At 44.6% G+C, this 72,089-nt stretch overlaps 1 long non-coding RNA gene across 1 annotated transcript; it reads left to right on the top strand.

Moving 5' to 3' along the window:
- The first annotated feature begins 44,964 nt into the window (after nucleotides 1-44,964).
- Nucleotides 44,965-68,548, top strand: LOC141160988 (uncharacterized). Its single transcript, XR_012250604.1, has 5 exons — nucleotides 44,965-45,090; nucleotides 45,641-45,709; nucleotides 62,611-62,704; nucleotides 64,945-65,133; nucleotides 68,376-68,548. It is a non-coding gene; the product is annotated as an uncharacterized lncRNA (long non-coding RNA).
- The last annotated feature ends 3,541 nt before the right edge of the window (nucleotides 68,549-72,089 follow it).

Here is a 72,089-nt window from a genome sequence, read left to right as displayed (position 1 = left end):
AGGTTCTTTGAATTGAAAAAGAAAAATGCAGAGAAACCCACTACAAAAACAACATCGGATTTGATAATACCCCCTGATAATAGTATGGAACTTGATAAAAATATACATCTGGAGATCAAAACCCATTCAAATTTTAATCCAGTACACCATAGGGGTAGTTATATAGAAACCTTCCTAGCACTAGTTAATGAAGATTTTCGTACCCTAGATTCAAAAAAATTTTCTAAAAATCAATTAACAATAAAAAATAGGGACAATATTAATAAGAAAGGTGCATTTCAAATGCGGAGACCAAATATTACTAAAAGAGAGAGAATAGCCATTACTAAATTAAAAAACAATGGGGATATTTGTAGCACCCTGAGGGCTCGGTTGCTACAGGGGTATTGCACCTCGACCCAGAGGTGTGATATTCCACTCCCGGGTAAGGATGGAGTGTGGGACTGAGCTCAGTAAGCTGCATGCACTACATACATCCCATTTCCGGGGGACGGAACTACGGTACTCCCACCAAGTAGATGTGCAGGTACGACAGCGTCTGTCCCTGGCTGGAGTGGGAAGGGGGGTGGAACATCCCAGTAGTGTAGGGGCAGATAGGGGAGGGGCTCTGGGCATAGAGATAGGAGCCCATTGGGTGCTAGTCACCTGGGCTCACACATAGAGGGAGTATATAAGGTGGGCACCATCTTAGATCAGGGTCAGTCAGTCAGTTCAGCCTGAGGAGAAGCCGAGCAGAGGAGCTCAGCCAGGAGGGCTGACAGGGAGCTGTGGCTCCTGCTGGGCCCAGCTCCAGGGCCAGGCTTGTAGTGGAGGAGGAAGAAGAAAGGCCCAGAGACGCAGAGCCAGAGGGAACCCTGAGATCCCAGAATTAAGCCAAAAGGGTGAAGGGTTGGCAGAAGAGGGCACCGGATCCCAAGCTGGCGGAGGCAAAAGTAACCCTTAGCCAGGAACCGGAGGTCGTGGTCAAGCTTTGCCACGACCCTCACCACATCCACCAGGAAGGTACACCAAGAGTAGGGTCAGGAAAGCCAGAGAAGGTTTTGCCACCAAGAGGCCCAAGGGAACCAGACAAAGGTGGATGCCTGGTGGGGACGGCCAGCAGAGAGAGAAAGAGAAGGGAGCTCAGGACCACGCTCCGGAACTGCCTGGGGGTTAGCCGAGTCCCACACCTGGTGAATGCAGCACGGCTCGGGTGGTCACTCAAGGCCAGAGTGACTGAAGGAACACCAGTGAGTAAAAACCCTGAAACTGCATCTCACGTCTCTGACTCTCCTTTCTGCACTATCACTACCCCCATCCTCAGCACCAGCTGCCCTGAGGCCATACCCCTCCCGTTGGGGGTTATACCACCATCGCTGCACCCATACTACCGGCCTCAGCGGACTGTTTTTCAGCGGCGGCCTTGTGACCGCAAATCAACGGGTGGCATAGTCGACACTTAACAACATCTACAAAGACTGCCACACACTTAGTTTGACACCCTGGGCACGGACCGGGTCACCGCCACAAGGACTACTACCCCTACTCAGATCCGGCTCCGGGTATCCCCCGAACATGGCCCAGGGGGCGCGTCAACTTATTATTAGGGAAGCTGATAAAGGAGGGGGCGTGGTGGTCCAAGATAGGGAGACCTATATTAAGGAAGCATATAACATTTTATCAGATACTAAATATTATGAAAGGCTAGAGGTGGATCCCTCAAAGGATTTCACAAGGGAATACCATGACCTGATCAATTATGCCTACACAGCAGGTATCCTTACAAAAAAAGAAAAAACCTTTTTAAACAATAAAGAACCATCATTGGCATTCTTCTATCACTTGCCGAAAATTCACAAGGATTGTAATAATACTCCTGGACGACCTATCATTTCAGGAATTAATTCCCTTACTAGTCCACTCTCCCACTTTATAAATCTGTACCTTCAGCAATATGTAAAATCTCTCGCCTCCTATTTAAAAGATTCTACTCAACTTATTTTTGAATTGAATGCACTACAATGGGAAGATAATTATTTCATGATTACAATGGATGTTAATGCACTTTATTCAAATATTGGTCCTGATTTAGGTATAAATGCAGTGAAATTTTTTTACAGCAGAATAAAGATATGCCACAAGGTCAGGTAGATTTCCTGTTGAGAGGCTTAAATTTTACCCTCAAACATAATCTTTTTGAATTTGAGGGACACCTCTATTTACAGAGGCTTGGTACCGCGATGGGGACTTGGGTAGCCCCAAGTTTTGCTAATTTATTCATGGGGCTATTCGAGTCCCAGTCGCCCCTATGCTCCCCTAAATATAGCAACAATATAGTACTGTACAAGCGCTATATAGATGATCTATTCGTGATATGGAGGGGCAGTAGAGAGGATGCTCAGTCTCTAGTCAATGAATTGAATGAGAACACCTGGGGTATTACTTTTTCTTCTAGTATCGAACCAAAAATAGCTGTTTTTCTTGATTTAGAAATTTCACATGAAGAAAAAAAAATAATAACGAAAACCCATTTCAAATCTGTTGATGTGAATGGCTACTTGGATTATCAAAGTGCCCATTACATCAAATGGAAAAATAACATCCCTTTCAGTCAATTTCATCGAATCAGAAAAAATAATACAAAGGATTCGGATTACATCCGACAATCGGATATACTCAAGAAGAGATTTAAAGAGAAAAAGTAACCCAAGTAAATTATCGATGAGGCATACCATATATATTTGACTAAAACCCAAACTGATTGTTTGGGGAATGGGGATGAGTTGCCCCATAAGGAATCCAGGGATAGTGACACTAGGAATATGAATAAATGGAATCATAATTTTATCACCTCTTATAATAAGGTGAACCAATTGATTAGGAATATTTTGCAAAAGCATTGGCATATCTTGAAACAAGATCCTCTCCTACGAGATATATTGCCAAAAATACCTGGCATTACATTTAGGAGAGGAAAAACTCTAAGAAACCTCCTCGCACCTAGTCGTTTAAAAAAACGGAAACCAGGAGGCCAACCAGTGTTCTCTCAATCTAAAAAGATTTGTCCCTTGATTAGTACAAATAGACTCACACAGAATGGCACTTATAGGTGCTCTCAGAAAAAATGTCAGTGCTGTCATATAATTACTCATGGGTCCGATTCCATTACATCGAATAGCACAGGAGAGACTTTTAATATCATGGATCACCTGACCTGTACTAGTGACTATTTAATCTATGTTATTACATGTGATTGCGGTCTCCAGTACGTGTGTAGGACCACACAAATGGTGAGATCCCGACTCAATGCCCACAGATACAATGCCAAAAATGGCTTATTAACACACAGCCTCTCCAGACATCTTCTTACTACCCATAACAAAAAATTTAAAGTGAGACTCACTCCGGTGGAGCAGATCCCGGCTGATATTCCTGACAGGATCCAACAACTTAACTAGAAGGAGGCCTTCTGGATATATAGACTACGTTGTTTGTATCCTGATGGCCTCAATGATAAATTGGAGAATGTATAGAGTTCACGGAGATATCTCCACAATTAATGTTTCATTCACTATGTATAATAATAACCTCTCTCCTTTTTTTTTTTTTTTCCCTTGTGTTTTTGGATGCGTTTTTATGCCTTTTTCTTTTTTTCTCTTTTTTTCCGTTTCACTACCTTTAGCATATATCCATGTGAATTAAACTCCCCTTATCTGAATTTTATTGATATACATATTGAATGAAAATCTTCTTAAATCCAGGTTCATGGTATAGATTCTTCTACCAATGCACTTATTTTCTCCTCTTAAAGGGATAGAAAAAGAAAGGAAAGAAAGAGAAGGAGAAAGTATAATTTCTTTGTTACCAAAATTTTATTACAACAAGTTTAGCTGTTCTACAATTTATATATAATTTGTTTATTCTACAATCAGAGGAAAAAGTTGGAAAATCTTAACTCTGAGAAAGCTGAGTCTCTATAGAATGGGATTTGGGCGTTCCAACTCAAACCAATTTACATGTGATTAGGATAATTATTTCACTAGGTAGGTTTTTATAGTGACTATATAACCACCACTATTGACTCTCTTACATTAGACCTGAGGAAGGCTATATATCTTTAATTTTAATAGCCGAAATGCGTTGTTTTTTTTATAAGTTTTATCTATTTATTAACTTGAATAAATCTTCTGAAGAAGAAAATCCTTTTTATGGATAATTATTCCTTGTGACCCTGGGAGCGCTCAATTGGCTGGATACATACTCTGAACCTTTGTGTCGGAGGACATCTTATCCCAAATGCAGGCTCAGGCTCAAAAGGAGGAGGTTGATAAGTGGTTAAAGGAAGGTGCATGCCTGAATTAAGCAAATGGGGTATGGGGGAAAGGGACACGACGATGTCTTCCAAGGGCACTGTACCCAGCAGCTGCCCAGATGCTACATGGACCGACACACCAATCTAAAACGGGTGTGATGAGTGTGATGCAGAAACATTGGGTGGCACCAGGATTCTCCACCTGTATTGAAAGCCTGATACAAGGGTGCATGATATGTGCTACACATAATCAGGGTAGAGTAGTTAAAACACCACTCAAACACACCCCCCGGCCCCTCTATCCATTCCAGAGATTGCAAATTGATTATATTCTGCTGCCAAAGTCAGGATCATGGGAATATGTGTTGGTCTGTATTGATTTGTTCACAGGATGGCCGGAAGCTTTCCCGATTGACAAAGCCACGGCTGCGGCAACCGCAAAGAAACTGCTTGCGGAGGTGGTCCGCAGGTATGGGGTACCAGAGGTAATTGAGAGTGACAGAGGTACACACTTCACAGGTGAAATAATGAATGCAGTCATGTCAGCTCTAGGAATTCAACAAGCATTCCACACCCCATATCACCCGCAAAGTAGTGGTAAAGTGGAAAGACTGAATGGGACATTGAAATTAAAAATTCAGAAAGCCATGGCTGAGACAGGAAAACCATGGCCGGACTGTTTACCGCTTGCTCTGTTTTCAGTAAGATACACGCCTAATAAAAAGACTGGACTCTCTCCTTATGAGATATTGTTTGGCAACGTACCCAGCCTAGGGTGTTTCTATCCGCAAGCATTAGAAATGAACAACCATGTGCTAAGCTCCTACGTGAGAGCTTTACACAAAAGATTAAGCAAGTACATGATAATGTCTTCAGTTCTCTTCCAGATCCAGATCAAGACTCTAGCAGCCATACGCTGCAACCTGGAGACTGGGTGGTTATAAAAAGACACGAGAGGAAAAGCCTAGATCCACGGTTTGATGGACCCTTTCAAGTTCTGCTGACCACAAGTACAGCCGTTAAGCTAGAGGGAAAAGAGGCCTGGATCCACGCATCCCATTGCAAAAAGATACAAGGAGAACCAGCGGACAAAGAATGATGACATTGTTTATACTTACCTGCATACTTGCGACCACAGGTGCATGGACTACGTTAGGCACCATGGAAGGAGATGACAATAGATTCATTAGACACCATCTTGCTCTAATCGATGGACTAAAGGAGCAAAACCAGACTACTGCTAATTGTTGGATATGTACACATGCCCCTGTGATGTCCACTAGCATACCCTTTCTCGCTGTCCCAGTCTCATGGGAAGAGATAAACTTTTGGGTGAACTGTTCAGATACTTTGGCCAATAATTCCACACAGAGATTTTCCTTTCTAAATCCCGCAAATTGGTCTAAAGGTATCGGTGGGTGGTTGGCTGGTATAGTACAAGCTATTTTACAGGTTTTGCTAATGTGTCTTGCGGTTTATTTGGTTTTTAAGCTTTTTCTAATGTGTATTCAGTGTTGTACTAAAAGAAAATATAGAGATTCATATTGATAAATGAAGGAACAAAAGGATGGAATGTTATAGCAGAAGATGGAGTCCCTCAAGTTTAAAGACCCCATCTATGCTATATAAGTCTGACAGTTATTTTAGGTGAAAATAACAGCAAGCTGAAATGTTCCTTCTTGTATCAATAGCGTGTCCTCCCTGGCCAGATGTTTCTTCTTGTAGCAATAATGTGTTCTTGCAAGAAGATAATGTGGCCTTGCTAGCCAGATACGTCTAATTAAATATTTTAAAGCATACAGAAACTAGCTTTTTCGCTTGTTCAGCTAAACTGTATAATCGAACCATATATGGCAAATCCGTTTCCTGCCTTCAGGGTGTATATTAACCCTGTGTTTTGTAATAAAGTTTAGAGCATGTTTAGACACAAACATCCTGTCCTGTGTCTCATTCTCTCCGATATCGTAATCCAAAGGATAGAAGACCCAGAATGCAGTGACGACAGGTTCTAGTCTGGAGACTGGCTAGGCCCTCCAGGACCTTGAAATGCTTCTTACAGAGACACTCCTTAGTTGCCCTGGCTGTGTGTTTCTGGTCATTGTCATGCTGGAAGACCCAGCTATGACCCAAGATCATGCAAAATCGGCAGTGTACCAAATACTTAACTTCCCCACTGTATGTATATACACATGTGTGTGTCTGTCTCTCTATCTATCTATCTATATGCATATATAGACATATACAGTACAGACCAAAAGCTTGGACACACCTTCTCATTTAAAGATTTTTCTGTATTTTCATGACTATGAAAATTGTACATTCACACTGAAGGCATCAAAACTATGAATTAACACATGTGGAATTATATACTTATCAAAAAAGTGTGAAACAACTGAAAATATGTCTTATATTCTAGGTTCTTCAAAGTAGCCACCTTTTGCTTTGATGACTGCTTTGCACACTCTTGGCATTCTCTTGATGAGCTTCAAGAGGTAGTCACCGGAAATGGTTTTCACTTCACAGGTGTGCCCTGTCAGGTTTAATAAGTGTGATTTCTTGCCTTATAAATGGGGTTGGGACCATCAGTTGTGTTGTGTTGAAGTCTGGTGGATACAAAGCTAATAGTCCTACTGAATAGACTGTTAGAATTTGTATTATGGCAAGAAAAAAGCAGTTAAGTAAAGAAAAACGAGTGGCCATCATTACTTTAAGAAATGAAGGTCAGTCAATCTGAAAAATTGGAAAAACTTTGAAAGTGTCCCCAAGTGCAGTTGCAAAAACCATCAAGCGCTACAAAGAAACTGGCTCACATGAGGACCGCCCCAGGAAAGGAAGACCAAGAGTCACCTCTGCTTCTGAGGATAAGTTTATCCGAGTCACCAGCCTCAGAAATCGCAGGTTAACAGCAGCTCAGATTAGATACCAGGTCAATGCCACACAGCGTTCTAGCAGCAGACACATCTCTACAACAACTGATAAGAGGAGACTTTGTGCAGCAGGCCTTCATGGTAAAATAGCTGCTAGGAAACCACTGCTAAGGACAGGCAACAAGCAGAAGAGACTTGTTTGGGCTAAAGAACACAAGGGATGGACATCAGACCAGTGGAAATCTGTGCTTTGGTCTGATGAGTCCAAATTTGAGATCTTTGGTTCCATCCACCGTGTCTTTGTGCGACGCAGAAAAGGTGAACAGATGGACTCTACATGCCTGGTTCCCACCGTGAAGCATGGAGGAGGCAGGTGTGATGGTGTGGGAGTGCATTGCTGGTGACACTGTTGGGGATTTATTCAAAATTGAAGGCATACTGAACCAGCATGGCTACCACAGCATCGTGCAGTGGCATGCTATTTCATCCGGTTTGCGTTTAGTTGGACCATCATTTATTTTTTAACAGGACAATGACCCCAAACACACCTCCAGGCTGTGTAAGGGCTATTTGACCAAGAAGGAGAGTGATGGGGTGCTACGCCAGATGACCTGGCCTCCACAGTCACCAGACCTGAACCCAATCGAGATGGTTTGGGGTGAGCTGGACCGCAGAGTGATGGCAAAAGGGCCAACAAGTGCTAAGCATCTCTGGGAACTCCTTCAAGATTGTTTGATGACCATTTCCGGTGACTACCTCTTGAAGCTCATCAAGAGAATGCCAAGACTGTGCAAAGCAGTCATCAAAGCAAAAGGTGGCTACTTTGAAGAACCTAGAATATAAGACATATTTTCAGTTGTTTCACACTTTTTTTGTTAAGTATATAATTCCACATGTGTTAATTCATAGTTTTGAGGCCTTCAGTGTGAATGTACAATTTTCATAGTCATGAAAATACAGAAATACAGTCATATGAAAAAGTTTGGGCACCCCTATTAATCTTAAGCTTAATGTTCTATAAAAATTGGTGTTTTTGCAACAGCTATTTCAGTTTGATATATGTAATAACTGTTGGATACAGTAATGTTTCTGCCTTGAAATGAGGTTCATTGTACTAACAGAAAATGTGCAATCTGCATTCAAACAAAATTTGACAGGTGCATAAGTATGGGCACCTCACCAGAAAAGTGACATTAATAGTTAATAGATCCTCCTTTTGCAAAAATAACAGCCTCTAGTCGCTTCCTGTAGCTTTTAATGAGTTCCTGGATCCTGGATGAAGGTATTTTTGACCATTCCTCTTTACAAAACAATTCCAGTTCAGTTAAGTTTGATGGTCGTCGAGCATGGACAGCCCTCTTCAAATGATCCCACAGATGTTCAATGATATTCAGGTCTGGGGACTGGGATGGCCATTCCAGAACATTGTAGTTGTTCCTCTGAATGAATGCCTGAGTAGATTTGGAGCGGTGTTTTGGATCATTGTCTTGCTGAAAGATCCATCCACTTTGTAACTTCATATTTAAAACTGATTCTTGAACACTATTGTCAAGAATCTGCTGATACTGAGTGGAATCCATGCGTCCCTCAACTTTAACAAGATTCCCAGTGCCAGCATTGACCACACAGCCCCAAAGCATGATGGAATCTCCACCAAATTTTACTGTGGATAGCAAGTGTTTTTCTTGGAATGCTGTGTTTTTTTGCCACCATGCATAACGCCTTTTTGTATGACCAAATAACTCAATCTTGATTTCATCAGTCCACAGGACCTTCTTCCAAAAAGAAATTGGCTTCTCCAAATGTGCTTTTGCATACCTCAGCCAACTCTGTTTGTGGCGTGCTTGCAGAAACGGCTTCTTTCGCATCACTCTCCCATACAGCTTCTCCTTGTGCAAAGTGCCTTGTATAGTTGACCGATGCACAGAGACACCATCTGCAGCAAGTTGATGCTGCAGCTCTCTGGAGGTGGTCTGAGGATTGTCCTTGACTGATCTCACCATTCTTCTTCTCTGCCTTTCTGATGTTTTTCTTGGCCTGCCACTTCTGGCCTTAACAAGAACTGTCCCTGTGTTCTTCCATTTCCTTACTATGTTCCTCACAGTGGAAACTGACAGGTTAAATCTCTGAGACAGCTTTTTGTATGCTTCCCCTGAACAACTATGTTGAATAATCTTTGTTTTCAGATCATTTGACAGTTGTTTTGAGGAGCCCATGATGCCACTCTTCAGAGGAGATTCAAACAGGAGAACAACTTGCAAGTGGCCACTTTAAGTAGCTTTTCTCATGATTGCATACACCTGGCTATAAAGTTCAAAGCTCCATGAGGTTACAAAACCAAAAAAAGTGCTTTAGTAAGTCAGTAAAAAGTAGGTAGGAGTATTTAAAACAAGAAAATGATAAGGGTGCCCATACTTATGCACCTTTCAAATTTTGTTTGAATGCAGATTGCACATTTTCTGTTAGTACAATAAACCTCATTTCAAGGCAGAAACATTACTGTGTCCAACAGTTATTACATATATCAAACTGAAATAGCTGTTGCAAAAACACCAATTTTTATAAAACATTAAGCTTAAGATTAATAGGGGTGCCCAAACTTTTTCATATGACTGTATCTTTAAATGAGAAGGTGTGTCCAAACTTTGTCTGTACTGTATATATATATATATATATATATATATATCTTTTTTCTACACCGTAATACCTTGATTTATGAGTTTAAATCGTTCTGTGTTTAATTCGTTCATTTTTGCTCATATATCAAATTAAAATTCACTACTAAAATGAATTGAAATGCTATTAATCTGCTCCAGCCCCCCAAAACCACACCAATTATGTTTGATTGATGTTTTTAAATAAGAAAAAAATACTATATTAATAACAAATACAGTAATGTACAGTATGTAAAACATGTAGTAAACTATTGTATTGTACTTTTTATTTATTTTTCATTTTTTATTTATTAGCTTTATTTATTATTTTATTATTATTTTTTAATAACTTCATTTAATCATCTTCACATATAAATATAGCGAAAATTGAGCCCTAAAGCCAACACTCCAAATAGTCAGAGAGTGCACATAATAGTGAAGTAATCTTTACATTGCTGCACATGTGAAATAATATACAGTACTGCCACAGAAAAAAATAGCAGAAGTGTGGCGCCCCTGAGGGTTCAATCGCCACAGAGGTTCTGCACCTCACCCAGAGGTGTGGTGTCTACTTCTCTCAGGTAAGGAGGGAGTGCTGCCTGGAACCCCAACACCTGCATCCAACACTACACTGCTCCAGGCCGGCTGGAAGGGCAAGATGCAATGTGTTTTTCTGCTGAGCCCTGTCCCTGACTGGAGTGGGGGGAACCCAAAGGTAGGGGGAACCAGTAGTGGGTGTGGGTGGAGGAAGAAGTTTAGGGGAGTACCATAGTAGTAGGTACATAAAGTCAAGCCATCTTAGGGTGGCAGAGTAGTCAGTGGAGAACAGACAGGGGGCAGAGTCTCTTTAGGAGCTCTGCTCCACAAGTTGGGGCCTAGTGATAGAGGCCCAGGTGGGGAGCAGAGGAGTAGGCTCCATTTTATTGAAGGGATTCCAGGGGGTACGCTGAGTGCAGGACGGCACCTGTACGCCCCGCATCTGTCAGAAGACAGAGGGATCATAGGCAGCAAGAAGGGGACCGGCCCCTGGTCCAGTCGTGTTACTCTACGTCTCGGCTGAGAAAACCGGAGGCTTCTGGCTTATATAGTCAGCTGCTGAAGCCTCATTCTAATCCCCCTGAGGGTCAAGCTGGTCCGGGAACTCCAACGTACCGGAGGGACTTCAGAGCACCCAAGCGGCATTGAGAGTGGGAAGCGCAGGGCAGGAGGGAGAAAGACCCAGCATGAAGACAGTGTAGTTAGGAACACAAGAAAGTGGGGTTCTGCCAGGTACTCCTAATCTACCTGAGGAAGTGCTGAACCCAGGTCTGGTGAACGCAGCGCGACGTGGGAGGCCGACAACTGTACAGTGCACCAGTGGAACTGTCATAAGAACTGCGAGTAAAAACTCGGATGACTGCACTGCACTGCCTCCGTCCCTTCTTTCATCTGCGCCATCTCTCCCTCAAGGCACTACAACGCTCAGCGCAACCCACACGACCTTACACTGCCCTGGAGCTAGCTCTACCTGTGGAGAGCCACACCATCCCTGCTGCCGTAACATCAGCTCCAGAGGACTACTCTGCAGCGGCGGCTCCCTTTGGCCGCAATCCACAGGTGGCGTCACGAACACTATTCTAAAAACCCCATATAAATAGAAGCATGCCCCCCTTTTTACTGACCGCCCTGGGTCACGGACCGGGCCAGCCACCGTGATATCCCCCAGCAACTAGAGGCCCGGCTGCCGAGTACCCCACGGCCCAGGGGGCGCGTCAGAAGCATAAACCAAAAAATAACCATTATCCTATGTACAGCCCCATGTCAAATGCATTCAGCATGCAGTGTTAAAAATAGAGTCCACCCCAGGAAAATGATTCACAAGAAAAGGTCAAAAGTGCAACAGCAAAAACAGAGTTTTGCATGGCAAGATAACCATGTTGCTATTAACTCAGATCTCAGCTCACATCATAAAACAATAAATCAACTGAGCAACTGCTCATATCTCAGAAAATTTGTAAGTAGATGCAATCGTTAATCAAGTTATTACTGTATTTACATCACAAAGAAAAATTATAGAATTTAAACCATAAATGTATCAAAAAACTATTGAAAAGAGGAAAAGCAAAAAAAGAGTCATGGAGGCAAATTCAGATCTTGGCACTAAGCGGTTAAAGTAACCCATTCCAACTAGCCAGGAGGCCGAGTCTTGTCCAATAGATGAGTGAAGTCTATTTTTTCTGCTAATCAAAAATAACACAAACAGGGCCGCTACACAATATCCTTCATTTATTTTAATAGCCGTGCAGAGGGCTGATATTATGTTGATTAATATTTGTTGTATCATATTAATTACATAAGCTGTGATGCACCCGTCCAGCCTAAATGTGAATTTAATGAGCATTTTTATCTTGGCTAAAGGTTAGCTAAATGGAGCATAAAAGTTAGTATTTTGCTGCTATGATAAAAAAAGGACTCCGTTTTAATTCTATAATTACAAAAGCTATTTCACCCTTTTAACTTTTTTTTTGTGTGTTGGATCGTGCCTTCCATTCTGCATAATAGATCAGCACTTAGCTGCTATGCAAGATATTTTCTGTATGTTTTCTAGTGCTTCGGACAGTAATGTTGAGGTGTGGTAATTAATTAATGGTCGTGTATCCCGAGACCTCTTATAAAGACATGTCTTTAGGGAAGAATAGTAACATAGTTTAACATCCTTAATATATCATTAAATGACGCATAACACCTCCCCACCACAGGCAGAGGTATAGCATTGCTCTTTGTATTGCTATGGGTGCCATATTACTGCTGGATATATTTTTGAGCTTTTAGGGTACAAGTGTCATATGATAGAATTCCTGTGAAAAATTCTCCAAAGCAGTCAAATCCACAGCAAAATTTCTTCACCGAAAAAATGTTCCAAATCACACAAATCTCGTTGTGAAAATGCTGTTTCATTTCCTTGAAGGGGATGTCCAGGACTTTTACATTGGTGGCTTATCCTTTGGATTTTTCATCAATATCAGATTGGTGGGGTTGTGACACCTGTCATCATTCCCACCGATCAGCTGCTCCTGGTGCTGGCAGTGGCCAGAAGTGCTCAATTGAGAGCACAGATCGCTCCTCCCTGGGATTCCGCTGCCTCTGCTGATGACATGGGCGTGACATCCGATGTTGATGACCACACCCATTTGGCTAACAAGACTAAATTTATATACAGTGAAGAGGGAATCATATCTCGAGAACGTAGAGGCACCGGAACAAAAGAAAAACAGCATCGGATTCAAGAGAAAAACTGTATTTACACCGGGTTAAATAAAATGTATTTATAGCAAGTGACAGCTACTCTTTAACAGGTCCATAGTGTATATTCAAACAGCTTAAAGCAACTCTCTCAATTGGTTAGCAGATATCAGATTGTTGCCCAGACAGTTGATTTTTCTTGATTTCTGGGTAATGGCAATCAGGGATACCATTAGATGGAGAACAACCTATGTGGTAGCACAAGATGCTTCTTTTACACATCATGATGATTTGCTACCTAAGTCCTGTCCTCAAAAACTTACGCCAGCAGTCATAATTAGTGTTGAGCCACCCCCGTAGTGTTCGGGTTCGGTTCGGTTCGTCGAACACCGGGATGTTCGAGGAACTGTTCGTCGAACTGTTCGTCGAACACCTTAGAACACCGTCGAACACCGTTAAAACCAATGGCAGGCAAACAAAAACACATAGAAACACATAGAAAACACATGCAAAGGTGTCCAAAAGCTGACAAACTGCTCAGAAGACACTCTCTTTAAAAAAGCCGGCCGGCAAATTCAGCAGCGGCATGCACCGGTACCCGACAATTTAGACAAGAAGGAATAGAGCATCACACATAGATTAGATAGATAGAAACATGTCAGTCACACATATAAGAAGCACAGTGACAGTGTTGGTTACTGCACTTGTCATTTAGTGTAAAGGATTTATTAAAAAAAATATTAGTGTTTTCATGCACCGTCTCTTTAAAAAAGCCGGCCGGCAATTCAGCATCTGTACCCGACAATTTAGAACAGAAAGAATAGAGCTTCACACATAGATTAGATAGATAGAAACATGTCAGTCACATATATAATAAGTACAGTGATAGTGTTGCTTACTGTACTTGTCATTTAGTGTAAAGGATTTATTTAAAAAAATAATAGTGTTTTCATGCACTGTCTCTTTAAAAAAGCCGGCCGGCAATTCAGCAGCGGTACCCGACAATTTAGAACAGAAAGATAGAGCATCACACATAGATTAGATAGATAGAAACATGTCAGTCACATATATATGAAGTACAGTGATAGTGTTGGTTACTGTACTTGTCATTTAGTATTAAAATAAAGGATTTATTATTAAAAAAATTGGCGTGGGGTTCCCCTTAATTTTAGGCTCTAGCGGAGGTTAAGCAGACGGCTGGGGCAGATGTTTGAAGCCTGGGAAGGGGATAATACCCACGGAGCTTCCCAGGCTACTAATATGAGCCCCCAGCTGAATACATAGCCTTTACTAGCTATTAAAATGGGGGACCCCCCCAAAAAAATGACGTGGGGTCCCCCCTAATTTAATAGCTAGCAAAGGCTAGGCAGACAGCTGGGGGCTGATATTAATAGCCCAGGAAGGGAGCCATGAATATTGGCCCCCTCCCAGGCTAGAAACACCAGCCGTCAGCCGCCCCAGAAATGGCGCATCCATAGGATGCGCCAATTCTGGCACTTAGCCTCGCTCTTCCACGCTGCCCTGGTGCGGTGGCAGGGGGTAATAGGGTTGGGGTTGATGTCAGCTTATAATGCCAGCTGACATCAAGCCCAGGTTAGTAATGGAGAGGCGTCTATAAGACACCCCCATTACTAACCCCATAGTCAAAGTTAAAAAAAACACAAACACCCAGAATAAAGTCCTTTAATTGAAATAAAGACACAATTCTTTATTGTTCTAAATTAAACCATACTTACCATCACGCCCATTCCAGCTGAAGCCAACGATCTCCTGCAATAAAAGAAAAATAATAAAGCAACCTCATCCTTACCTTTCCATGGTTCCCACGACAGCTTCAGCTCTGCTACATCGAGATAACAGGCTGGACCGAAGCAGAACGCTGCCATCCAGCCTGTCATCCCGCAGACACTGAGAAGCGCAGGCTTGCTTGCGCTGCTCAGCGTCTCTCTGTGACGACATCCAGATGAGCCGAGTTCATGTCCAATGAACTCGGCTCACCTCATGCACGTCACTGACAGCGTGGGAAAATTCTCACGCTGAAGCGCTGATTGCAGGAGAATTTTCCCACGCTGTCAGTGACGTGCAGGAGGTGAGCTGAGTTCATTGGACATGAGCTCACCTCATGCACATCACTGACAGCGTGGGAGAATTCTCCTGCACTCAGCACTTCAGCGTGAGAATTTTCCCACGCTGTCAGTGACGTGCATGAGGTGAGCCGAGTTCATTGGACATGACCTCGGCTCATCTGGATGCCGTCACAGCGAGACAGTGAGGAGCGCAAGCATGCCTGCGCTTCTCAGTGTCTGCGGGATGACAGACTGGATGGCAGCGTTCTGCTGCGGTCCAGCCAGTCATCTCGATGTAGCAGAGCTGAAGCTGTCGTGGGAACCATGGAAAGGTAAGGATGAGGTTGGTTTATTATTTTTCTTTTATTGCAGGAGATCGTTGGCTTCAGCTGGAATGGGTGTGATGGTAAGTATGGTTTAATTTAGAACAATAAAGAATTGTGTCTTTATTTCAATTAAAGGACTTTATTCTGGGTGTTGTGTTTTTTTTAAATACTTTACTAGAAATTCATGGCGGTCATGTCTAATACTGGCGTGACCCCATGAATTTTGGGCTTGGGGCCAGCTGATAATACCAAGCTGGCCCTAACCCCTTTATTACCCAGTGAGCCACCGCACCAGGGCCCTGGATGAGTTGGGTACAGCGCCAGAAGATGGCGCTTCTATGAACGCGCCATTTCCCGGGGTGGCTGCGGACTGCAATTTGTAGCGGGGGGGGGCCCAGAAAGCTTGGGCCTCCCTGCGCTGCAGATTCCAGCCCCCAGCTGCCTAGTTGTACCTGGCTGGACACAAAAATAGGGCGAAGCCCCACGTACTTTTTTTTAAATTATTTCATGAAATTCATGAAATAATTAAGAAAAAAAGGCCTTCCCTATATTGTTGTGTCCGGCCAGGTACAAATAGGCAGCTGGTGGTTGGGGGCAGCCCGTTCCTGCCTGCTGTACCTGGCTGGACACAAATATAGTGCGAAGCCCCACTTCAATTTTTTTTAATTATTTCATGAAATTCATGAAATAATTAAGAAAAAAAGGGCTTCCCTATATTGTTGTGTCCGGCCAGGTACAAATAGGCAGCTGGTGGATGGGGGCAGCCCGTTCCTGCCTGCTGTACCTGGCTGGACACAAATATAGTGCGAAGCCCCACTTCAATTTTTTTAAATTATTTCAGGAAATTCATGAAATAATTTAAAAAAAATTGACGTGGGGCTTCGCACTATATTTGTGTCCAGCCAGGTACAGCAGGCAGGAACGGGCTGCCCCCAACCACCAGCTGCCTATTTGTACCTGGCCGGACACAACAATATAGGGAAGCCATTTTTTTCTTAATTATTTCATGAAATAATTTAAAGAAAATTGACGTGGGGCTTCGCCCTGTTTTTGTGTCCAGCCAGGTACAACTAGGCAGCTGGGGGCTGGAATCCGCAGCGCAGGGAGGCCCAAGCTTTCTGGGCCACCCCCGCTGCAAATTGCAGTCCGCAGCCACCCCGGAAAATGGCGCGTTCATAGAAGCGCCATCTTCTGGCGCTGTACCCAACTCATCCAGGGCACTGATGCGGTGGCTCACTGGGTAATAAAGGGGTTAGGGCCAGCTTGGCATTATCAGCTGGCCCTAAGCCCGAAATTCATGGGGTCACGCCAATATTAGACATGACCACCATGAATTTCTAGTAAAGTATTTAAAAAAACACAACACCCAGTAAAAAGTCCTTTAATTGAAATAAACACACAATTCTTTATTGTTCTAAATTAAACCATACTTACCATCACGCCCATTCCAGCTGAAGCCAACGATCTCCTGAAATAAAAGAAAAATAATAAAGCAACATCATCCTTACCTTTCCATGGTTCCCATGACAGCTTCAGGTCTGCTACATCGAGATGACAGGCTGGACCGCAGCAGAACGCTGCCATCCAGCCTGTCATCCCGCAGACACTGAGAAGCGCAGGCTTGCTTGCGCTCCACAGTGTCTCTCTGTGAGGGCATCCAGATGAGCCGAGTTAATGTCCAATGAACTCGGCTCACCTCATGCATGTCACTGACAGCGTGGGAGAATTCTCACACTGAAGCGCTGAGTGCAGGAGAATTCTCCCACGCTGTCAGTGACGTGCAGGAGGTGAGCTGAGTTCATTGGACATGAGCTCACCTTATGCACGTCACTGACAGCGTGGGAAAATTCTCCTGCACTCAGCGCTTCAGCGTAGGAGAATTCTCACGCTGAAGCGCTGAGTGCAGGAGAATTCTCCCACGCTGTCAGTGACGTGCAGGAGGTGAGCTGAGTTCATTGGACATGAGCTCACCTTATGCACGTCACTGACAGCGTGGGAGAATTCTCCTGCACTCACCGCTTCAGCGTGAGAATTTTCCCACGCTGTCAGTGACGTGCATGAGGTGAGCCGAGTTCATTGGACATGAACTCGGCTCATCTGGATGTCGTCACAGAGAGACGCTGAGCAGCGCAAGCAAGCCTGCGCTTCTCAGTGTCTGCGGGATGAGAGGCTGGATGGCAGCGTTCTGCTGCGGTCCAGCCTGTCATCTCGATGTAGCAGAGCTGAAGCTGTCGTGGGAACCATGGAAAGGTAAGGATGAGGTTGCTTTATTATTTTTCTTTTATTGCAGGAGATCATTGGCTTCAGCTGGAATGGGCGTGACGGTAAGTGTGGTTTAATTTAGAACAATAAAGGATTGTGTCTTTATTTCAATTAAAGGACTTTATTCTGGGTGTTTGTGTTTTTTTTAACTTTGACTATGGGGTTAGTAATGGGGGTGTCTTATAGACGCCTCTCCATTACTAACCTGGGCTTGATGTCAGCTGGCATTATAAGCTGACATCAACCCCAACCCTATTACCCCCTGCCACCGCACCAGGGCAGCGTGGAAGAGCGAGGCTAAGTGACAGAATTGGCGCATCCTATGAATGCGCCATTTCTGGGGCGGCTGACGGCTGGTGTTTCTAGCCTGGGAGGGGGCCAATATTCATGGCTCCCTTCCTGGGCTATTAATATCAGCCCCCAGCTGTCTGCCTAGCCTTTGCTAGCTATTAAATTAGGGGGGACCCCACGTCATTTTTTTTGGGGGTCCCCCATTTTAATAGCTAGTAAAGGCTATGTATTCAGCTGGGGGCTGATATTAGTAGCCTGGGAAGCTCCGTGGGTATTACCCCCTTCCCAGGCTTCAAACATCTGCCCCAGCCGTCTGCTTAACCTCCGCTAGAGCCTAAAATTAAGGGGAACCCCACGCCAATTTTTTTAATAATAAATCCTTTATTTTAATACTAAATGACAAGTACAGTAACCAACACTATCACTGTACTTCATATATATGTGACTGACATGTTTCTATCTATCTAATCTATGTGTGAAGCTCTATTCTGTCTGTTATAAATTGTCGGGTACAGATGCTGAATTGCCGGCCGGCTTTTTTAAAGAGACGGTGCATGAAAACACTATTATTTTTTTTGATAAATCCTTTACGCTAAATGACAAGTACAGTAAGCAGCACTTTCACTGTACTTCGTATATATGTGGCTGACATGTTTATATCTATCTAATCTATGTGTGAAGCTCTATTCTTTCGGTTCTAAATTGTCGGGTACCGGTCTATGCCGCTGCTGAATTGCCGGCTTTTCATGTTTCACTGTTGGCACTGTTCCCATCGATTTGGGCAATCACTGTAATGCCACAACCACCATGGCTGTGGCATTACAGTGAGTGGCAGACAATCCCTGCATGATTGGTGCTCTAAATAGCGCCAGACATGCAGGACACGCTTTCGGTGCACGAACAGTTATCGAACATAACCTCGAACAGCCGAATTTTTTGCAAATCGTTCGGGTTCGTCGAACAACTCGAACACCGCCCAAAACAGCTCGAATTTGAGATTGGCGAACAGTTCTAGTCGAACACCGCTCATCTCTAGTCATAATATTAACTCCACAGCAGTAGTATTTATACATACGCTACTGTTATTAGAGAAGTATTATTACTTTATGTATAGTCATGTGATCATTTGTTTACAACATGATGGCATTTTTTTAAAAATACTGTATTGTGTTATTTGCTTAGTGAGGCGCTAGTTACAACTCACGGACAAGTCATAAAGCTGGGTAGTCAAGAGGTCTGGGGTCATATACCAAGAGGGCTCATCATAAACAAAGGAGTAAGGCAAAAGCATAGTCAAGTCACAGTCCGAAGTCAAAATTCCAGGAAGGCAGCGGATCAAAACAAAAGGGAAAAGTAAATGGATGGTCAAAGGCAAGGTCCAAAGTCAGGCAACAAAGATCAAATACAGGAACACAGAGAATAGAGCAAGCACACACCATTTCAGCAAAGCTACAACTGGCACTAATTGGAAGCAGAGAGCCAGCTAAATAGCCAGGTAATATTTCTCAAATAGCAGATACATGGAGGAAGCATCAGCACGTCCGGCCCTGATTGGATGGCTGAACTGTCACTTAACACACTGACAGCTCAGCACACCCTAGCCTCCAATTCAATGGCTGTCTATCACCATACTGAGAGCTCAGCGCGCCCCTGTCCTAGACTGGATGGCTGGACTGTCGCTCACTGCTTCCAGACACACCAATAGGCAGAATCGTGTCACTTAGGCATTGTGGAGAACTATACAGAATATTGTCTTTGCAGTTTATGGCAACACTGTACAGCTTTGCCATTTGGGTAATTGAAGCATTAGGCCATTGTACACATTGTCATGTGGACAACATACTATAAGGTAGAGCTCCCCAATCCTTGGTAGGCTGTAAGCCTTTCAAGTATAATAGTTGATATTAAGCCACACTGACTATAAAAGGGAACACCCAAATTGAGGACAAGACCAATGGATTTATTTTTTATATTAAAGCAGAGCTGTCATTGGACTATGCTGTCCAATGAATAGGCAGCATAGTATGGGCACAGGCTTGCTCTTCCATTACCCAAAAATATTGAGATACTAGATGGTGGCCCGATTCTAACGCATCGGGTATTCTAGAATAGGTATGCGGCCGACCGGGCGCAAGCAGCAGAGCGTTGTTTACATTTGGCGCCAAAATCGCTGATTGGTCGAGGCAGGCAACCGCGACCAATCAGCAAAGCTGAAAACCAGGGGAGGAGTCCTGAGGAGATAATTTGCATATTCCCACTGCATTTTGGGGTAAGTGAAGAGTCTCCGCGAGCTCAAAGAACACTGGATTTTGGCTGTTGGAGCTGAAAAGAGGTCATCGGTAAACCAGGGGAGGAGTCCTGAGGAGATAATTTGCATATTCCCACTGCATTTTGGGGTAAGTGAAGAGTCTCCGCGAGCTCAAAGAACACTGGATTTTGGCTGTTGGAGCTGAAAAGAGGTCATCGGTAAACCGCGCGCCGACATTTTGAAGCTTTTTTTTTAAGCTTTTTTCACTGTTTTCAGAACATTAACAATAAGAACATGGAAGAGTCCAGGAGCCATTTGGTGAGCTGCATATCCTGCTACATGTTCACAGACTTGCCAGTGGAAAAGCCAGACTTCACATGCCAGAAATGCAAGCTTGTGTCCCTGTTGGAGGAAAAGTTGCGAAATCTAGAAGAGAGGTTAACTACCTTGAAAATCATTAAGGAAGGTGAAGAGTTCTTAGACAGAGCAGAATTATCTCTTCATGATTCAGAAAGAGAAGAAATTCGAACTGCACCTGACGAAACAGAGGAATGGAAGCATGTGACCCACAGAAGCAGGAGGATCGAGAGGCAGTCAGCACCCATACTGCTCAGGAACCAGTACCAGGCTCTCACACAGGAGAACCATGAAGAAATACAGCAAGATAAGACTTTGCCAGCAATGAATAACCTTGTAAGCCCTCAGAATCCTCCTGGATGGAGAAAGAAGAATGTTGTGAAGAAAAAACGGAGAGTGGTGGTCATGGGGGATTCCCTGTTAAGAGGAACAGAGGCCGCTATCTGCAGACCAGACATAACCTCAAGAGAAAAGTGCTGTCTTCCAGGAGCAAAAATTAAAGATGTGTCTGACAGGATATCAAGACTCTTCAGACCTACAGATCACTACCCATTCCTGCTAATACATGTGGGGACAAATGACACCGCAAGAAAGGACCTGGAAACCATCTGCAGTGACTTTGAAGACTTAGGCAAGAAAGTGAAAGAATTGGGAGCGCAGGTGGTCTTCTCATCCATCCTCCCAGTGGATGGCCATGGAACAATGAGGTGGAATAAGATTCTACAGGTGAACAACTGGCTACGTCGATGGTGCCGTCAACAAGGATTTGGATTTCTGGATCACGGAATGAATTACCTATACGATGGACTACTTGCTAGAGATGGGGTGCACCTTACGAAGACTGGAAAACATGTATTTGGAAGTCGCCTTGCTACACTCATCAGAAGAGCTTTAAACTAGAACAATGTGGGAAGGGAAGCAAAAGGCCAGAAAAAGCCATACAGCTGACAAATACTATTGAGATCTCTGCTACTGGAAGTGGAAAAGAAGAACAAAGACAAAAAAATCTAAATAATAAAAATATGGGAGGAAGAGAAACCAATCACAAACTAAAATGTTTTTATACAAATGCACAAAGCATGGGCAACAAACAAGGAGAATTGGAACTACTAATGCAGGAAAAGGAATATGATGTCATTGGAATCACTGAAACTTGGTGGGACGATACACATGATTGGAATAAAAGGCTAAAAGGATACAACTTATTTGCAAGAAACAGACTTGATAAACGAGGAGGAGGTGTTGCATTGTATGTTAGAAAAGCGTATATCTGCACAGAGATTGAAGCTTCAGAGACTGGGAGTTCTGTGGAAACTGTTTGGGTAAGAATACAAGGAGAGAACAACGGAAAGGACACCATTGTAGGCATTTACTACAGGCCACCTGGGCAAGCTGAAGATATGGATGAACTCTTTATGTATCAAATGACCAAATTCTCCAAAAAATATGACGTAGTGGTCATGGGAGATTTCAACTATCCAGACATTTGTTGGGAATCTCTCTCAAGTAAAACTAACAGGTCAAGCAAATTCTTATCCTCTCTTGCTGACAACTTTATCTTCCAAAAGGTAGGGGAGAAAACAAGGGGATCTGCTACTTTGGATCTAATTCTTATAAACAGGGAGGAAATGGTTGAGGAGGTAAAGGTGGCTGGGACCCTAGGAGGCAGCGATCATGCTATTATAGAATTTTGGATAACTAGAGGAGGAAGACATGTGAAGACTCAAACTTCAAGGTTAGATTTTAGAAAGGCAGATTTTAAGAGACTCAGAAAGAGAATAGGAGGGATCCAATGGCTGGATGTCCTTAAGGACAAAAATGTCCAGGAAGGATGGGAAATTTTTAAAAATGAGATTCTCAAAGCACAATCGTTAACAATCCCGAAAAGTAGGAAGAATGGGAAGCATTTAAGGAAACCAGGATGGATGAACACAGAACTTAAACACATGCTAAAAAGAAAGAAAGAAATGTTTATTAAATGGAAAGAGGGAGGCATATCTAAAGAAGATTATAATGCAGTCTGCAGATCCTGTAGGGCACGTATCAGGTTAGCTAAAGCTGACAATGAATTAAGGCTTGCAAGAGATGTCAAAAGCAATAAAAAAGGATTTTGGGGGTATGTCAAAAGTAAAAGAAAAGTCAAAGATGCTATAGGATTTTTACAGGATGAAAATGGAGAAATGGTAAGAGAGGATGTTGAGAAGGCCGAACTTTTTAATTCCTATTTTGCATCTGTTTTCTCTCAGAAAGAAAATGTAACATCAACTGATCTTCACTGTCCTTTTAAAGGAATAGAGGAATCCAAGTTATCAGTAAACAGAAAGATTGTGAGGGAATATTTAGCTAACATAAATGAGTTCAAGTCTCCAGGTCCAGATGAATTACACCCCAGAGTACTGAAGGAGATTGTAGAAGAAATTTTAGAACCGCTCTCCATAATCTTTGAAAATTCTTGGAGAACAGGAGAAGTCCCAGAAGACTGGAGAAGAGCAAATGTTGTTCCTATCTTCAAAAAGGGGAAGAAGGTGGACCCAGGGAACTATAGGCCGGTGAGTCTGACTTCTATACCAGGAAAGATCTTTGAACAAATTATTAAACAACATGTATGTAAGTACATGGATAAGAATGAAGTGATTAACCAGAGTCAGCATGGGTTTGTAACTAACAAGTCATGTCAGACTAACTTAATTTCCTTCTATGACAGAATCACTGACTGGGTGGATCAGGGAAATGCTGTAGATATAGTATATCTTGACTTCAGCAAAGCATTTGACAAAGTATCTCACATCATCCTTATTGAAAAAATGACCAAGTATGCAATGGACCAGGCAACTGTTAGGTGGATTCATAACTGGCTTAGTGATCGGACTCAAAGGGTGGTTGTAAATGGCTTCACATCCAGCTGGATGAATGTCTCAAGTGGGGTACCACAGGGCTCCGTCCTGGGACCTGTATTGTTCAACATCTTTATCAATGATTTAGATGAAGGAATTGAGGGTAAACTGATTAAATTTGCTGATGACACAAAGCTAGGAGGGATAGCTAATACTAGAGAAGAGAGAGAGAGGATTCAAAAAGACCTAAATAAACTGGAGCAGTGGGCAGCAACCAACAGAATGGTTTTTAACAGGGAAAAATGCAAAGTACTACATCTGGGCAATAAAAATGAAAAAAGCATATACAGAATGGGAGGAATAGAGCTAAGCAACAGTACATGTGAAAAAGACTTAGGTATACTAATAGATCATAGACTGAACATGAGTCAACAGTGTGATGCAGCAGCAAAAAAGGCAAATACAATTCTGGGATGTATTAACAGAAGCATACAGTCTAGATCACGTGAAGTCATTATCGGTCTTTACTCCTCTTTGGTCAGACCTCATCTGGAATACTGTGTACAGTTTTGGGCACCACATTTTAAAAAAGATATAGACAAACTGGAGCAAGTTCAGAGAAGAGCGACCAGAATGGTGACTGGTCTGCAAACCATGTCCTATGAGGAACGGTTGCAGGATTTGGGAATGTTTAGCTTGCAAAAAAGAAGACTGAGAGGAGACTTAATAGCTGTCTACAAATATGTCAAGGGCTGTCACATTGTAGAAGGATCATCTTTATTCTCATTTGCACAAGGAAAGACTAGAAGCAATGGGATGAAACTAAATGGGAGGAGACACAGATTAGATATTAGAAAAAACTTTTTGACAGTTAGGGTGATTAATGAGTGGAACAGGCTGCCACGAGAGGTGGTGAGTTCCCCTTCAATGGACGTCTTCAAACAGAGGCTGGACAGACATCTGTCTGAGATGATCTAGTGAATCCTGCTTTGAGCAGGGGGTTGGACCAGATGACCCAGGAGGTCCCTTCCAACTCTACCATTCTATGATTCTATGATTCTATGAAAGCTGTGTTAAAATTTGGCGCCTATATCACAGATTGGTCACGGCCGGCGGTCGCGACTAATCAGCAGAGCGGGGTTTAAATTTGGCGCCAATAATGCTGATTGATCGCGGCCAACGAACGCGACCCATCAGCAGAGCGGTTTTTAAATTTGGCGCCAATAATGGTGATTGGTCACGGCAGCGACCAATCAGCAGAGTGGTGTTTAAATTTGTCGCCAATAATGCTGGATATTCGTGACCGGTAACGACGACCAATGAGCAGAGCGGTGTTTAAATATGGCGCCAATATCGCTGATTGGTCGCGGCCGGTGGTTACGACTAATCAGCAGAGCGAGGTTTAAATTTGGCGCCAATACTGCTGATTGGTCGCGGCCGGCGACCACGACCAATCAGCAGAGCGGGGTTTAAATTTTGCGCCAATACTGCTGATTGTTCGCGGGCGGCGACTGCGACCAATTAGCAAAGCATTGTTTAAATTTGGCGCCAATCTCGCTGATTGGTCGCGGCTGGCGTCCGCGACCAATCAGCAGAGCGTTGTTTAAATTTTGCGCCAAAATCGCTGATTGGTCGTGGCTGGCGGTAGCGACCAATCAGCAGAGCTGTGTTTCAATTTGCCACCAAAATCGCTTAATTGGTCGCGGTGGCCGGCCCCGACCAATCAGCAGAGCGGGGTTTAAATTTGTCGCCCATATCGATGATTGGTCGTGGCCGGCGGCCGCAACCAATCAGCGTCGTATTAGTGAGGACTGGGGAGCGGCGCTGCCTGTGCGGGTACTTCCGCTGCGAGCAGCTGGGAGATGAGCGGCTGCTCGCAGCAGAAGCATCCCGACCGGCGGCGCAGCTCCTCGGTCCTCGTTCACACTTGCCGTCGGGAGATCATAGCGCCGTTTAAATTAGGCGCCAATCTCGTTGATTGGTCGTGGACGCCAGACGCGACCAATCAGCGAGATTGGCGCCAAATTTAAACAACGCTCTGCTGATTGGTCACGTCTGGCGTCCACGACCAATCAGCAGAGCGTTGTTTAAATTTGGCGCCAATCTCGCTGATTGGTCGTGGCTGGAGTCCTCGACCAATCAGCAGAGCGTTGTTTAAATTTGGCGCCAATCTCGCTGATTGGTCGCGTCTGGCGTCCGCGACCAATCAGCACAGCAGTATTTAAATGTGGCGGCAAGATCGGTGATTGGTCGCGGCCGCTATTTAAATGTGGCGCCCAAATCTGTGATTGGTCGCGGGCAGCGGCCGCGACCAATCAGCAGAGCGGTGTTTAACTTTAGCGCCAAGATCACTGATTGGTCGCGGGCGGAGAGCGCGACCAATCAGCGAATCGTATTGGTGAGGACCGGGGAGCGCAGCTGCCTGTGCGGATACTTCCGCTGCGAGAAGCGGGGACATGAGCGACTGCTCGCAGCAGAAGTATCCCGACCCGCAGTGCCGTACCCCGGTCCTCCCTTGACACGCTAGCCGCTGATGTCCCCACAGTATCCGCATGGTGTTACAAAGGTCCGGACATTTGTGTTAAAAATCGCTGATTGGTCGCGGTGCTGCCCGCGACCAATCACCGATTTGGGCGCCAAATTTAAATATCGTCCGCGACCAATCACCGATTTTGGCGCCACATTTAAATAGCGTCCGCGACCTATCAGTACAGTGGTGTTTAAATGTGGAGCCAAGATCGGTGATTGGTCGCGGCCGATATTTAAATGTGGCGCCGAAATCAGTGACCCGCGACCATTCAGCGAGTTTGAACACAAATGTACGGAGCTTAGTAACACCATGCGGATACTGTGGGGACATCGGCGGCTAGGGTGTCAAGGGAGGACGGGGAGCGGCGCTGCGGGTCGGGATACTTCTGCTGCGAGCAGTCGCTCATGTCCCGGGTTCTCGCAGCGGAAGTATCCGCACAGGCAGAGCCTCTGACATCCATGCGCCTAGGGTGTGAAGGGAGGACCGGGGAGCGGCGCTGACATCCAATTGGTCGCGGCCGCTATTTAAATGTGCCCCACAAATCGGTGATTGGTCGCGGTCTTGGCCCGCGACCAATCACTGATCTTGCCGCAAAAGTTAAACACTACTGTGCTGATTTGTCGCGGACGCTGCCCGCGACCAATCACCGATTTGGGCGCCAAATTTAAATATCGGCCGCGACCAATCACCGATCTTGGCTCCACATTTAAACACCGCTGTGCTGATTGGTCGCGGACGCTATTTAAATGTGACGCCAAAATCGGTGATTGGTCGCGCCCGGCGTCGGCGACCAATCAGCACAGCGGTGTTTAAATGTGGAGCCAAGATCGGTGATTGGTCGCGGCTGATATTTAAATGTGGCGCCGAAATCGGTGATTGGTCGCGGGCAGCGTCCGCGACAAATCAGCACAGTAGTCTTTAACTTTTGCGGCAAGATCAGTGATTGGTCGGGTCCGAAGACCGCGACCAATCATCGAATCGTCTTGGTGAGGACCGGGGAGCGGCGCTGCCTGTGCGGCTACTTCCGCTGCGAGAACCCGGGACATGAGCGGGCGCTCGCAGCAGAAGTTTTCCGACCCGCAGCGCCGCTCCCTCGTCCTCCCTTCCGCATGGAGGTCAGCGGCGCCGGCGATTGGGGTCCTTCCGCTGCTACGGGCCGGGAGATGAGCGCCTCGCGCCGCTTATCTCCCGGCTGCATCTCCGTCCGGCAGATGGGTCCGGCGGTCGAGGTCCTTCTGCTGGTACCGGCCGGGAGATGAGCGCCGAGCGCCGGTCATCTCCCGGCTGCATCGCCGCTGAGCTCCGCCCCTCAGATGAGCAGCTAACGGCCTCCATCTTTTTTCAGAAATCCCGCGGCGCTGATTGGCTGCTGCCGGATCAATGAGCGCCGCGGGATTTCCAGGACAGACAGACAGAAAGACAGACAGACAGACAGACAGACGGGATAAGACGATTATATATATAGATGTGGCTAATGGGTGGAATTGGAAAATATACCAGACAAATTGTTTTTAAGTATCCTGTAAGAAGGGAACTCACCCAGGACATGCTGTCCCTCTTGCCACCCTTTAGTACTAATGGTAATGGCTGTATCAGCATAGATAGCAACCCATCAATCTCTGTGAAGAAGGCAAGAAGAGGCAGGAGAAGTGTTTTCCTCATGAACATACCAGACTCAAACCATCTGTAATTTATAGAAATGAACAGATCTATTGAAAGTCAAATTCATCGACATTGCCAAATTTTTCCCCAAAATTCAATTTGCTGTGAATAAATTTGTGTGGATTTCAATACTGGAAAGTTTGCATTTGCTCGTAAAATACATGTGTGGGAGAAGAAAGAGAGAAACAGAAGACCTCGCTGACTATAAGAGCGTACACTTTACAGGAGAGAGACCCCTTCTGACTATAAAAGCTTACACTTTACGAGAGAGAGAACACTGCTGATCCTAAGAGCTTACACTCTACAGTACAGAAAGAGAGAAAGGACCCCTCTGATCATAAGAGCTTCCACTCTACGGAAAAGAGAGAAAGAGGACCTTGCTCATCAGAATATCTTATGCCCTAAAGAAGAGAGAGAACTCCTCTGACCATAAGAGCTTACACTCTACAGGAAAGAGAGAGGACCCCGCAGACCATAAGAGCTTGCACTCTACAGGAAAGAGAAAGGACCCCCTGACCATAAGAGCTTCCACTCTATGAAAAAGAGAGAAAGAGGACCTCGCTTATCATAAAATCTTATGCCCTAATGGAGAGAGAGAACTCCTCTGACCATAAGAGCTTACACTCTACAGGAAAGAGAGAGGACCTCCCTGACCATAAGAGCTTACACTCTACAGGAGAGAGAGAGGATCCGCTGACTATAAAAGCTTAAACTCTACAGAAGAGAGAAACTTAGCAACTGTCTCTGAAGATGGAAAACGACTGCCATTTAAACTGTGCTCCACTGGGAACTGCTGGTCTGTGATGGCCCAGGTACTGACTAGTGTTGAGCCACCCCCGTAGTGTTCGAGTTCGGTTCGGTTCGTCGAACACCCGTGTGTTCGCCGAACTGTTCGTCGAACTGTTCGTCGAACACCTTCGAACACCGTTAAAACCAATGGCAGTCAAACAAAAACACATAGAAACACATAGAAAACACCTTCAAAGGTGTCCAAAAGCTGACAAACTGCTCAGAAGACACAACTAACACATGGAAAAGTGACAAGTACATATAGTCATGCGAAAAGAAAAGTGGTGGAGGAGTAAAAGGAGGGGGAGACACAGATATAGGCATGTCATGCCCTTCTAAAATCCAAAAAGTGAGAAGCCGACACGGCCAGTCCGCTCCTGCCCGTGCCACCTCCGTGTCGCCGGGTTTGTGCCAGAGCCGCGGTGAACCCTGACGGCCAGCCCCCCTCTCCCAATACTGATGCCTGTCCGCTGGTGGGTCGAGCGAGCCCCCCTGTGATGGAGGCAGCTCTAAGCTTTAATTTAAATTGTCTCTCTAATTTGAATGAATACACTTTAAATCCATTTACAAGGATCTATTGGAGGGCAAGTCTCATGCCAGCAGCCGCGTAATTCCAGCTCCAGTAGCGTCCACTAAAGCTGCTGCAGTTAAAAAGCTTTTATAAGGATCGAGCTCGGCTGTCCACCGCAAGGCATCCTACTGCCAGTCCCAGCCCCTATGCCTTGGGGTGCCTCCTGATGCTCTTCACTGAGTATCCCGTGGTCCCGAAGCATTTCCTTTGAAAAAATCAAGTGTCCAAACTACAGGTGGTGTAGCTTGCTTAACAGCCGGGATAATCCGCTGACTAGCAGACACTGCTACTAGGCACAAAGTATCTCCTGGGCTAGATGCAGTTAAAAATTTGTAATTAGATACTCTCGTTGGAAGCTGAGAAAGCATTCCATAGAGTCTCCTGGCACGCCATATATGATTCTCTTAAAAAGCTTGGGGTAGAGGTCTAGGGGACCCTTTTATAGCCAAAATCACGGCCCTGTATCGCAATACGTCACCTAGGCTGAAGATAAATGGAACTGTAGCACCCTGAGGGCTCGGTTGCTACAGAGGTATTGCACCTCACCCAGAGGTGTGATATCTCACTCTCAGGTAAGGATGGAGTGTGGATCAGGACCCGACACCTGCATGCATTACACCACATTGCCATGTGGCAGGGGGACCAATATGCCCCTGAGATGGGCACGACAGTCCCTGTCCCTGGCTGGAGTGGGGGGAGGGAACACTGAGGAAGGGGAACCCTGTAGTGCAGGAGCAGGGAGGAAGCAGTTCCTAGGTGCATTGAGAAAGGAGTATAAAAGGTGGGCACCATCTTAGTTCAGTGCAGAGAAGTCTGAGCAGAAGTGACAGGGAGCAGGGGCTCTGCATGAGCTCTGCTCCGGAGGCGGGCCTAGTAACAGAGGCCCAGGCCTGGAAGAGGGAGAAGGAAGGAAGAGGAGCGGAGAAGGCTCCAGGAACGAGGAACGAAGGGATCTCAGGGGTGCGGACGGGCGAGTCGACACAGCACGCCCAAATCCACCTGCGTGGAGGGGTCAGGCCAAAGGGGGAGACCGGTCCCCGAAACTAGTGGAGGCAGGAAACGACCCTCAGCTAGAAACCGGAGGCTGTGACATTTTATGTGGCACAGCCCCTCGCTACACCCGCTAGGAAGGCACCACATAGGGTCAGGGAAACTGGCGCCAAGTTTACCAAGAGGAGGCCCGAGGCAGCCGGACAGAAGGGTTGGTAAGAAAGGCCAGACAAAGGACACACAAAGGGGGTCCTGTGAAGCGCTCCAAAGTTATCTGGGAGTTGTCTGAGCCCCTCACCTGGTGAGCACAGTACGACGTGGGCAGCCGTTACCTGCAGACGTGGTCTGGATAATAAGAACTGTGAGTAAAGGCCCTGGACTGCTGCTGCCCTGCACCATCACCCCCATCCTCCGCATACACTGCCCTGAGGCTATACTCCTCCCGTGGGGAGTTATGCTACGCTCTGCAGCACCCACAACACCAGCCTCAGCGGTCTGCCCTGCAGCGGCGGTTCACTCTGACCGCAATCCACGGGTGGCGTAGTCGGACATTTAAACATCAAAACCACATAAATAGTTCCGCCACTGGTTTGACCGCCCTGAGCCACGGAACCGGGTCGCCGCCACGGAGACTACAACCACCAGCATCCACCAAAAATGGTCCGGCTCCGGGTGTCCCAAGGCCCAGGGGGTGCATCAGAACATTTTCATCACCTTTCACAATCACCAATGGGACAAGGCAGGGATGTCCTCTGTCCCCTCTCTTATACATCCTAGTGACGGAGCACCTGCTCTCATCAATTCGCCATAACCCCAATATTAGGTGGATTGAGGTGGGAGGCACCGAGTACAAGTGCTCTCTATTTGCTGATGATGTCCTAGTATATATCACTCAATCACATATATCCATCCATGCTGTTATGGCTGAAATAGATCACTTTGTTACATGGTCAAATTTTAAAATCAATGCAGCGAAGTCTGAGGCCCTCGATGTCTCCCTCCCCAAATCCATACAGGATTCCATCCAGTCCAACTTTCCCTTTGCCTGGCCCTCACAGGGTATCAAATACTTAGGAATTCCTATTCATAGAGACCTCTCCCATCTATCTTATCTTAATTTTGGGCCCTTTATTGAACAACTGCATACAGACCACGGTTGGCAAGTTAGAACTGTAAGATTCACTACGTGAACCACTGGTGTATTGTGGAAAAGCACATGTACACTGTGTTCCAAATTATTATGCAAAAAGTGTTTAGGAGTGATAAGGGAAGAATTTGTTTGTTTGTCAGTTAAACTCACTGATGGTGATGTGTGTCAGGGCTCTTTATATCACTGTAAGCAATTGCAGACACCTGTGCTAATTAGTTTGGCAGGTGTGTCCAATGAAAGGCAAGACTACTTAAGAAGGCTGTCCCACATTATTAAGCAGCCTACATTTTCTGCCAAAATGGGAAAGAAAAAGGATGTGTCGGCTGCTGAGAAGCAACAAATTGTGGAGTGTTTAGGTCAAGGCATGACTACAATCAACATTGTGCGATGATCAGGATGAAGTGTCTTGGCAATCAAGAAGTATGTAGCTGATTCACAGTACACACGTGTGCGTGCTGATAAGGGCAAATTGAGGACTCTTTCCTACAGGCAATTACGTCAGGTTAAAAGAGCAGCGGCAAAAAAGCCTTGTCATAGCAGCAGACACGTTTTTGAAGCTGCTGGTGCCTCCAACGTCCCCCGAACAACAAGATGCAGGGTCCTTCAGAGGTTTGCAGCTGTGCATACGCCATCCTGTCGACCTCCTCTATCCACTTCACACAAGCAGAAACGGCTACAGTGTGCCAAACAATACATGAAGACTGATTTCCAAACTGTTTTGTTCACGGATGAGTGCCGTGCAACGCTCGATGGTCCAGATGGATGGAGTGGAGGATGGCTGGTTGATGGACACCCCACGCAAACACAGCTACAGCGCCAACAAGGAGGAGGTGGAGTAATGTTTTGGGCGGAAATCATGGGGAGAGAGATTGTCGGCCCCTTTAGGATCCCTGAAGGGGTAAAGATGAACTCTATAATGTATATGGAGTTTCTCAAACAGCACTTCCTGCCATGGTTCAAGAAGAAGAACCGTGTATTCCACAGCAAGATCATTTTTATGCATGATAATGCATCATCTCATGCTGCACATAAAACATCTGCATCTCTGGCTGATATGGGCATAAAAGGGGACAAACTTATGGTGTGACCCCCATGCTCCCCTGACCTCAACCCCATTCAGAACCTCTGGAGCATCATCAAAAGGAGTGTCTATAATGGCGGGAGGCAGTTCACATCTAAGCAACAGCTCTGGGAGGGTATTCTGTCCTCATGCAAAACAATTGAAGCAGAAACCATCCAAAACCTGACAAATTCAATGGACGAGAGAGTTCAGAAGCTCGTTTCGAACAAGGGGTCCTATGTGAAAATGTAACATCACCTAGAATAAAGTTTTGAGTTGAAAACTGTTTGATTTCAGTTTCTAATAACCTGCTAATGCTTATAATTTCAAAAATGACCATTTTTTTGGTCTTTATTAAAATGAAAAGGTTGATCGAAAAGTTTGGGGGATCTAAGAGTGTGGCAACCCAGTAGTCAGGATTACTTCGAATTCTGACAATATGAGGATCATGTTGCAGGTAGTGCAGCAAGAAGGCACTTATGTGTCTTGCGCATCTCGGAGCCTCAAAATTATTTTCCGGGCTAGATGCAGCTAAAAATTATTATTAATTTTAAATCTGGTGGAGCTTAGTATAGATGGCCTAATAGAATCAGTGCTGCACACTGCTACAAAGCCCAAATTATTTTCCAGCCAAGGTACAGATAAACATGATTAGTAATTTTAAATCTGGTGGAGCTTAGTATAGATGGCCTAATAGAATCAGTACTGCACACTGCTACAAAGCCCAAATTATTTTCCAGCCAAGATACAGATAAACATGATTAGTAATTTTAAATCTGGTGGAGCTTATTATAGATGGCCTAATAGAATCAGTGCTGCACACTGCTACAAAGCCCAAATTATTTTCCAGCCAAGATGCAGATAAACATGATTAGTAATTTGAAAGCTTAAAACGGTTGGTGAGGTGATTTTAACCAATCATCAAGCTTTTACTCTCCCCAGGATGACACAGGGGTAGAAAAGTCGTTTCGGATCCATAATTTGTTCATCTTTATGAACGTGAGTCTGTCTACATTATCAGTGGAGAGCCGCGTGCGCTTATCTGTCAGCACACCACCAGCAGCGCTGAACACACGTTCAGACAGAACGCTGGCTGCGGGACATGACAAGATCTCCAAGGCGTAAGTGGCTAGCTCCGGCCATTTATCCAGATTGGAAGCCCAAAAAGAGCAAGGGTCCAGTGACACAGTCATGGCTTCAATGTTTACTTGGAGATACTCCTGTACCATCGTCTCTAGGCGTTGACTATGTGTCAGACTTCTTGTCTCCTGTGGCCTTGCAAAGGATGGGCTAAAAAAGTGGTGAAATGATTCCGCAAAATTGATGTTACCAGCAGATACTGTGGTTCTGTTACGGTTTGAGTGCTGAACACTCGACGGTCCCACGGTTGGCAAGTTGGAACTGTGAGATTCACTACGTGCACCACTGGTGTTTTGTGGAAAAGCACATGTAAGATTCTGCAACAGTCTCTGCTGATACTCCTGCATGCGTGCATCCCTTTCTATGGCAGGAATAATTTCTGCAAATTTACTTTTGTACCGGGGATCTAACAGTGTGGCAACCCAGTAGTCAGAATTATTTCTAATTCTCACAATTCGAGGGTCATGTTTCAGGTAGTGCAGCTAGAAGGCACTCATGTGTGTTGCGCATCCAGGAGCACCAAGTCCCTGTTGTGTTGGTGGCGAGGTAACAATCATGCTTCCTTCCTCTGTCCTCTCCCCCCAACCTCGCACAACAGAAATGTGATCAAGGTCTTCCTCATCTGATGAGTCTTCCATCAGTTCGTCCTCCACTTCTTCCTGGGCTCCTGAACCTTCCTCACTAGTTTGGCTGATACCATGCGCCCCGGTAAAACCATCTCCCCCACCCTCACATGCCTGCCGCCTTGGTGCTGCCGACCGTCTGGACCTTGCAGATGTTAGCCCTTCCGCATACAACTCCTCCTCCTCTACTTCCTCCACCTCCTCTTGTGCCACCACCTGACTCCGAATTCTGTTTAACATGTGCTCTAGCATGTAAATCACCGGAATAGTCATGCTGATAATGGCATCGTCAGCAATAAACATCTTCGTCGCCATTTCAAAACTGTGCAGAAGGGTGCATAGGTCCCTGATCTGAGACCACTCCTCCAGCGTGATTTGCCCCACCTCTGGATCTCGTTGGCCCAGGCTATACGTCAGAACGTATTGCACCAGGGCTTGTCGGTGCTGCCACAGTCGTTGCAACATGTGCAGAGTTGAATTCGACCGGGTAGGCACATCGCATTTTAGCCGGTGAAGTGGCAGGCCCAACGACTTCTGTAGAGATGTAAGTCGCTGTGCTGCGGGATGCGAACGGCGGAAGTGAGCACACAGCGACCGTGCCCTCTGCAGAAGGCCATCTAGTCTGGGATAGTGGGCTAAAAATTGCTGGACAACCAGGTTCAACACGTGAGCCATACAAGGCACGTGTGTGACATTGCCCCGGCGAAGGGCCGCACCCAGGTTTGCAGCATTGTCGCACACGGCCTTCCCTGGTTTCATGTCCAGTGGAGACAACCATTCATGAAATTGGTTCTCCAGAGCTGACCACAACTCCTCAGCTGTGTGACTCACATTTCCCAGACATTTCAAAGTAAAAACCGCCTGATAACGTTGAGCCCTACTGCCAGCATAGTAAGGAGGTGTGCAGGATCCCTTCTGCGCAGTTAGAAAGCTTGTGGCATGAGCAGACAGGCTTTTGGTGCAGGTGGAGGACCGAAGGGAGGTTGAGGAGGCAGAAGCAGTGGAGGAACTTTGAGATAAATAGGATTGACGCACAACTCGTGGGGACGGCAAGACTTGGAAAGCAGCCCCTTGTCCTGCTGTCACCATAGTTACCCTTTGCCCAGTCAGCGACATGTAACGCCCCTGTCCATGCCTACTCGTCCAAGTGTCTGTGGTGAAATGCACCCTGTCACACACAGAGTTTCTCAAAGAAGCGGTGATGTTGTGTGCGACATGCTGGTGGAGCGCAGGCACACCTTTCTTTGAGAAGTAGTGCCGACTGGGCATCTGGTACTGGGGCACTGTGACGGACATAAGGTCTCGAAAATCCTCTGTGTCCACCAGGCGCAAAGGCAGCATATCTGTAGCCAACAGCTTGCAGATGGTGAAATTCAACCTCTTAGCTTTCTCATGGCTAGGAGGAAATGGTCTTTTACTTGTCCACATCTGAGGGACCGAGGGCTGGCTATTGTGCTTAGACGGGGTTGATAAGGGTGTCCCCGGCAAACTGCCGGTCTGTGAGGGAGATGCAGGCAGACATGTTAGGTTGCCTTGATCCAAAGGTGGTGCTATCGATGTCGGACAGCGCTCAACACCAGCTGGTGTTACCACCTCCAAAGAAAATGATGACCTGCCAATCACGCTGGCTGTTGCGGGAAAAGAGGTGGCAGGTCTGTGCCCCAAAACAGGTGTGACTGCTGTCCCCCCAGTCACAGAGGATGAAGAGGCCGCGGATGCACAAGATATGGCAGATGGCGGTTGGCCCGGCCGGCTAGGCCGCATTGTAGCACAGTGAGCTTCCCACTGCAACTTATGCTTTATGTCCATGTGCCAGTTCATGCATGAAGTACTCAAACTATGTATTTTTTGGCCTCTACTTAGCTTTTGCTGACAAATGTTACAGATAACATGAGCTGGGTCATCTTTATCGATCTGAAAAAATGCCCAGGCAATGCAAGGCTTAGCACCCATGCGACCTGAAGAGCCACCACGACTTGTGGTGAGAGGCAGAGTTGTGTTTGAGGATGCAGTTGTTGACGTGCTTCCAGTACTACGTCTCTGTCCAGGAAGGCGCAACCTGACCTCGTCGTCACTAGCATCCTCCTCCACCTCCTCTGCTGACCTCATCTCTTGGCTGACTGTGGGTTGACAGTAAGTGGGATCTCCAACCTCATCATCATCACCCTGTGCGTTATCACACCCGTCGTCCTCAGAGCCAACCTGTTCCTGCCCTGACAAAAAACTAAAGTTGTCGCTCCAATCAGGTATTTGAGTCTCATCATCGTCTTCCTCATTGTCTCCACCAACAGGAGTTACAGTTTGGGAATGAGGGTCTACATTATGGTCAGAACCTTCTGCGTCTGGTCCTGGATCCGACTCATAAAGATTCTGGGCATCAGTGCAGATCATTTCCTCGTCTGGATTCACAGAAGTGCTGGAGTCGACCTCTGATTCCCAGGCTATAGTATGAGTAAACAGCTCTGCAGACTCAACCATCTGTTCTACCTCATACTCAGACGGGCAGCTGGAGATTTGGGAGCTGTGAGGAAGCAAGTGCGATTGGGGTGACACCTTTGAGGACTGGAGTATTTGTGATGTTGAAGTTGATGTGGAGGAGAGCCCACTTAAAGGAACACTTGATATCCGTTGAAGCACCTGCTGTTTTTGTGCCTCATCTGGAATTTGTAGCGATTGGCGTGGCCGTAAGAAAGGGATCTTATCGCATTGTCCGCTAAAAGAAGTAGACATTTTAGTTTGACTGGAAGATGGTCTTTCTTCTGCAGATGTTACTGTTGCTTTAACAACTACCCCACGGACACAACCTTTTCTACCCTTCCCTACACGCCTATTCCCCTTTCCAACAGCAGCAGGCCTTTTTCCACTCATTTTGGTTGTTAACTAATTCACAACTCTGGAGTTGTTTGCACAAAAAAACAATGGATGGGAACCGAGCAGAGCTGAGTGGCCAAACTGTGGTATTAGGCCAAAACTATTGGCTGGGTTAGATGCAGAAAAAAATTATATTCAATTTGCAACCTGATGGAGGTCAGTATAGATGGACTAATAGAACAAGTCCCACACACAGCTAGAAGCCCAAATATTTTTTCAGAGGTAGATGCAGAAAAAAATTGTATTCAGTTTGCAACCTGATGGAGGTCAGTACAGATGGACTAATAGAGAAAGTCCCACACACTGCTAGAAGGCCAAATATTTTTTCAGAGCTAGATGCAGATAAAAATTATTTTTAATTTGCAACCTGTTGGAGGTCAGTATAGATGGACTAATAGAGAAAGTCCCACACACTGCTAGAAGGCCAAATATTTTTTCAGAGCTAGATGCAGACAAAAAATTATTTTGAATTTGCAACGTGATGCAGGTCAGTATAGATGGACTAATAGAACAAGTCCCACACACTGCTAGAAGGCCAAATATTTTTCAGAGCTAGATGCAGAAAAAAATTATATTCAGTTTGCAACCTGATGGAGGTCAGTATAGATGGACTAATAGAACAAGTCCCACACACTGCTAGAAGCCCAAATATTTTTTCAGAGCTAGATGCAGAAAAAAATTATATTCAATTTGCAACCTGATGGAGGTCAGTATAGATGGACTAATAGAGAAAGTCCCACACACTGCTAGAAGGCCAAATATTTTTTCAGAGCTAGATGCAGACAAAAAATTATATTTAGTTTGCAGCCTGATGGAGGTCACTATAGATGGACTAGTAAAACAAGTACCGCACACAGCTAGAAGCCCAAATATTTTTTCAGAGGTAGATGCAGAAAAAAATGACATTCAGTTTGCAACCTGATGGAGGTCAGTATAAATGGACTAATAGAACAAGTCCCACACACAGCTAGAAGCCCAAATATTTTTTCAGAGGTAGATGCAGAAAAAAAACATATTCAGTTTGCAACCTGATGGAGGTCAGTATAGATGGACTAATAGAGAAAGTCCCACACACTGCTAGAAGGCCAAATATTTTTCAGAGCTAGATGCAGACAAAAAATTATTTTTAATTTGCAACCTGATGGAGGTCAGTATAGATGGACTAATAGAGAAAGTCCCACACACTGCTAGAAGGCCAAATATTTTTTCAGAGCTAGATGCAGATAAAAATTATTTTTAATTTGCAACCTGATGGAGGTCAGTATAGATGGACTAATAGAACAAGTCCCACACACTGCTAGAAGGCCAAATATTTTTTCAGAGCTAGATGCAGATAAAAATTATTTTTAATTTGCAACCTGATGGAGGTCAGTATAGATGGACGAATAGAGAAAGTCCCACACACTGCTAGAAGGCCAAATATTTTTTCAGAGCTAGATGCAGATAAAAATTATTTTTAATTTGCAACCTGATGGAGGTCAGTATAGATGGACTAATAGAGAAAGTCCCACACACTGCTAGAAGGCCAAATATTTTTTCAGAGCTAGATGCAGAAAAAAATTATATTCAGTTTGCAACCTGATGGAGGTCAGTATAGATGGACTAATAGAACAAGTCCCACACACTGCTAGAAGGCCAAATATTTTTTCAGAGCTAGATGCAGATAAAAATTATTTTTAATTTGCAACCTGATGGAGGTCAGTATAGATGGACGAATAGAGAAAGTCCCACACACTGCTAGAAGGCCAAATATTTTTTCAGAGCTAGATGCAGATAAAAATTATTTTTAATTTGCAACCTGATGGAGGTCAGTATAGATGGACTAATAGAGAAAGTCCCACACACTGCTAGAAGGCCAAATATTTTTTCAGAGCTAGATGCAGAAAAAAATTATATTCAGTTTGCAACCTGATGGAGGTCAGTATAGATGGACTAATAGAACAAGTCCCACACACTGCTAGAAGGCCAAATATTTTTTCAGAGGTAGATGCAGATAAAAATTATTTTTAATTTGCAACCTGATGGAGGTCAGTATAGATGGACTAATAGAGAAAGTCCCACACACTGCTAGTAGGCCACATATTTTTTCAGAGCTAGATGCAGACAAAAAATTATTTTGAATTTGCAACCTGGTGGAGGTTAGTATAGATGGACTAATAGAACAAGTCCCACACACTGCTAGAAGGCCAAATATTTTTTCAGAGCTAGATGCAGATAAAAATTATTTTTAATTTGCAACCTGATGGAGGTCAGTATAGATGGACTAATAGAGAAAGTCCCTCACACTGCTAGAAGGCCAAATATTTTTTCAGAGCTAGATGCAGAAAAAATTATATTCAGTTTGCAACCTGATGGAGGTCAGTATAGATGGACTAATAGAACAAGTCCCACACACAGCTAGAAGCCCAAATATTTTTTCAGAGGTAGATGCAGATAAAAATTATATTCAGTTTGCAACCTGATGGAGGTCAGTATAGATGGACTAATAGAACAAGTCCCACACACTGCTAGAAGCCCAAATATTTTTTCAGAGCTAGATGCAGAAAAAAATTATATTCAATTTGCAACCTGATGGAGGTCAGTATAGATGGACTAATAGAATGATGCTATGCCCAAAAGATTTTACTTCACTAGGTGCAGTAAAAAAATTGGTATTTTATACACAGGTGGTATATCTTGCAACACAGATAGGCTACTCCACTGACTAACACACTCAGCAATAGGCCATAAAGGATTAGCTTTGCTAGATTCAGACAAATGCTGTGAAAAAAATTTGCACAGCACTGGCACAGACCTGCCTGGCAAAAACTGATAGGAAGTGATGTAACCTAGTCCTGAAAAGGACTGCAATTACAATTAGTCTTTACTCCCACAACCTATCTATTTAAGAGCACAGACCTGCCTGATAAAAGTAGTATGAAATGCTGTAACCTAGTGCTTAAAAGGACTGCAATCACAACTATTCCCTACTCCCAAGCTATCTGTAGATTTGTGCGAAAATTGGCTTGAAATTAACAAGGTATAGCGCACACAGCAACAGCGGTGCCGTCTAACACGCAGCTGCAGCAGTGAGAAAATGGTGGCGACGGGGAAAATGGCTTGGTCTTATAGGGCAAGGACATGTGACATACACTGCAAATGACACATGCCCTTGCTTGTGTGAAAAAAAGCACTTTGCTCCGTGTGTGCGCTGATGATAGGCTGACAGATTGCACCTCCCCACTGTAAATGCAGGAAAGAGAAAAAAAAAATGGAGATCTTCATTATTCCTGCAGAGATCCAGCCCCTGCCCCTCCCCCCGCCCCGCTGTACACTCAAACTGCGTATTAACATTAATTTTCATCATTACTGAGAAAAAATCCAGTTATGATTTTGGTGCACGAACAGTTATCGAACATAACCTCGAACAGCCGAATTTTTCTCAAATCGTTCGTGTTCGCCGAACGGCTCGAATACCGCCCAAAACAGCTCGAATTTGAGATTGGCGAACAGTTCGAGTCGAACATCGCTCATCTCTAGTACTGACCACCATTGTAAAAGGAATGATAACCAAGGTAAGATGTCCTAACTGCAGAGCATTAAAGGGCTGCTCTCTCTGCCGCACAAAAATACATTTTCCTGCGCTCTGATGCTTCATCAGTATGGGAAATGGTGCCAGGCAAGGTTATTTTTTTTGAGAACCTCAAATTAAATCTCAAAATGTTTGAATTCACAAGTAACAACGAATTTCAGGAAATTTAACTTGATCTTGATCCTCCAAAAATGTATCTACTCATCGTTAGTAGTTTGTACTCTCTGTATTCTGCCATTGTGGCTAATAAGAAAGCAGACCTGGCTGTTGGATAGAGCGGCATAGCTCTGTTACAGATTTTGCCCTGGAGTCCCGCAGCTCTGAACCTCTCTGTTCAGAGATAGAAATGAGCTTGACAACTGAACAGCACATGTGCCAAGCATTTAGCTCACAAAATTGGGAAAAAAGGGATGAGAAGAATAAATTATTCTAGAAGGATTAGGGACATAGGGAAAATCAACAAATGATCAGAGTTTCCCTTTAAAAATAACAGAACATGAATAGACATTAGTAGCTGAACCGTATGCATTTACTAACCCTTATATACAGTCAGAGCACTGATGGAAGATTATTGTAGGTAATATAGAGTTGTCAGAAGTGTCTAATCTTCAGACTCAGTCGCAGGACATTTTGTCTCTGTGAAATTGTGTCCCTGACAGCGAGGAACACAAAGTAGGAAATTTCACCCATTGAGATCATCAGTAGAATATGACATCCTGCAGACTCTTCTGTGTTCAAGTGTCTGAATTAATGTTCTCCTCCATAGTGAAACACAAGGGAAGTGCTTATACGTGCTATTAGGATGTGCACAGTGACAAACATCTCAGTGTTCATCTCCATATAGTCTCTATGGGGGTTACTCTATAAAATGACTTGAATGTAGAATTGCATTACTATTGCTTACCTTCTTAAAAAAGGCAAGTATTTAAAAAAAAAGTAAGAAAATTGGGGCCAATTCAGCCAGTTTTCTGATGTAAAACTATGTGGGTAAAGCACGAGTGGTACATCACGTGGTGGTTCCCACCCGCCCAATTCATCATCAGTTATGCCGCTTTTGTGGTCTAATTAACGCAATAAAAGTTACTCCAGTGCACCCCACTGAGAAGATGCTCTGAATTTATTAACTGGCGTGCACATCTTAATGAATTTGCTGCATTTAATCCCATGACACTCATTCATTAAGACTGGTTTATGCAACGTTAGTCTTAATGAATCGACCCAAAAATGTCTAACTGCTCAAAACTGGTATATAACAAGAGTGGTACCATTGCCTATAACAACCAAATTAAAGGGGAATTCCAGTTTAAACAAATTATCACCTACATACTGGAGAGGAGTTGACTGTTATATCGATGTTGGTCCAACTGCTGGGACTCCAACCAATTGCCAAGATGGCGTTCCATTTTCCTAGTTTTCCCCCAATAGCAAGATTGTGCAGGTAGGAGGAATTGAATGGAGAGCGAGTCGTGCAGTGCTCCGCTGTCTTCATCATTGTCATGGGCTTCCAATGGATTGGCAGGACCATGCATGAACAGCGCATCATTTTACTCTACCTGGCCACAGTTGTATGGCTGGGGTAAATGAGGGTATGTTGTATTGCTGAGTCATTGGTCAAGTGCCAAACTTACGTGTATCACCAAACAGGGAAGCTAGTAGTATGGCACGTAACCACTGAGGCTGCTGGTCGTTTTCGCAAACGTGCTGTTAGCTTGTAAACAATGACTAACAGAAAGCACTGGAACATCTGTGTTGGATTGGTGGAGGTTTGAAGGGAACTCAAAGTGCCGTGGCCCCCACATTGTGCTCATTATTCATAAGCTTTAATACATGGCTTGCTTTAAAGGCTATGGACAACATTGGTTAATTTTTTTTTTTACTCGAATGCCTGCATTTTGGTCCAAAATCATTTTTCAGTTGGGTTTCATTAAACATTTTGTACAATCTGGCTTTTACAAGCTTTTTTGTTTCCTTTCACATTGGTAGTTGCAGAATGAGTTATCTGAGGATCCATCAAAGAGCTTGTCCTGAAAGGATAGTTTGTATTTATTTTATCTTTCTTTGAACACCTCTGTGCTGATTTGGGTCCGCAGACCACATCAAAGTTGAGGGGAACTATGTCGTCATAACTGAGCCCGGAGGAGCTCAGAAAAAGACAGATGAAAGTGTTACAAACTTTCCATCAGAACGAGGTCATTGATGAATTCTCAGGTTACTCATTCTACAACCAGCAACCTGATCCTTCAGTGACCTCATTCTTACAGGAGAGATTGTATCTGTATCTGAAAACCTTTGTTCTGATTTAGGTCGACATACCTTAGGCCAATTTATGCTCTAAGATTTCTAAATTATTTATATTTTCTTGAGCAGTAATGCTATTCAGATTTCATATATTTCATGTTTGCATACTTAGCGCTACAGAGTGCTACTTTATTTATTAGTTATATATGGAGATGACTACTCTTAATAAGCACCTGTACACACCAGTTTTCTGTTTTGGATGTGACAGTCAGTTTTTTCATTTATATGCATAGGCCTTCTGATTGTGCACTCTGCCTCTAAGTCACAGGCAGTTTTAATTTCAGCAGATTCTTACCATCCCATAAACATGCAGACGTTAGTCTCCAGAAGAGGATACGCAATGGTAGGGTCTTGGTATTAAGAAACCCTTTACCGTGGCTACCAGGTACACATGAATTGGCCAATTTATGCGCTAAGATTTCTCAATTATTTCTATTTTTCTTTAGCAGTAATTCTATTCATATTTCATATACAGTGGTGGCCAAAAGTATTGGCACCCCTGCAATTCTGTCAGATAATACTCCGTTTCTTCCTGAAAATGATTGCAATCACAAATTCTTTGGTATTATTATCTTCATTTAATTTGTCTTCAATGAAAAAACACAAAAGAGAATGAAGCAAAAATCAAATCATTGATCATTTCACATAAAACTCCAAAAATGGGCCAGACAAAAGTATTGGCACCCTCAGCCTAATACTTGGTTGCATAACCTTTGTTAACACCTCTGTGTTGATTTAGGTCCACAGACCACATCAAAGATGAGGTGAACCCTAGTTATCAGCTGCAAGGAGCTCTGAAAAAGAGAGATAAACGACTTACAAACTTTCCATCAAAACGAGGTCACTGGTGAATTCTCAGATTACTCATTCTGCCACCAGAAACCTAAGAATCTGTCAATGACCTCGTTCTAACAGGAGAGTTTTACCTCTTTTATCTGTTTAATTCTGAACCCTTCTGTGTTGATTTATGTCCACAGACCATATCAAAGTAGAGCTGAACTCCATGCACCATAAATCAGCTGCAAGGAGCTCAGAAAGAGACAAATAAAGGAATTGGAATCCGGCCACATTACCTGCATCAGGACATCATGCACTGATATTTTCCTGTTGCCTCCAGAGGAACCATATGATGGAGGGAAAAACGCATCGAGGCTGTACACAGCAAGAGATACAGATGAGTAGTTATATGGATGGATTTCTTGCTATGTTTACTATATGCCCTCCTACACTTTATAGACTTACTGTATGTGACATGAATTATCCTTATATCTATTGATTGCTCTATACTGAGCTCATGGGTTTCCTATATTTTACTGCTGAATTATCTTTTATTATCTACTTTTTAATAGGACCTGACAATGCTCCATCTGTTTCTCCTTGCACAAAGGCGGAGGTAACGGTCCTTCTGCTGGGTTGTTGCCCTCCTACGGCCCCCTCCACATCTCCTCGTGTACTGGCCTGTCTCCTGGTAGCGCCTCCAGCCTCTGGACACTACGCTGACAGACACAGCAAACCTTCTTGCCACAGCTCGCATTGATGTGCCATCCTGGATGAGCTGCACTACCTGAGCAACCAACATTCAAAAGTGACCAAAGCATCAGCCAGAATTCATTGGTACTGAGATGTGGTCTGTGGTCCCCACCTGCAGAACCACTCCTTTACTGAGGGTGTCTTGATAATTGCCAATAATTTCCATCTATTGTCTATTCCATTTGCACAACAGCATGTGAAATTGATTGTCAATCAGTGTTGCTTCCTAAGTGGACAGAAGTTTGATTTACTTGGAGTTATATTCTGTTGTTTAAGTGTTCCCTTTATTTTTTTGAGCAGTGTATATATTACACTACATCACTTATTTATGATATATTTGAGCATTTATCTTTTCACTATATTGGTATACAGTTTTTAATTATTTCTAATAAAGGTTAGATTTTGAAGGATTATTCTCCTGTAAACTGCTAATTACTACTCTGCCTTGATATTTTTGTTAGTACAAATAAAAGAGTTACAAACTTTCCATTAGAAAGAGGTCACTGTCTTTTTCTGAACTCCTCTGTGTTGATTTATGACCACAGAGTTCAGCTCAAGTTTGATGTGGTCTGTGGACATTAATCAACACAGAGGAGTTCAAAAAAAGACAGATAAAAGAGATTCAAACTCTCTCGTTGCAATGAGCTCACTGATGTAAATCACTCCTCTCCACTATTCTGAGACTGTCACAGTCATTTCTAAAGATGCATTTATTCTTCGAAGCTCAACATTCTTATGTGCCTGAAACAAGTGAAGTGCATTAGTATGACCAAGCTACTTTCTAACCGCATCACTCACAGTAGCTCGGGGAGAGAGCTGGAAGCAGAAGAAATTGTCTCCTGACCTCTTTTACAGACAGCCTGTTATGCTCACCACAAAGGCTTCAGGTAGCGTTAAGAAGTCCCTTTTAAATATTTGATCCATTCTGTGATCATGAGGGAAATATACCTAACTATAAATGACATGAAATATTGCATTCCTACCGACGATATGGAGTTTTTAATTTGACAAGGGCTTTAGGTAGATACTACAACTGTAGTTCAAGGGCTGGTTACAGATCTAAACTGTATCTGCGGTCCCTTAAGAGAATTAAAAGTTCTAATGGCATATGGTAGAAGGCAGATGAGATGCTAAGAAGGATATCAGAAAGAAGAATGTTAATGGGAATTATTGATGCATTGTGATTGAACTGTAATCCTTTACCAGTGCCTTGGCATATGCATGGTCTTGGCGCATGCATATAGTCAGTACAGTCACTATGGATGTGTATTATGAACCCTATGTGCTGCCTTATGGTGCTTCCACTAGATGGTATTTTTACCTAAGTGTGAATACTCCCATGATAAATCTTGAAATGGAATATGCAGCAATTCTGCTGTGGGTTTCATTGCGGAAAATGTTCTGACTTGACCACCTTTCCCCTTTTGCATTGCATAGGTTGAAACCTGCAGTGAGTGAGTAGAGGACCGGGCAAGAGCAGCGGCAGTAGGAAAGGTGAGAGGCGAGGTTAGTATAATTTTTTTTTTTATTACTTCTTTCGACTCCTATTATTTTGAGGTCTCTAAAAATCTCAATGGATAATCAAGGTTATTTAATGAAAATCAAAGTACTTTCGATTTGCACCAAATTTATTCAATGCAAATCATATTTTTGGGTCGAAAAAAAAGTTGGAACTGAATCGAATTTCAGGAGATCTGCTCAACTCTAGCCCCTATGAGTACATTTAACATATTCTCCAGCAATTTTCAAAATGAAAACTATATCATGGCCGTCCCAAAATGTGATATTTTTGATATTCATACCGCTTGGTCCCCTATAGACGGCAGAAAACCATATTTAAATGATGCGGCAATATATAGAGCAAGGATTGTAAGTACCTGGGGTATGTAATGCATGTAACACCGCATGAGGCCCCAGCTCCAGCCTCGACGGCAGAAGCTGTTACTTTCAGATTTCCTCAGCCTCCTTAAAATAAATGTTTATTGTATTGCAGCCTGGCATAGAATTGTAGCCTGCGGGGAGAATAACTGGTATAAACAGCAGTCTAGAACAGATATCTCTGCTCAACCCGCTGAGCTGCAACATAAAAACGATTTCTGGATTGTGAAGCCAAGCTATTAAAGAAACTTGATAAGGAATTTTAATAAAAGCTCTCAGAGCTGGGATTCAATGCACTGTCTGGTAAACTGGACAAAAATGACTCTCGGTGTAAAAGGGCGCAAATGCCGGAAAGATTTTATTATTGGCAATATAGCAGTTTCTTGCCCCTTACGCACCATTGATTATGTATTGTCAGATATATGTTTCTCTGATATATTTACAAGAATACAACAATATACAGTGGAACAGATTTATAGGAACAACCACAGCACAGCTTACATGTTAAATCCTTTCTCGTTGTGACATACATGCACGTCACACATCAGGTGCATGAAGCAGGCTCAATAGTTGAGCTTGTTCCGTACAGGGCAGGTGCTGGCTGTGTTATCTCTATCAACAGCAATCATTCCAGCACCCATTGTCCACACCATCACCCACACGACATGCTAGCTTGCCATTGCTGTTTAAACCCCTATTTAAAGCAATCAGCACCTGTTGGTGGCTCAGACTTCACTATGACGGAATATAACATACTTGCTAACCATAATGTAGTAGTATGTCACAGGGTGGAAAATGGCTAACCTGCTTAGATGTTCATTTTTGACAACCTGATGAAGCTATATGCAAAACTCGCATCAGGATACTGGACAGTGTGTTCTTTGGTCCATAATTATGGCATGTGGTTGGTATTGGTGCTTTAGCAATGCTGCATATTGCGAGGAGCTCTTTCTAACACGTCATTCTAAAATGAAAGTTTTTTTATTATGTTTATCATATCTTTTAGTCTTATAATCATATTTTGCATTCCTATATTTTATATCCCTTTATTATGTATATGTGTATGTGACGCGCCCCCTGGGTCATGTTGGGCAGCGTTGCGCATGCGGGGAATACCCGGAGCCGGATCTGGTAGGGGTAGTAGTCCTCGTGGCGGTGACCCGGTCCGTGCCCAGGGTGTCAAACTAAGTGGCGGAATTTAGAATAAAATAAGATGTTATAGAGTTCGACTACGCCACCCGTGGATTGCGGTCAGTGGGGACCGCCGCTGCACTGCAGACCGCTGAGGCTGATGTTATTTGTGCAGCTGAGAGCGGGATGACTCCCCACGGGAGGAGTATTGCCTCAGGGCAGCTATTGTGGAGATGATGATGGGAGTGATGGTGTGGGTGTCCCAATACTGATGGTGCAGGTGCGGCGATGAAACACAGAGGCTTGAAGTGCAGTTTCCAAAGCTTTACTCACTGTTGGTGTTCAGATCACTTCGGCCAAGAGTGACCACCCGAGCCGTGCTGCGTTCACCAGGGGAGGGACTCGGTCAACTCCCAGGCAATTCCGGAGTGTGGTTCAGGGCTTCCCTCTCTTTCCTTTCTCTGGCCGTCCCCACCAGGGACCCACCTTTGTCCAGCTCCCTCGGGCCTTTTGGTGGCGAAACCTTTCCCGGTTTCCCTGACCCTATCCGGTATGCCTTCCTGGTGGATATGGTGAGGGGTCGCGCCAAGACTTGACCACGACCTCCGGTTCCTGGCTAAGGATAATTGGCCTCCACCAGTTTGGGATCCGGCACCCTGTTCTGCCAACCCTTCACCCGTTATCTCGTGGGATCTTAGGGTTCCCTCCTCTCTTGCGTCTCTGGGCCTTTCCTGGTGTTTCTGTTCCTTCTCCTTTCTCTTTCTGCTGTCTCAGGCCTCCACTCCAGGCTTGCCTCTGGAGCTGGGCCCAGACTGAGCCACAGCTCCCCGTCAGCTCTCTCTGGCTGAGCTCCTCTCTGAACTGACCACTGATCTAAGATGGTGCCCACCTTTTATACTCTCTTCTGACACCCGAGCCCAGGTGACCAGCACCCAATGGGCTCCTACCTATGCCCAGAGTCCTTCCCCTGTCTGCTCCTACGCCACTGGGATATTCCTCCCCCCTCCCCACTCCAGCCAGGGACAGACGCTGTCGTACCTGCACATCTATCTGGTGGGAGTACCGTTGATCTGTCCCCCGGAAATGGGGTGAGTGTGGTGCATGCAGCCTACTGAGCCCCGGTCCACACTCCATCCTTACCCGGGAGTGGAATACCACACCTCTGGTTCGAGGTGCAATACTCCTGTAGCAGCCGAGTCCTCGGGGTGCTACATTCCCCCCTGGTAAATCACAGCACGTCCTCGGGCTGGAAAAGAATAAAACAATTTAGACATACAAAATTTTTAAAGTGCACTCACATATAAGACATTAACTTTTTACTCATCCCTTTATGGGAGGTACTCTTCTCTTCTTTGACGTTACTGGTATAAAACATTTTTTTTTTTTTTTTTTTATACAACACTTTGCTAATGCCACCGGAACTCTTTTGTAAAACACTGTATAAAACTTTGGCATTACTGTTTCAGCAGCATTTTAAACTCTCCATTATAAGACATTTTCAAATAAACATTTTCAAAACATATTCTGGATCTCTGGCCACGGTGCAACTTGTGACCAGGTAAAGTGCAACAGTCACTAATTCCACGGTAGAAAAAAAAAAACAGTTCTTATAAAACCAGTAAGGGGCGCTTAAGGAAGCGCAACTATTTACAGGATGGCCGCTCTCAGTCCTCGGCCAGTGGGAATAGGGGAATGGCTGCTCACAGTCCTCAGCCTGGTTAGGGATTAGGGGCACACAGGTAACAGTTCACACAATCAACAATTTCACGACAGTTCTTGTACCCCGACGGGTAACTATATACAATTCTTTGTTCACGCTACTTCCCTTCAGTAGCTATGTCCTCTCCGTGCTCCCTCCTGAGGGTAGTCTTCAGACCTGTCCGGGTCCTCTTGGCTTTCTTCATACTGCAGCTCCTCCTCAGTTAGCCGGTGTACGTGAAGGGCGTACGGTCCTTTGGCACACTCATGCCGGGTGAATGTGACCACATCACCCGGGTAGAGATCACGTCCACGGTGTCCTTCAGGTAGGTGGCTCTCGACATCCCTGCGGGTAACAAAGACGTCGCCGGGAGTTCGGTGGTCCCGGATAAAGCCCCAGCCATTCTCTAGCTGGAACTTTATTACGGTCCCGTTGGCGCGGGGACCGTGGGCCGTACGGGGGTTTCGTCGGGCCCTGCGCTTCTGTTCCGCGCTTCGGGCCTGCAGCTGTTCCTCGCGGATCCGCCTCTCTCGCCGTTCCCTTCCAAAGACCTCCAGCTGTTGACGGCAGCACTCCTCACGCCGGGCTGCATCCACCCGGGTCTCCTGGGTGAACCCCATGAGGTCTTCACCGGTCGGATCCCATTCAAATTGGGCGTCCTCTAACGGGAGCGGAACAATTTTGGCGGGCGCAGGAGCCGGGATCAGGGGCTCACACAGGGGCCGTTCCCTCCGGAGCCGGGGGTTGACGTACTCCGGTGGCCACTCGAAGGGCAGCCCGTCCGGGCTAGTATGCTGCGCGAAGAGATCTGCGCCCAGGGGTGGCACTGTGGAGGCAGAGGGCGCGGTGGGGACCGCGGCGCCCGGGGGTACTCGGCCTTGAGTCCAGGCCGGAGGCATCCTATTTGGGTCTAGGAATGGCACTTTTGGGGAAGAGGGCGCTGGAGGGACAGCGGCGCCCGGGTTCACCAGGTCTTGCGACCAGGCCGGTGGCACATCCTGCTTTGCCGCGCTCAGGGTCGAGGGGCGTGGCGTAAGGGGGGACGTGACCGCGGCTCCTGCCGCTTGAGGCCTAGCTGGGAGCAGAGGCGGTGCGGCAACGGGCGCGGTGAGTAGGACTTCGGGCTCTGCGACGGGGAGCTGGGGCAGGCTTACGGCTACTGGGGTCGGGGTAATGACGTCCCCATTACCTGCTTCCATCCTTGCAGCTCCCTCCGCGGCGTCGTTTCCGGCCTTCGTCCTTCCTGTACCTTCCTCAGAGGCGGACATGCTCCTTGTTGCAGGTGGCGCCTCCTGCTGGCGGATCCCAGCCTGCCGGACCATCTCCATTCTCCATTCGGCCAGTGCTTCCTGCTGTACTCGGGCCATCTTCCGGGCCAAGTCCTCCAGCGCAGCCTGTGCGCGCTCCCGATCTCTGGGGAGTTGTGCCAGGATCTCCACCAGGCCGTCTGGGGTGGCGGCCTGCAACAGGCTCCGGACCACGGGGTCGGTACTGCTTGACTCTTCCTCCATCCCCGGGTACGGTCTGTCCAGATTGATCTTGGCCGCCCCCAGTCCCTCCGTTTTGTTCTCTATCCGCCCCGATTGGGAGTGGCCCCGGGGCAACTTGGCGACTGTCAGCTTCAGGGGCAGCCCCCCCACGCTGATGGACATCTCTATTGTTGCAGTCTCGACTGGCGGGGGCGGTCTCCGCTTTTTGCGCCATTCTGGGGCCATGCCCACGATGGGAGGTGGTCTTTTGCCACCCTCTGGCACGCCCATAATGGCGTCCGCTCTGCCAGGGCGGGAAACCGTCTCAGATGGCGGGAATCGTCTCCTGATGGCGGGAAACTCCGCGGATGGCGGGCAAAGGCTGCAGATGGCGGGTAAACGGCGGGAAACGACCCGACCTGGCGCCCGATGGCGAGAATCCTCTGGAATTGGCGGGAGGCTTCTTCTTACGGTACAAACCAGGGGAGGAGTCCTGAGGAGATAATTTGCATATTCCCACTGCATTTTTGGGTAAGTGAAGAGTCTCCGCGAGCTCAAAGAACACTGGATTTTGGCTGTTGGAGCTGAAAAGAGGACATCGGTAAACCGCGCGCCTACCGGTGCGCGCATTTTGAAGCTTTTTTTTAAGCTTTTTTCACTGTTTTCAGAACATTAACAATAAGAACATGGAAGAGTCCAGGAGCCATTTGGTGAGCTGCATATCCTGCTACATGTTCACAGACTTGCCAGTGGAAAAGCCAAACTTCACATGCCAGAAATGCAAGCTTTTGTCCCTGTTGGAGGAAAAGTTGCGAAATCTAGAAGAGAGGTTAACTACCTTGAAAATCATTAAGGAAGGTGAAGAGTTCTTAGACAGAGCAGAATTATCTCTTCATGATTCAGAAAGAGAAGAAATTCGAACTGCACCTGACGAAACAGAGGAATGGAAGCATGTGACCCACAGAAGCAGGAGGATCGAGAGGCAGTCAGCACCCATACTGCTCAGGAACCAGTACCAGGCTCTCACGCAGGAGAACCAGGAAGAAATACAGCAAAATAAGACTTTGCCAGCAATGAATAACCTTGTAAGCCCTCAGAATCCTCCTGGATGGAGAAAGAAGAATGTTGTGAAGAAAAAACGGAGAGTGGTGGTCATGGGGGATTCCCTGTTAAGAGGAACAGAGGCCGCTATCTGCAGACCAGACATAACCTCAAGAGAAATGTGCTGTCTTCCAGGAGCAAAAATTAAAGATGTGTCTGACAGGATATCAAGACTCTTCAGACCTACAGATCACTACCCATTCCTGCTAATACATGTGGGGACAAATGACACCGCAAGAAAGGACCTGGAAACCATCTGCAGTGACTTTGAAGACTTAGGCAAGAAAGTGAAAGAATTGGGAGCGCAGGTGGTCTTCTCATCCATCCTCCCAGTGGATGGCCATGGAACAATGAGGTGGAATAAGATTCTACAGGTGAACAACTGGCTACGTCGATGGTGCCGTCAACAAGGATTTGGATTTCTGGATCACGGAATGAATTACCTATACGATGGACTACTTGCTAGAGATGGGGTGCACCTTACGAAGACTGGAAAACATGTATTTGGAAGTCGCCTTGCTACACTCATCAGGAGAGCTTTAAACTAGAACAATGTGGGAAGGGAAACAAAAGGCCAGAAAAAGCCACACAGCTGACAAATACTATTGAGATCTCTGCTACTGGAAGTGGAAAGGAAGAACAAAGACAAAACAATTTAAATAATAAAAATATGGGAGGAAGAGAAACCAATCACAAACTAAAATGTTTTTATACAAATGCACAAAGCATGGGCAACAAACAAGGAGAATTGGAACTACTAATGCAGGAAAAGGAATATGATGTAATTGGAATCACTGAAACTTGGTGGGACGATACACATGATTGGAATAAAAGGCTAAAAGGATACAACTTATTTGCAAGAAACAGACTTGATAAACGAGGAGGAGGTGTTGCATTGTATGTTAGAGAAGCGTATATCTGCACAGAGATTGAAGCTTCAGAGACTGGGAGTTCTGTGGAAACTGTTTGGGTAAGAATACAAGGAGAGAACAACGGAAAGGACACCATTGTAGGCATTTACTACAGGCCACCTGGGCAAGCTGAAGATATGGATGAACTCTTTATGTATCAAATGACCAAGTTCTCCAAAAAATATGACATAGTGGTCATGGGAGATTTCAACTATCCAGACATTTGTTGGGAATCTCTCTCAAGTAAAACTAACAGGTCAAGCAAATTCTTATCCTCTCTTGCTGACAACTTTATCTTCCAAAAGGTAGGGGAGAAAACAAGGGGATCTGCTACTTTGGATCTAATCCTTATAAACAGGGAGGAAATGGTTGAGGAGGTAAAAGTGGCTGGGACCCTAGGAGGCAGCGACCATGCTATTATAGAATTTTGGATAACTAGAGGAGGAAGACATGTGAAGACTCAAACTTCAAGGTTAGAGTTTAGAAAGGCAGATTTTAAGAGACTCAGAAAGAGAATAGGAGGGATCCAATGGCTGGATGTCCTTAAGGACAAAAATGTCCAGGAAGGATGGGAAATTTTTAAAAATGAGATTCTCAAAGCACAATCGTTAACAATCCCGAAAAGTAGAAAGAATGGGAAGCATTTAAGGAAACCAGGATGGATGAACACAGAACTTAAACACATGCTAAAAAGAAAGAAAGAAATGTTTATTAAATGGAAAGAGGGAGGCATATCTAAAAAAGATTATAATGCAGTCTGCAGATCCTGCAGGGCACGTATCAGGTTAGCTAAAGCTGACAATGAATTAAGGCTTGCAAGAGATGTCAAAAGCAATAGAAAGGATTTTGGGGGTATGTCAAAAGTAAAAGAAAAGTCAAAGATGCTATAGGATTTTTACAGGATGAAAATGGAGAAATGGTAAGAGAGGATGTTGAGAAGGCCGAACTTTTTAATTCCTATTTTGCATCTGTTTTCTCTCAGAAAGAAAATGTAACATCAACTGATCTTCACTGTCCTTTTAAAGGAATAGAGGAATCCAAGTTATCTGTAAACAGAAAGATTGTGAGGGAATATTTAGCTAACATAAATGAGTTCAAGTCTCCAGGTCCAGATGAATTACACCCCAGAGTACTGAAGGAGATCGTAGAAGAAATTTTAGAACCACTCTCCATAATCTTTGAAAATTCTTGGAGAGCAGGAGAAGTCCCAGAAGACTGGAGAAGAGCAAATGTTGTTCCTATCTTCAAAAAGGGGAAGAAGGTGGACCCAGGGAACTATAGGCCGGTGAGTCTGACTTCTATACCAGGAAAGATCTTTGAACAAATTATTAAACAACATGTATGTAAGTACATGGATAAGAATGAAGTGATTAACCAGAGTCAGCATGGGTTTGTAACTAACAAGTCATGTCAGACTAACTTAATTTCCTTCTATGACAGAATCACTGACTGGGTGGATCAGGGAAATGCTGTAGATATAGTATATCTTGACTTCAGCAAAGCATTTGACAAAGTATCTCACACCATCCTTATTGAAAAAATGACCAAGTATGCAATGGACCAGGCAACTGTTAGGTGGATTCATAACTGGCTTAGTGATCGGACTCAAAGGGTGGTTGTAAATGGCTTCACATCCAGCTGGATGAATGTCTCAAGTGGGGTACCACAGGGCTCCGTCCTGGGACCTGTATTGTTCAACATCTTTATCAATGATTTAGATGAAGGAATTGAGGGTAAACTGATTAAATTTGCTGATGACACAAAGCTAGGAGGGATAGCTAATACTAGAGAAGAGAGAGAGAGGATTCAAAAAGACCTAAATAAACTGGAGCAGTGGGCAGCAACCAACAGAATGGTTTTTAACAGGGAAAAATGCAAAGTACTACATCTGGGCAATAAAAATGAAAAAAGCATATACAGAATGGGAGGAATAGAGCTAAGCAACAGTACATGTGAAAAAGACTTAGGTATACTAATAGATCATAGACTGAACATGAGTCAACAGTGTGATGCAGCAGCAAAAAAGGCAAATACAATTCTGGGATGTATTAACAGAAGCATACAGTCTAGATCACGTGAAGTCATTATCGGTCTTTACTCCTCTTTAGTCAGACCTCATCTGGAATACTGTGTACAGTTTTGGGCACCACATTTTAAAAAAGACATAGACAAACTGGAGCAAGTTCAGAGAAGAGCGACCAGAATGGTGACTGGTCTGCAAACCATGTCCTATGAGGAACGGTTGCAGGATTTGGGAATGTTTAGCTTGCAAAAAAGAAGACTGAGAGGAGACTTAATAGCTGTCTACAAATATGTCAAGGGCTGTCACATTGTAGAAGGATCATCTTTATTCTCATTTGCACAAGGAAAGACTAGAAGCAATGGGATGAAACTAAATGGGAGGAGACACAGATTAGATATTAGAAAAAACTTTTTGACAGTTAGGGTGATTAATGAGTGGAACAGGCTGCCACGAGAGGTGGTGAGTTCCCCTTCAATGGACGTCTTCAAACAGAGGCTGGACAGACATCTGTCTGAGATGATCTAGTGAATCCTGATTTGAGCAGGGGGTTGGACCAGATGACCCAGGAGGTCCCTTCCAACTCTACCATTCTATGATTCTATGATTCTATGTGAACTTTTCTTCAGGCACGCAGTACCCGGTGGTTGCGGGCACGGAATCCTGCCGACTACGCCAAAGTTGACGCGCCCCCTGGGCTATGTTGGGCAGCGTTGCGCATGCGGGGAATACCCGGAGCCGGATCTGGTAGGGGTAGTAGTCCTCGTGGCGGTGACCCGGTCCGTGCCCAGGGTGTCAAACTAAGTGGCGGAATTAAGAATAAAATAAGATGTTATAGAGTTCGACTACGCCACCCGTGGATTGCGGTCAGTGGGGACCGCCGCTGCACTGCAGACCGCTGAGGCTGATGTTATTTGTGCAGCTGAGAGCGGGATGACTCCCCACGGGAGGAGTATTGCCTCAGGGCAGCTATTGTGGAGATGATGATGGGAGTGATGGTGTGGGTGTCCCAGTACTGATGGTGCAGGTGCGGCGATGAAACACAGAGGCTTGAAGTGCAGTTTCCAAAGCTTTACTCACTGTTGGTGTTCAGATCACTTCGGCCAAAAGTGACCACCCGAGCCGTGCTGCGTTCACCAGGGGAGGGACTCGGTCAACTCCCAGGCAATTCCGGAGTGTGGTTCAGGGCTTCCCTCTCTTTCCTTTCTCTGGCCGTCCCCACCAGGGACCCACCTTTGTCCAGCTCCCTCGGGCCTTTTGGTGGCGAAACCTTTCTCGGTTTCCCTGACCCTATCCGGTATGCCTTCCTGGTGGATATGGTGAGGGGTCGCACCAAGACTTGACCACGACCTCCGGTTCCTGGCTAAGGATAATTGGCCTCCACCAGTTTGGGATCCGGCACCCTGTTCTGCCAACCCTTCACCCGTTATCTCGTGGGATCTTAGGGTTCCCTCCTCTCTTGCGTCTCTGGGCCTTTCCTGGTGTTTCTGTTCCTTCTCCTTTCTCTTTCTGCTGTCTCAGGCCTCCACTCCAGGCTTGCCTCTGGAGCTGGGCCCAGACTGAGCCACAGCTCCCCGTCAGCTCTCTCTGGCTGAGCTCCTCTCTGAACTGACCACTGATCTAAGATGGTGCCCACCTTTTATACTCCCTTCTGACACCCGAGCCCAGGTGACCAGCACCCAATGGGCTCCTACCTATGCCCAGAGTCCCTCCCCTGTCTGCTCCTACGCCACTGGGATATTCCTCCCCCCTCCCCACTCCAGCCAGGGACAGACGCTGTCGTACCTGCACATCTATCTGGTGGGAGTATCGTTGATCTGTCCCCCGGAAATGGGGTGAGTGTGGTGCATGCAGCCTACTGAGCCCCGGTCCACACTCCATCCTTACCCGGGAGTGGAATACCACACCTCTGGTTCGAGGTGCAATACTCCTGTAGCAGCCGAGTCCTCGGGGTGCTACATATGCACTCTACCCTTACTGCTTAATTGTCATAGTACACATTTTATTGATTATTTTGAGCCAATGGGTGATTTACCACTTACCACACTACACTTTCATTTTGGGTTTCATGGGATGTTTTTAACCTTTTTGTTTAAGTAGTTGTGTATATATTTGTTTGTAATTAATAAAATTAGATATATTTCCATATATGAATTGTTTGGTATTTACTTTGGTTTAAAGAGTAATTTATGGATATTTCAGATGTTCGAACCTTGTCTGAGCATCGGGTTGTTTGGTTTCTGTATTATTCTTATGCTATTTCAGATTGACTCTGAATAGTTCCTATTTACACTTAATGATCGCCGCCTGTCCTGATCTGTATTTGTTTTCCCCAGTGTCAGAATCACTTGTAAGACTTATGGACAAAGCGACAGACTCTATAAAATGAGATGGCATTTGAAATGTAATTCCCTTCTGTAGTTGGGACAACCCGTTTTAGTTTTTCAAATATACTAGATTATTCTTAGAAAAAATGAAACTCTACATTAGAAAGTGCAGTCTCCAGGCAAGTTTGTTATGTGTTACTAACCTACCTGGGTCCATTCTTGACTTTTGTCTGCTCCAGCCCCCTCCCACCTTCTTGATCTGCACATTAGATTACTAGGATAAGTCAGAGCGCATCTCTGACTTCATGTTCTAAGACTAAATAGGCAAACACAGGTAGTGTCACATTGCCTGAGTATTCAGGCAGTTACTGTTATGATCTGCAACAAGTACTAAGGAAAGATACGGGAAGCTGTCCCTACAGTAAGACTAAGCTGAATCTCTTCGATGTAGCGGGCTGCCTGTTCCTAGTGAACAGACCCGCCTTAGTCCTCGGCTAGTCTGAACGAAGACCTACAGTATAGAATTAAGGGAGGGGTCCCTAAAAGGACTAAGGACTGGGACAAAAAATGGGACACCTCCTAAACAGAGGTTGTTGCAGAACACAAAAGACAAACTGACAAAAAGTACTAGAGGTCCCAGAGGACGAAGCAAACTGACCGAGATAGGCACCGAAGCACCAGGCTAGCAAAACAGTCAAACAACACTGAAGTCCAGCAAAGCCAGAAGGGCAGAGCTGGAATATAAAGGCAAATGGTCACGTGACCGCAAAACACAAGATAGAAAAAACTAACAGGAGGGTTCTAACAGTACCCCCTCTTTTATGAGGATCCTCCAGATCCTCCAGGCCCAGGCCTATCCGGAAACGTCTTGTTTAAAGCTTTAACAAGCCTAGGAGCAGAGACATCATCTGTCCAAACCCAGGAGTTGTCTTCGGGACCAAAACCCTTCCAGGAGACAAGATACTGTAAACTCCCTCTATGCCATCTAGAATTCAAGATACGCGCAATTTCAAATTCGCCGTCTTCCACCACAGGGGGAACTGTGACAGTGGCGTCCCTATCAGATACGTCAGCCTTTTTCAACAAGGAAACATGAAACACAGGATTAATCTTCCAGGAAGTAGGGACATCCAACCTAACAGCAGATGGGTTAACAACCTGAAGCACTTTAAATGGACCCACAAATTTAGGACCCAGTTTTTTAGAGGGAATCTTCAACCGCAGGTTCTTTGAGGACAACCAAACCATGTCACCCACAGTAAACAAAACCTCTTTACGTTTCCTGTCAAAATACTTCTTGGACTTCTTGTTAGCCTCTTGAAGGTTGCAACGTACATTAGTCCAAACTCTCTCCAAATCACCGGAAAAATTCTCCTCCTCCGGCACCACCGACCCCAATTTGGAGAACGAACCAAATTACGGATGTCTCCCAGTACAACAAAAAAAGGAGAACACCCAGCAGAGTAGGATGTATGATTGTTAAGAGCAAATTCTGCGAGAGGCAGAAACTCAGACCACACCTCTTGATTGTCTGCCACAAAACAACGCAAAAACTGTTCAACATCCTGGTTCTTTCTTTCAGTCAGTCCATTAGACTCAGGATGATAACCAGATGAAAATGACAAATGGACTCCCAACCTGTCACAAAAAGCATGCCAAAAGCGAGCCACAAACTGAGGTCCTCTATCAGAAACAATATCTGTGGGAATGCCATGGAGTTTGACAATCTCCTTAACAAACGCATTAGCGAGTGTCTTGGCGCAGGGCATCTTAATGAATGGAACCAAGTGACACATCTTACTAAAACGGTCCACGGCCACCCACATGACAGTAAAACCCTCGGACACAGGAAGATCAGTAATAAAATCCATTGTGAGATGTGTCCAAGGCGCACTAGGAACGTCCAGAGGGCAAAGCAACCCCGCAACAGGAGTATGTGAAGCCTTTGACCTATGACACACAGTACACTGATCCACCCACTTGATGACTTCCTTCTGCCATCCAGGCCACCAAAAACTGGGACTGATAAGTCTCTTGGTTTCCGAAATTCCTGGATGATCTGCCAACCGAGACTCATGACACTCCACAAACAAATCTCTCCTAAAGGCTCTAGGCACGAACAACCTCCCATGGGGAGTGTTAGATGGAGCATCATCTTGAGCTTTCAGAATCCCATTCTCCAAAACGGAGTCCAAAGCCGCCACCACAACTCCTTTCTCTAAAATGCACTCCTCCTCCTTGGCATCAACCGTAGGAGAGAAGCTGCGAGATAAAGCATCGGCTTTAACATTCTTAGTACCAGGGATATAGGTAACAGAAAAATGAAACCGATAAAAAAAATTTGCCCACCTAGCTTGACGGGCATTCAAGCGCTTGGCAGCATCCAGATAGATCAAATTCTTATGATCTGTGAAAACCTGAATAGGAAATATTGCGCCTTCCCAAAAATGACGCCAATGTTCAAACGCAAGTTTAATAGCCAGCAACTCCCGATTTCCAACATCATAATTCAGTTCGGTTTCCGAAAATTTCCTTGAAAAGAAGGCACAAGGATGTACTCTACCCTTGTTCTCCTGAGACAAAACTGCTCCGACCCCCACCGATGAAGCATCGACCTCGACCAAAAAAGGCTTGGTCTCATCAGGCTGCATAAGGATAGGGGCAGAAGTGAACTTCTCTTTGAGATACTCAAACACTTCAATGGCCTCAGTAGTCCACTGGGCCGTATTCGCACCTTTCCTGGTGAGATCGGTTAGAGGTTTAACAATTACAGAAAAATTCTTAATGAATTTCCTGTAATAATTGGCAAAACTCAATAATCTCTGTATAGATTTCAAACCAATAGGCCTAGGCCATTCCTACACAGCCTGAACCTTCACAGGGTCCATCTCAAAGCCCTCGCTGGAGACAATGTAGCCCAAAAACCTAATTTTCTGCACAGCGAACTCACATTTCTCCAGCTTAGCAAAGAGTGAATTATCACTCAATAACTGCAAAACTTCACGTACACTCTGCCAATGGGACTCCAGATCTGGCGAATAAATCAAAATGTCATCCCAATACACAACCATATTCTTACCAATCAAAGGTCTCAGGATGTCATTAATAAGGTTCTGAAAAAATGCAGGTGCATTGGTAAGACCAAAAGGCATCACCAAATTCTCAAAATGACCTACCGGAGTGTTAAAAGCAGTTTTCCATTCATCACCCTCCTTCACTCGTAACAAATTGTATGCCCCCCGGACATCAATTTTGGAGAACCACTTGGCTCCCACTAACTGGTTAAACAAGTCAGGAATTAACGGCAATGGGTAGGAATTGCGTACGGTAATCTTATTAATTTCACGAAAATCCAGACATGGACGTAAACCGCCGTCCTTTTTTTTAACAAAGAAGAATCCAACTGCCACAGGCGACTTAGAAGGTCTAATGTGACCAGCAGCCAGGCTAGTCTCTATGTACTCCTCCAAAGCCTTTCTTTCAGGGATAGTCAGCGACTTTTAGGAAGAGTAGCACCTGGAACAAACTCAATGGCGCAATCATAATCCTATGAGGAGGTAAAACTTGCGACTCCTCCTCCGAAAAAACCCTCCAAAAATCTTGAATATGTACAGGTAATTCCCCTTTTTCCACAGCCGCAATGTGACCATTACAACATTTATCATAGCACTTCGGACTCCAAGACTTAATCACATTAGTAGACCAGTCCAATAAAGGATTGTGCAGTTTTAACCAAGGCAATCCTAGAACAACTGGAGAGGGCAAATTATCCAAAACAACCAAGTCCAAAATTTCTTGGTGAACTCCATTGATAGTGAGGGAAAATGCAGCAGTCTTGTGAGTAATACATTTCAAAGGAGTGTTATCAATTGCAACCACAGAAATAGGTGATGACAAAGGTTTGGATTTCAATTTAAGGTTTTCCAAAAACCCTTTATCAATCACATTAAGTGTTGAACCACAATCCACAAATACCTGAAATTCAATCAAATCTCCCTGCAGAGTAGTACTCCCAGAAAGAAATACTCCTGCAGAGCGTAAACAAGCTATACGGGCGTAACTGACCTTTTTTTATCTTTACTTAAACGACGCTCACAATACTTAATCAAATGGTCACCTTTACCGCAATAAAGACACAAACCTTGGGCGAATCTCCAGTTTCTTTCCTGAGAGCGGAGTGACATCGCCCCAACCTCCATTGGTTCTCCGCTGTCAGAGCAGATTTTCTGGGAACTAGGACCTGTCGTTACAGAAGTTTGTACATCATTCACCCTGGACCTCAGTCTCCTGTCCACAAGAACAGCTAACTGCATAGCTTCCTGCAGAGTCTCAGGTGCAGGGAATGCAATTAGCAAATCCTTAACCCTTTCACTCAGACCAGCAAGAAATAAACATCTCAGCGCAGAATTATTCCATTTAACTTCTGAGGCCCATCTCCTGAAGTGTGTGCAATAATTTTCAACATCATCTGACCCCTTATTCAAACGTCTAAGTTCTGATTCAGCAGATGAGATTCGATCAGGATCGTCATATAAAAGCCCCATAGCAGAAAAAAATTCTTCAACAGACCTTAAACATGGATCATTAGGTTGGAGAGAAAAGGTCCAACCCTGTGGTTCTTTGCGCAAAAGTGACATAATAAAACCAATGCACTGTGATTCATTCCCAGAGGATCTTGGTCTCAAATGAAAATATAACAAGCAGGCATTTTTAAAGGAAAAAAAATGATGCTGTTTACCATAAAAAACATCAGGCAGTCCTACCTTGGGTTCGACAAAATGCGCTCCAGAGCAGCTACTCACGTGTTGCTGGAGCTCGGCCACCTCCAGAGACAATCCCTGCAAGCATTTAGTCAAATCCTGGACGGAAACCATACTGATCCCCGAATTTCTTTCCTTTTAGTTTTTTTGGGCTGGACTTACTATTATGATCTGCAACAAGTACTAAGGAAAGATACGGGAAGCTGTCCCTACAGTAAGACTAAGCTGAATCCCTACGATATAGCGGGCTGCCTGTTCCTAGTGAACAGACCTATTTAGTCTTCGGCTAGTCTGAACGAAGACTTATAGAATTAAGGGAGGGGTCCCTAAAAGGACTAAGGACTGGGACAAAAATGCGACACCTCCTAAACAGAAGTTGTTGCAGAGCACAAAAGACAAACTGACAAAAAGTACTAGAGGTCCCAGAGGACCAAGCGAACTGACAGAGATAGGCACCGAAGCACCAGGCTAGCAAAACAGTCAAACAACACTGAAGTCCAGCAAAGCCAGAAGGGCGGAGCTGGAATATAAAGGCAAATGGTCACGTGACCGCAAAACACAAGATAGAAAAAACTAACAGGAGGGTTCTAACAGTTACCATCCATACCATCCCAGCTCTGCTAGTGCCTCCAGGCATATAAAACTCTGCTACTATGCTCTTGCCGTCTATCTCTGATATGCACATAGGGTTACTAAAGTAAGCCAGCACTCCTCTGAGGTCACCCTTGAAGACCTTATAAGAAAATGCAGGTGGTTGTATGCCGCTGCAGTATTCAGGTAGTTTGCATCCACATCGCTACAGCGGGCTGCTTCCCTGCGTTAGCTTTAATAGTGCCTCCTGACATACCCAACTCTGCTACTATACTAAGAACTCTACTTATTTACAGTAATTAACCTCCTAATATACTCATCTCCTGACAATACCTAGACTTTGCTACTTTGTTACAGGGAGTCTCTTGACTTACTTAATCCTACTACACCTGCTACAACACTGGGCTCTGCTATCTACTCATCTTCTATCCTTCTCCGCTGTGCCATAAACTTTCCTCTGCTTCATCAGGTTCCAGCCTTTACATCCTATTTTCTTCCAATTGCCTTTCACTCTTTACAGCCTCAATTGTTAACTTCACTGGATCAACGTCGTTTCTACGTGCTGCAGTCCATTTGCCCATATGAACCAAGGCTTTGAGGATCCAACTTACCAGGTGAGATATAATATTAGATGGATGCAGCCAACCTGGACTGGGTGCTCTATGGCCAGTGGCCTCCTAGGAGCTACATGAATAACCTCTATGGTTCTTGCCTCCGGGATTTAATCTCTCTGATTTCAATTACTCATAAAAGTATGACATAAATTTGTCTATGCAGCCTAGAAACATAAGAGAAGGACATCAAACTGCAGACCTTTATGTCAGTCTGGGTTTGATATCTACCATGAAGCCGGCAGCTATCTAATGACATGACAAATCAAATCATTACCAACATTTCATGTCTCACCTAAAATATTTCCTTTGCAAATAGTTCTCGGTTAATAAGTACACAGCACATTGGAGAAAGTAATGAGCCATCACATTAACTTGAGTTGCCAAATTTATTGAATGAAAAAAATATAGATATTTTGGAGCATTTTTATTATTAAAAAATGTAGCTTTAAACCTCCTTCAAGAGACATTCTTCATATATAACAACATAAAGCATTATATTAAGGCTCTGGACAATAACTAGTTCAGGTGAGAACATGGGGCCCCAATGTAAAGAATAACATAGAGCTTCCTAGTGGTCCGGGTTAACACTTGAACACCCCTAACTAACCTGCTGCAGGACAGTTGAGAGGGGCCGCTACAAAGCTTACCGACCCACATACAATATTGGCCCTCCTACCCAAACTCTGTAAAATTAGTTGCGTGAAGTGCATGCGGCATCAATTTTTGGTCTTCTTGCTCACACCCCTTACAACTTCCCAAAGTACTGCAGATACACAACCCCAATCAACACAAGAAGGAAAATACTATTAGAACATAGAAATCTGGGGCGGACATACAATTGGTGAAACCTGTGTGGCCACACAGGGTCCCGAGAAGTAAGGGGACCACTGCCACCTCCAAAGCAGATAGAATCGTGCATTATGATGAGCTATTGGACTGCACAGGGCCCATATATACTGTCCTTGCACAGGGGCCCTCTTCTGTCAGGAAAAAGGTACACTTGTTTTTTCAGTCAGGGCCAAATGTACTTTAATGCTATACAAGCAGTAACATAGCCAAAAATACTGCCATATCATCTCTGCTGACCTACAAGAGAATTCCTTCAGCTGTTTTGTCATGGTTGTATTGTCCATCTAGAAGACCATCAAAACTGTCAGTCAAGACAGTCAAGACCAGAAGGAAGGGGCTGTGGAGGGTTCTGTGCAGAGCGCCAGGAACACTTCAAATAAAGAGAACAGCGGTTCCCTTCCAAACATTTATCATTGCAACACACAACAAATGAAAACTTGTACTTCTGATTTTTGCACCTAGTATGACCATCCACAAAGTTTTTCCTCAATGTCTTTAACTGTAATCAAACTTGAGCTAAGAAGTCTTAATTGCTAACAGGCTCCTTTGAATTGGGCGCTGGTTTTCAGCTGATACGACCATGTGGTTACTGCTGGACAGTAGACACCATGAAATGGCTTGCTCTATTTAATTATACTAGCAAACTTTGACAGTCTATCTGATAAAGGTATAAACAGTAAAGTATACATTTATGTCACTTCTTCCCTTTATGTAATTTCTCCACTAGCTGATTAGGCAACTGGGACCACCAGGCCCATGGATAGTTAGGTCCCATCCACATGTAACTTTAATCCACATATATTCTTGTCCACTTACCCCCAAGGTGCCAGCCACAGAATCTTGCATCAGCCCTTTATACTGCCTATCACTATAAGCAGTTTTGCTTTCTGCCTGAGGTGGGCGCCCTCTCCTCTCTAAACATCTGGTACTTCTAGTCTCCCCTCCTCTGAGGGTCTTTTCTTTCTGCCCCTATAATAGAAATCGGTCATTCACGACCGATCAAGCACAAATTGTTGGCTCCCGTCTGTAAACGATGTGAACCGGTGCCCCAGTGAGAACCCCTTTCACTTTCTGAATGACTCTCAATTGGGATAAAATGATGGTGTTTGGCTCATGAAGAAACCAAAACCTCGATCATCCAGCTTGGAAAATGGAGTTTCAGCTGCAATTACACAGGATTTCGATTTCGTTATGTGAATTCATATTTCATAGGGTTCCATTTGGGATCAAAAATAGCTGGTTCTTTTTAGTGAACAGAGCCAAATAATTCAGCTCACCAAAAAGAGCCGGACTGCCCATCACTATGCTATTCAACAGGTTCTGCTATCCACTTCCCTGCTTCTTTGCTTACCGTGCTATTCTCTCACGCTGCTCCTTTCATTCTGTCTCAGGATCTTCCCAGACATTCTTACTGCTCCTGGAGGGAAGAGACCCAGACATCACTAAGGAGAGATACCAGCTGGAGCCTCTTCCCTCTTCTTACCAACCATCTAGAAGTGCTTGGGCGAAAGAGGTAATTCTTCTGTAAGTCAATTTGATGCCTACATAGGAAGCAGAGGAAAAGTGAGACAGAGGAACAGGTGAGCTTTGCATAGATCCATGTTCCCTTGGCAGTAAATACAAAATAAAAAGCAGCAGGCAGGATGGCCCACTGGGAATCCGCCCAGTGGAATAAATCATCAGTCTTGGCCTCTATTTATCTATTTTTTTTTTTTTTTATCAATATTATCTATCTGTCTATATATCACTGCTGCTTCATTCATTCTTAATGGAAATGCCCAAGATAGCCAAGCAATCTATCTACCCTTCTATCTGTCTCTCATATCTGCACTCCTGCTCATTGTTATTGGCACCCATGAAGTTTAAGTACATAATGTGGAATATCTCCTGAAAAAGATGAATCAAATGAAACAGGTTTTTTGTATAGAGACTCGTGTTAAATACGAAAGAGCGAATGATAAACACAATAATTTAAAACCAAAAACAATGGGAAGGAAAAATAAAAAAACCTAAAGCTTGCTGTGACACTGGTATTTGCACCCTTTACATTACGTTAGTATAGAAACGCATTTTGACTTACCTGTGGTACATCACAGAAAGGATTCTCCTGTGATTAATTGTCGGTGTGCATGTGACATGAATTAGCCAATAAATGACTTCACGGTTTTAAAAAGCCACATGGTAGGCCCTGCTCCTTTGTCACAATGGTGAAGACAAAGGAGCTGTCTGAGGACATCACAACTGCTATTATTAGCAAACACAAGACATCCAAAGGGTATAAGGCCATATCCAGAGACCTTGGTATCCCAGTTTCAACAGTGCGCAATGTTATTAAAAAGTTTGCCATGCATGGAACCGTCAAGAACCTCCCTGGACATGGAGGAAAGAAGAAAATTGACAAGAGATATCTTCAAAGGTTGGTGCAAATAGTGGAAAAAACACCATGTCAAACATCCAAAGACCAGAAGGCCAACCTGGATCAGTCTGGGGTCATGGTTTCAACAAGTACCATACGCCACACACTAAACCAAGCAGAGCTTTATGGGAGAAGGCCAAGGAAGAAATCACTGTTGAAGAAAAGACATAATAAGGAACGACTGATCTTTGCCAAAGAGTACCTTCACAAACCACAATCCTTCTGGGAAAATGTTCTGTGGACAGATGAAACAAAAATAGAGCTTTTTGGCAGTGCAAAGCAAGAGTTTGTTTACAGATGGCACAATGAAAAGAACACCTTACCAGCAGTTAAGCATGGTGTAGGATCCATAATGCTGTGGGGTTGCTTTGCTCCGTCTGGTACTGGAGGCCTTGACCGTATCACAGGAATCATGAAATCAGAGAATTATCAATAGATTTTAGAGCAAAATGTCCTACCCAGTGTAAGAAAACTTACCCCAGTTTCAACAGTGCGCAATGTTATTAAAAAGTTTGCCAAGCATGGAACTGTCAAGAACCTCCCTGGACATGGAGGAAAGAAGAAAATTGACAAGAGATATCTTCAAAGGTTGGTGCAAATAGTGGAAAAAACACAATGTCAAACATCCAAAGACCTGAAGGCCAACCTGGAACAGTCTGGGGTCATTGTTTCAACAATTACCATACGCCACATACTAAACCAAGCAAAGCTTTATGGGTGAAGGCCAAGGAAGAAATCACTGTTGAAGAAAAGACATAATCTTTGCCAAAGAATACCTTGACAAACTACAATCATTCTGGAAAAATGTTCTGTGGACAGATGAAACAAAAACAGAGCTTTTTGGCAATGAAAAGCAACAGTTTGTTTACAGATGGCGCCTTGAAGCTTATGAGTAAAAGAACACCTTACCAGCAGTTAAGCATGATGGAGGATCCATAACGCTGTGGGGTTGCTTTGCTCCGTCTGGTACTGGAGGCCTTGACCATATCACAGGAATCATGAAATCAGAGAATTATCAATAGATTTTAGAGCGAAATGTCCTATACAGTGTATGAAAACTTGGTTTGAGTTGAAGATCATGGGCCCTCCAGAAAGATAATGACTCAAAGTACACATCCAAAAGTGCACAGGAAAGATTGAAAAAGAAAAAATGAACTGTTTTAAAATGGCCAGCAATGAGTCCTGACCTCAATCCCATTGAAAATCTTTGCGGTGAGCTGAAATCTGCCATTGGGAAAAAGAACCCTGCAAACATTCAAGAGCTTGAACAAACTGCAGAGGAAGAGTGGGGGAAAACTCCAGCTGAGAAGTGCAAGAAGCTGATAGATGGCTACAAGAAACTTTGGAGGCTGAAAGCAATGCCAAAGGGTGTGCAACCAAGTATTAATTAGGGGGGCCTTTATTGCTGCACATGCTGTTTATTCGGCTTCTTCTTTGAAATTGCAACATGGAAGTTTAAAAACAATGTTTTATTGTTGTATTACTTTGGACCACTAATTAAAAAATCCTGAGGATATAACTTTGGTACATTTCCATTTATTTCTGAAGATATTGTACAGTCTATGAAAAAAACAAAGGGGTGCCAATAATGGTGAGCAGCACTGTATCTATCTATCTATCTATCTATCTATCTATCTATCTATCTATCTATCTATCTATCAATCTATCTATCTATGTATTCCATATCAATCTATGTATCTATCTATCTATCTATCTATCTATCCCCTATCTTTCTATCTATCTATCTATCTATCTATCTATCTATCTATCTATCTATCTATCTATCCCATATCTATCTATCTATCCCATATCAATCTATGTATCTATCTATCTATCTATCTATCTATCTATCTATCTATCTATCTATCTATCTATCCCATATCTATCTATCTATCCCATATCAATCTATGTATCTATGTATCTATCTATCTATCTATCTATCCCCTATCTTTCTATCTATCTATCTATCTATCTATTTATCTATCCCCTATCTATCTATCTATCTATCTATCTATCTATCTATCTATCCCATATCTATCTATCTATCCCATATCAATCTATGTATCTATGTATCTATCTATGTATCTATCTATGTATCTATCTATCTATGTATCTATTTATCTATCTATCTATCTATCTATCTATCTATCTATCTATCTATCTATCTATCTATAGCATATCTATCTATCTATCTATCTATAGCATATCTATCTATCTATCTATCTATCCCATATCTATCTATCTATCATTTATCTCCCTATCTATCTCAATATTTTGACATTTATTTTATTTCTCTTTCTCATGCCTTTTAAATTACCACCATACTATACTTTGTCTCTATAATAAAGTTACCGATACTTTTCCATTGCTCCTTGTGACTCTCTTCCATTTAATCCATCATCACAGGATCATTAGTAAAAGACACAGTAGGAATGAGCAGCATTTTTCTTCATAACCCGAGCTCCCAGTAAAGTTCAAGGATAATACAGCGTATGTCATACCTGAGAGGAAGCCCTCACCAATCACCACTTCCAGATACGCTGATGACATATATGACTTGACAGAGCCGAGAAACTGCTTCTAGGAGAGACCAGAATTGGCCACAAAGTTGTTCTTAAGGCAATTTCCCAGCAGACATTGCATAGACATCGTAAATTTCCTTGACAATCCGGAGCTGTTTAATTTTACTTGAAAAAATAAAAAAATAAAAAATCGAAAAAGTCTGATATAGGGACAATTATTTACTGTATAGTTATTTTTATTTGCTATATCATTATTGCTATAAGTGTTGACGTTCTCACTACAAAGCAATATGTGGTCAATATTTTGTGTTATCTTTAGTTTCAAAAATATTTTTTGCCAAATTATTACCTGGTATCAGACAGTGTAAGGCCACGCCCCTTTGACGATGTAATGGTAATATCCAGTTTTCAATTTGTTCACAAATTTTATAGTTCTGAGAAAAGATGCCCCAGAATGATTATTTTATGGATAGTAAAAGCCTTGACTAAACCAAAATACTTGACAGGAGTAGTGACAGGTCCTCTTTTAAGGTTCACTGTGTGCAGTGCCTGAGGGGGCGGTTGTTATGACTATTACGGCATTGGTAATCTTTATTAAAAGTATTTACATACAGGTTTTATAATCTTTCTTTATGTGTGATAACTAGGGTTGAGCGAGCACTAAAATGCTCGGGTGCTCGAAGCTCGGGCAGTGCTCGCCGTGATACTCGGGTGCTCGACCCGAGCAACGAGCCCAATGTTAGTCTATGGGAGACTCGAGCATTTTTGCGGTGGCACCCCCAGCAGTCTTTTAAAAGCCTAACAAGTGCCCAAAACGATAGTGACAGTGCTCAAATGACATGGGGACAGCATGGGGATCGCCCCAGGAAGCATTTCTGACCCCCTGGTCACTGCTGTCAACAACATGGTCAGAGGTATTAAGCCACTTTTACAGGCTCACAATAAAACGTTCAAAAACGAAAGTGAAACTTTTTTCCTGTGAAATATGGAACATCCTTTCCAGGGTAAAGACTTGTGTATAAGTTAAAATAAATGACCAAAAACAAAAATACTCCTCCACACCTTCGGCTATGTTCACAAGTAGCATTTTTTATGCGTTTTTGCACTTTTGTATTGCTTTCAACTATGACAAATGCATTCACAGTGAAAAGTCATTTTAACATTTTACAACCTTATCTGGCCATGTGCCGTGTGACACATGCATAAAGTGCTGAAAAGACAAGGGAACAGCATGGGGAAGACCCCTGGAAGCATCTCTGACTCCCAGGTCACTGTCTAAAAGTGTGCCCATCATAAGTGATCCTTACCGCATCAGAAGATGCAGACTTGCAACTATCCCCATGCAAGTTCTAGTCCCATGGCAGTGTTCAATTGTACCTCCCCCATTCCTTGCAATACAAGCTCAAGTATGCAGCCTGCCACCCACCCACCCCCAGGCTGCAATACCATACTGCTTGCTGGCTTGAACTTGAAATTGGGCCTTTTAGGCATGTGGAGGCGGAATCTGGCCACCACGTCATGGCTGTGTTGTCGGCCTGGAATCCATACTCAGTCCCCAGCCGCCCGGCGGCCGGGTGTCCATACTCGGTCCCCAGCCGCCCCGCGGCCGGGTGTCCACACGCGGTCCCCAGCCGCCCCTATTTCTCCTTGGAATATCCCCCCACACACTTTTCTTAGCCCGGCCTGCTTTAGGCAGCATTGGACGAGCCCACCAGAGAACCAGACTCCTCCGGTGGGCCCTGACTTCTCCATCGGTGGAGTTGAGAGAGCCAAGGTGAGGAGCATGATGATGATGACAGAAGTTAGCATCTGCTATGTTTTCTTTTAATGCAAGTGTAAGTGTGCAGCCTGCCACCCACCCACCCCCAGACTGCAATTCCATACTGCTAGCTTGCACTTGAAATGGGGCCTTTTAATTAGGAGGAGGCCGAAGCTGGCCACTACCTCATGGCTGCTTCGGCAGTGAGGTATCCATACTCAGTCCCCAGCCGCCCATATTTGTCCTGGTGTGCCTTATACATAAGATTAAGCGCGTATACCAAAACATTACCTGTGCCCTTCCCAGTGCATTTAGTGGGAAGGAGAGCCTATTCCGCTGTAGTGTGTGCATGCCAAACCCCTGTTCATGGTACATGCGAAGATGCCTCCCACCTTGCACATGTCGTTGCAGACTTGCAACTATCCCCATTCAAGTCCTTGTCCCAGGGCAGTGTTCAATTGTACCTCTCCCATTCCTTGCAATGCAAGCGCAAGTATGCAGCCTGCCACCCACCCACCCCCAGGCTGCAATACCATACTGCTTGCTTGCTTGCACTTTAAATTGGGCCTTTTAGGCACGTGGAGGCGGAATCTGGCCACCGCGCCATGGCTGTGTCGGCGGCCTGGTATCCATACTCTGTCCCCAGCCGCCTGGTGGCGGGGTGTCCCCGCTTGCTTCCCAGCCTCCAGGGGGTGGCCGGGTGTCCATACTCGGTCCCCAGCCACCCCTATTTGTCCTGGTAACCTTTCCCACACTTTTCTTAGCCTGGCCTGCTTTAGGGCAGCATTGGCCGAGCCCACAGGACTATCAGACTCCTCCGGTGGGCCCTGGTTTCTCCATCAGGGGAGTTGAGAGTGCCAAGGTGAGGAGCATGATGAGGATGATAGAAGTTAGCATCTGCTTTGTTTTGTTGTAATGCAAGCGCATGTATGTAGTAGCGGCTAGACCTGAGGTGGTCAGCGTTTTGGCGCATATCCTACCTCCTCCGAGGATTGCTGGATGTTTTCCTGCTACTATCCAAGTTCTATGACTCCCGTTAAAACAAAGCTTCAGGTGATAAATGATGGATGAGGTAGTGGCAAAGGAGAAAGAGCAGGAGGAACAGGGACCATTCACATCAATATCAGGCCAGTCAACCAGATATGTCTTGTAGGATATGTTTCTGTAACAAAAGGAGCGGTTCGGCTACACAGTTATAGGGCGTACAGTGAGTGCAATGCCTACCAAAAATTTCGAGCCACTCCAATGCCCCTTGGAAATGACATGGAGGTCAGAGGGCGTTAACTAAACCTTTTTTTCCATTTATAGCAACTGGGTCTCCCGTGCACTGTTGGCCTAAGCAGTGAAGGGAAGGCTTTCCAAAAATTATGAGGAACTGCAATGCCCCTTACAAGAGCCATGTGTGGCACCCCAGAGGTCTGGTCACCACAGTGATAGAAATATTACGTCGGAGAGCAAGTGGGAGGTTTCCTGGTCAGGATCCCTTAAACATGCAACATCCTCCTGCCCCAATCCTGGGAGGGGAGAATTCTGCCCTTATAAACTGGATCTAGGGCGGGGTTGAGTGAGTCAGAGAACAGTCAGAGTCAGAGTGAGAGCAAGGGAAAGTAACAGCAAGGAGCTCTGTAGGAGCTAGGAGCTAAAGATCAGGGGCTGGAAGCTGAGCAGAGCTTGCCCTGGCAGAAGACAATAGGAACCGGACACAGGAGTCCGAAGCTGTGAGGACTTATATATCCAGCAGCAGCGGTGGTACTCCCTGACCGCAATCCACGGGTGGCGCAGTCAGACAATTAACCTCAAAACCTAAGAAAGACTGCCACTGGTTTGACCAGCCTGAGC

This window comes from Phyllobates terribilis, unplaced genomic scaffold, assembly GCF_046119375.1.
Source record: "Phyllobates terribilis strain yellow unplaced genomic scaffold, ASM4611937v1 Scaffold_9__5_contigs__length_417890890, whole genome shotgun sequence".
Taxonomy (NCBI): Eukaryota; Metazoa; Chordata; class Amphibia; order Anura; family Dendrobatidae; genus Phyllobates; species Phyllobates terribilis.
The sequence above is the reverse complement of the archived record's forward strand: the minus strand, read 5'-3'. Positions and strand labels throughout refer to the sequence as shown.